Below are 60,948 nucleotides of genomic sequence, written 5' to 3' on the forward strand. Positions count from 1 at the left end.
TGTATGGGCTAATAGTAGTAAGGCCCCCCCAAAAAATTCAGCAAATAATTTTGGGATATATATATTTTTTTATACTTCAAATAGCTAATGATCCTTGGTATGAACTTCTGAAAACAATTCCATATTGCTTAGTAGAAAAAATGTCTTGCTCGGAACCTCAGATATTCTCCTGCAATCCTCCAAGGAGGCGAAGAGAGAAGACGTGAATAATCAAAGGCAAATAAACGTATGCAGGTTGGATAGGTGTAAGCAATATGGTGACAATTCTACCTGTCCTATCAGAGGGCAAGATGGAGCTATTGTAGCCCAGCGTATGTGAGTGTACTACATCCTCCAAGGACTGGGATGTTCTACATGTCAGAGAGAAATGTTTGTTCTACGTAACAGATTTCTATCTGAATGTGCCACTAATCTACCTGTAACCTGTGTCATTGATTTCTGCATCCTTCTATCTCCTTCCCTTTACCCTTTTTCTAGGGGTTCTGCCATGCTCCAAAAAGCCTACCGTATCCCTTCCTCAGACTCCACCTGATGTCCTCCATGACAACCCACCCTCCAAGATCCCACTTTTCATTACATTATCTAAAGCTACTGTTATTATCATGTTGTTTAATATAATCTGATAAGAAACTGGGCTTGCCATATCATCCTGGACACACTAGCGCTGCAAACACTCCAAGAGCGAAGAGATCAGCTGTGCCTGGACTTTGCAGTCTCCCTCTTCAGTTTACCCTTTCCGAGACTGGCTGCCTGTCGAGGGAAAGTGACTGGCAGAACCACCCGAGGCATGTATTTCAGTCTATAACTGGGTATATTAAATCAAATAAACAAGTTCATGACACACCTGTTCCACAAACATTTTCATATTTCAATCTTAAATATTGCCAGGTCAGTTTTCACAGGGTGTTCATTTAATTAATTAATTGTTGTAAATCCCTTTTTGGTATTTGTGAGTTCAACATTATTCAACTGCCTGTTGTGGCCTGCATTATATTCAACCACAAGTGAACTACTGTAGTACTGAGGTATGCTTATGCCTTGTGGTGGAGGAAGGGAGATAGGAAAAAATAATCATAATAGGACTAATAGCATACTTTAGTGTAGAATGAGCTCAAAATAAAAACATGCCAGCCAGACGAGCCACTGTATGAATCGAAATGATTTTCACATGAATGAAGTGATAATAGCTACAGCTCACTTTGTGATGTGAAAGGTAAGTTATTGTGTACTTTGCACGTTTTCTTTGCTATGTATTTCGAATCATAAAAACGTTTAGAACATTGATTTTAGTGTTGAAATGTTAACAAGGTAGTCAAAAATAGATTGAAGTAACGTTTTCATCTTATTAGCTAAACAAAAATTGTTTTAGCAGCGAAATTGTGGCAGAAATCAGCTTTGTTTACATAGCAGGGATCAAAATAACATCATTTTGGCTTTGATCCAAAATTCAAAGTATAAGCTCATCACACCGTTGATATAGCAACGGATGCTAACAACTAATCGATCACATTGTGACGCAGGGGTGGACAAATTTTGGCAAGTGGACAATATTTGGCTTGACAGGCCCATTCTGGATAAACATCTTGAAAACAGCCAACAGTTGTGACAGTGCACTGATATGACTGGCATACAAATTCACCTACATATTGTCACATACACCCACTGAGGTATAAAGAACTGGAGACAGCATCCAAGACGTCTGACCGTTGTTTTCAACGTAATCTACTCAAGTTTGCACATGCTGTTTTGTGGTTGCATCCATCTTGCTAGTTCCAGTTTTATTGAGACTACCCCACCTAGGCACTAGTAACAGAGCAGTGCGAGCATGAGCGCAAGCAGCGACGTCATCACAAGCATGAGCCTGAGAAGCTTTTGAATATTCTGAGGATCTGCATTGCTGCGACTAGTTGGGGTGGGGAAAATCTGCTTTTGCACCACCACTAATGGGGGAGGGGGAAATCTGCATGCACCACAGTGACCACAAAGCATGAAAGGTCATTTTGTGTATGCAGCTAATGGATGTAACTTACTGAGGACTAAATAATATGTGCTCTAGCTAGCTCTACATGTGCACTTCAGGAGACCTAGCAGTTGTATGATATTTTCTATTCAATCACAACTATACATACGACTTGTTACAAAATGAAATGTTAGTGAAAAAAGTTTCTGCAAACGTTATACAGTTATGATTAGCCTATTACTCAGTAAAGCTGCCTTGTCTGACAAAATTGACCAACATTCTAAATTAGACAGTGTTTTATAAAAGCTTTATGTACATGTAGTATAATATACCAACTCCAGAATTCTATAAGATGCTCACAACATCATGTACACTATTTACAGAGCCACTAACATTGTGAGTTATGTCAAACCAATATTAGGAGTGATGTCAGATATACTGTTTGCTGTGACTGTAACTTCTGCCAAGAGCTCTCTTTGACCTGTCCTGTCACTAGTTTGCATTGCCTTACGTAAGGAAGCATGTTGTTTTACTTCACACACACCAGACATGCGTGCACGCAAACACATCCACTGTTTGTTTAATGTTGTATTTTTGCTGTTGCCACTGTCTTCTTTCTGTGTTGTCCGTTTTGTCTTACATAGTTTTTTTGATTTTCTTATCCCAGCCACCGTCCCCACAGGAGGCCTTTTGCCTCTTGCCAGGCCATCAATTGTAAATAAGAATTTGCTTAATTTCTGTCCTGCTTTTAAAAAACAATCAACAAGTGCTGTATCAGAGTAAGAATGACAAGATAAAGAACCCCTTACAGAAGTGAAGGGTAGTGCATCCTGATGTAAACTACTGTACAGGCCAGGGATCATCAACTAGATTCAGCTGCGGGCCAATTTTTTTTTTTTTTTTTATCCGTTAAAATGGGTGTCCTGACTCTCTGTGGTCAATCAAAATTCCACGGCGCATATTGTAAGAGTAGGGGTGTTCACCTTGGTATCATGGCTAAATTCCCAACCTGGCCTCATTCCATCATGGGCACCTAATCATTCCTCTCATTCCTAATTGGAATATATGACTCCTCAAGGACAGGCTGTGGTCTATCTTGGTTAACTTATAAAAATCTTTGCTAAAACTAAACTAGCGTTAGACAAAACAGCATAGTTATAAATCAAGCTAGTAATATCCAGGCTGCCTTGGAATCACATTAGGTCTGTCACATCCACGTGGATTCTAGATAGTTAGCTAGCGCTGCCCTAGTCATGCCACCTGCTATGTTGCCTTATTGACTGCATTTGAATTACTATTACTACCATGGTAGTAACCAGAAAAACATTATCTTTTTTTCATTGTACAAACTACCATGGTCCAAAAATTAACCATGGTAGAATAATTTTTTTAATATAGTGGTTTTGTACTAGCAGCATGTAGGCAAACATGAAAGCATGGTAGTTGTTAATAATGTATTATGATGATCTGTGTCCCACCGTTGTTCAGGTAAAGTAACCAAAAACGTAGTAATTTATGGTACTCACATAATGCAACATTGACTACTCGCTCTGCAATGGCAAAGAGTAGGCCTAGTACCCTCTTGAGCCCTTTAGCTCATAGTGAAAAAAACAACACACATGGTTTAGTAGTGTAGCGTACCCTGTTGTTCTAAAATTGATTAAATCATGTTTTTACTCATCAATCTACACACAATACCCCATAATGACAAAGTAAAAACAGGTTTTTAGACAATTTTGCAAATGTATATAAAAGAAACAACTGACATCTCATTTACATAATTACCCTTTGCTTTTACCTTTATTTACCTAGGCAAGTCAGTTAAGAACAAATTGTTATTTACAATGACGGCCTAGGAACAGCAGGTTACCTGCCTTGTTCAGGGGCAGAATGACAGATTTTTTTACCTTGTCAGCGTGATTCGATCCACCAACCTTTTGGTTTCTGGCCCAACGCTCTCACCACTAGGCTACCTGCCCCCCTTGTTGAAGCACCTTTGCCAGTGATTACAGCCTTGTGTCTTCATGGGTATGACGCTACAAGCTTGGCACACCTGTGTATGGGGAGTAATCCCATTCGTCTCTGCAGATCCTCTCAAGCTCTGTCAGGTTAGATGGGGAGCGTTGCTGCACAGCTATTTTCAGGTCTCCCCAGACATGTTCGATTGGGTTCAAGTCTGGGCTCTGGCTGACATTCAGAGACTTGTCCCGAAGCCACTCCTGCGTTGTCTTGGCTGTGCGCTTAGGGTCATTGTCCTGTTGGAAGGTGAATCTTTGCCCCAGTCTGAGGTCCTGAGCGTTCTGGAGCAGGGTTTTGTAAAGGATCTCTCTGTATTTTGCCCCGTTCATCTTTCCCTCGATCCTGACTAGTCTCCCAGTCCCTGCCTCTGAAAAACATCCCCAGAGCATGATGAATACTTATGTAAATGTAATATTTCATTTATTTATTTAATTGTTTTGCAAACATTCTAAAAAACAGTTTTTGCTTTGTCATTATGGAGTATTGTGTGTAGATTAATGTTGAAAACTGTTAATTTAATCAATTTTAGAATAAGGCTATAACATATCAAAATGTGGAAAAGGTGAAGGGGTCTGAATACATCAGAAACCACTGTATCCCTAAAAACAGTAAGTTACAATGTTTCCCTTTGTTTACACTCTGTGTGTTCATTGGTTCTGTCGCCATGACTACGATAAGGTAGCTTGACGGGAGCTAATTTTAGCCGACATTATGCTAAAATACTTTTATTCCTTAATTAAACTATAAAAACATCACACTCCGCTTAACTTGGTGTTTCATATCCTATGCTTTATAACTCTCACAATGATAAAGTTTAAAATATTTAGTTTATCTGGTGCTTCTCTTTCCTGTTGGCTCTCTAGTTCAACTGACTCACTGCCTGGCTCCCGAGTGGTGCTGCGGTCTAATGCACTGCATCTCTGTGCTAGAGGCGTCACTACAGACACCCTGGTATGAATCCAGGCAGCATCACAACTGGCCGTGATTGGGAGTCTCATCGGGCGGCACACAATTGGCCCAGGGTTTGGCCGGTGTAGGCCTTCATTGTAAATAAGAATTTGTTCTTAACTGACTTGCCTAGTTAAATATATATATATTTTTAAATAGGCAGGTTAGCACGAGAGTGAGAGAGCGTGAAGCAACTACCAGAGCGAGCGGCTTCCTCTGTGGGCCGAAACAAGCGTAACACCACTTGACTATAAATCAGCGGCGGAAATCCCGGGGGGGACGGGGGGGACACGACCCCCCCATCCTGGGGAAAATATGATTTGTCCCCCCCAATATATCACTGAAACATAACTATGTAATTTAAATAATATTAATAATACGCAATGAAAGCAATTGTGCTGATTATAGAGACTTAATAGCGCGTTTTTAAGTTTCAAAAGATTGCGACCCCCCCCACCCTTTGCCTCACAATGGTTTGATCCACTGCCAGTTCCTTAGTTGGCAAGGTAACAGAGGGGTCGTATCTACTGTCTGAAAGGCACTCAATGAACGTAACTGACGTGAGGTTAATCCAGTCAATCGCGCACACACACTAGCTGAATATGCAGAGCTAGCGTGCAAATATTAACTATTAAGCTAGCTAGTACCTATTCCATTTATGTGGCCTCGTCAAAGATGGAATCTTTGCTATCGTCAATTTATTCCAAGATCAGCATGCAGATGATGTAAATTAGTGCTTCAAAGTCCCTGTGATAAGGTTAGCGATAAACTGAAGTCCAAACGGAACAGAACTACACTCTCTTCTACCATTGTCTTAAATATATTTAATGGTCTCGTTACAAAAGCTAAATTGTCACAAGGGAACTTTTATTTATTTATTTTATTTCACCTTTATTTAACCCGGGTAGCAAAGATTATAGCAAACACCACTGAAACGGAATTGGTGCTCGCTAGCTTTGCAAATTCAGCTATTGTTGGAAGCCAGCCAATATGAAACAAACTATTAAAGTTACAAAAGGTTGCAGCATATGTTGTGTAAATGGTGAACTCATACAGCTGTCAACTCTTGTCATTTTAATCCGTTTCACATTTGCTAGCTACCTTTTAGATCGAAGCCCAAATGGAATGATAAAAGATAAGATGATAGAAGCCCATCTCCTACTGTAAATAACCTGTGTGTGTGTGTAGCCAGCCAGCCAGGTAGAAAAATGGCAGAAAAATAAAAGACGGATATCAGAGTATTTTTCAGTACACCAAAACGCAAAGTAAGAACCCTAGTAGCCTAATATCTCAAAGACTAGTTGATAAAATGTTCATAAGAAAGAAATGAAATTCTATTGGAAATGTTTCACAATGATGTCATTAGGCAGAGCAGGCAACAGATGGCACACAGACAGCAGAGTTGGGGACAGATATGCAGGGACAGACTGGCAGAGACAGGGAGTCTCAGGTAAGTTTGTTGAGTCTTTGGCAACATTATGAAAGGTTCTCAATTTTTTTGACTTGTAAAATAGGAACATAATTGGAAAATGCCATGGATACCCCCACTCTCAACTTAAACTGGTGACTGAACTAAGATTTGTTAAAGGCAATGGTATTGCTGTTGTGATTAGTTGTGTAGTTTTGGGTACCGGTAGTTAGGAGTACGGCAAACACCTTATTTCTTTGGTTCCTCAATATCCATTTACCATATTACAATGTAGGCTGTGTTACAGCACTACTTTTGGTGTCCCCCTCAGGAATTGCTCTTGAGAAAATTTAATGTAATTGTCCCCTCGAAAGTTGATATCAGATTTTCGCCCCTGCTATAAATACTGTAAATGATTACAAAATACTAAAGATTAGGCTACCATATATCTTACATTCTCCCACATTTCAGGTTGGCCACACATGGAATCCAAACATAAGCAAAAAACTGTATTATTAATACAGAAAGTATTACCCCTTTTTCACAGCAGCTGTTTCTCTTTTTCTTTGCTGTTACAGACAAAATAGGCCCAACAATTGTAGCCTGCCTCTGACTTTATCAGAAACTTGCCCATACTGGTATATAAATTCGTCAATATAATACCAACCAACCTCTTCTGACCTTGGGGGGTTTATTTATGTAATCCATTATACTGCCATTGCGCAGTGGTAACGCATAATTATGTGATCCATATTGGTACCGTTTATCATAATTGTACATTACTGTGGTAGAATGTAGGTTAAAACCATGGTATTTCCATGATCTACATCTACCATGGTATAAATGATGCAATACCATTGTAATATTTAGGTACAATGGCAGTCCATCATACTTCAAAGCTAAAACCCTGGTACATTTCATGATTCAGACTATACTATGGTATAAGTGAAGTACCATAGTAGTACCATGAATGAAAGTACCATTGTTGTACCATAGTACACTTTTGTAAGGGTAATGTCACTCAGTAAATATTATCCTCACAATTACCTTATCAAACATTGTGTTTATAGCTATAATAGTGTAATGGGTTGAAAACAGTCACAAAAAACAGACACCCCTTTATTATTATTTTTTAACCAATTTGTTTATGTATTTCTCTTAATTAATATAAAATGAATTATATAATAATTAATTATAATTTATATTATAAATTAATATAAGTGTCGCAAGATTATTTGGGATCTTCATAAACAGTTATCATCAACGAATGGAAGCCAGCTGCACACACTAGCAGTGGCACTAGACCCCGAGAGTGAAAGAGACATTCCAGAGGCGTCTGAGTCCAATGAACCAGAACTTTTGATTACATCATTGACTACATCAAGGGTGAGGAGATACTGAAGATGGAGGATGGGGGCTTGTCCTGCCTACTTCACCTGTGTGATCAACTTGAACTATTATCAGTCACAGACAATGACACTACACCGACCAAGACCAACAACATATCAACAACCAAAGACACTGTGAGCAATGGGTCAGCACATGCAGCACCCCTGGTTTCAGAACAGGCATCTGGGTTACTGATGTAGCAGCACTGTTTCCCCGTAGATCATTTAAGATACATGGTGGACAAATCTCTGATTATGTTTCTGATTTTACTCACAGTCGTATATGCAAACAAATTGATGAGGGTCTCCGAGATGAATATCCTGAGTAAGAGGTAGTCAGAAATGTTCTAAGAGTAATCAAGCCAGGTACTTTGAGGGACATGTTGACGAACAAAGAGGGTCTTACTGTAGCGGAGCTGAAACGCTTCTTTAGGTCTCCTCTCAGAGATAAAAGTAGCACAGAGCTCTTTCAGGAGCTGAGTAACACTATAGAGCAGGACAGGGAAATGCCTCAGCAGTTTGCATACAGGTTAATGGGGCTTAAACAGCGTGTACAGTTCACATCACAGCAGAGTGGTGATGAGTTTGACTATGACAAGAAGCTGGTACAGGGTGTGTTCCTTCACACACTTTACCAAGGGCTCAGTGAAAAATACACTAATATCAGAGATGACCCCAAGAAATATACCTCTGATTGTACCACAACTTTGGAAGTGTGCTTGGGGTCATTGTCCATTTGGAAGACACATTTGTGACCAAGCTGTAACTTCCTGACTGATGTCTTGAGATGTTGCTTCAATATATCCACATAATTTTCCTGCCTCATGATGCCATCTATTTTGTGAAGTGCACCAGTCCCTCCTGCAGCAAAGCACCACCACAACATGATGCTGCCACCCCCGTGCTTCACGGTTGGGATGATGTTCTTCGGCTTGCAAGTCTCCCCCTTTTTCCTCCTTTCGGACCAAAGCACGTTCATCTCTAGGAGACAGAACGCGTCTCCTTCCTGAGCGGTATGACGGCTGCGTGGTCCCATGGTGTTTATACTTGCGTACTATCATTTGTACAGATGAACGTGGTACCTTCAGGCGTTTAGAAATTGCTCCCAAGGATGAACCAGACTGAGGTCTTGGCTGATTTCTGAGGTCTTGGCTGATTTCTTTCGTTTTTCCCATGATGTCAAGCAAAGAGGAATTGAGTTTGAAGGTAGGCCTTGCAATACATCCACAGGTACACCTCCAATTGACTCAAATGATGTCAATTAGCCTATCAGAAGCTTCTAAAGCCATGACATCGTTTTCTGGAATTTTCCAAGCTGTTTAAAGGCACAGTCAACTTAGTGTATGTAAACTTCTGACCCACTGGAGTTGTGATACAGTGAATTGGAAGTGAAATAATCTGTCTGTAAACAATTGTTGAAAGAATTACTTGTGTCATGCACTAAGTAGATGTCCTAACCGACTTGCCAAAACTATAGTTTGTTAACAAGAAATTTGTGGAGTGGTTGAAAAACTAGTTTTAATGACTCCAACCTAAGTGTATGTAAACTTCCGACTTCAAATCAAATCAAATTTATTTGTCACATACACATGGTTAGCAGGTGTTAATGCAAGTGTAGTGAAATGCTTGTGCTTCTAGTTCCGACCATGCAATAATATCTAACAAGTAATCTACCAATTCCACAACAACTACCTTGTACACACAAGTGTAAAGGAATGAATACGAATATGTACATAAAAATATATAAATGAGTGATGGCCGAACGGCGTAGGCAAGATGTAATAGATGGTATGGAGTACAGTATATACATATGAGATGAGTATTGTAGGGTATGAAAACATATAAAGCGGCATTGTTTAAGGTGGCTAGTGATACATTACATCAGGATGGCATAGAGTACAGTATGTACATATGAGATGAGTAATGTAGGTTATGAAAACATTATATAAAGTGGCATTGTTTAAAGTGGCTAGTGATACATCTAATACATCAAGATGGCAAGATGCAGTAGATCTTATAGCGTACAGTATATACATATACTGTAAACATTATCTAATATAAATAATATAAAGTGGCAAGTGATAAATTGATTACATCAATTTTCCCATTATTAAAGTGGCTTGAGTTGAGTCAGGATGTTGGCAGCAGCCACTCAATGTTAGTGATGGCTGTTTAACAGTCTGATGGCCTTGAGATAGAAGCTGTTTTTCAGTCTCTCGGTTCCAGCTTTGATGCACCTGTACTGACCTCACCTTCTAGATGTTAGCGGGGTGAACAGGCAGTGGCTCGGGTGGTTGCTGTCCTTGATGATCTTTTTGGCCTTCCTGTGACATCAGGTGGTGTAGGTGTCCTGGAGGGCAGGTAGTTTGCACCCGGTGATGCGTTGTGCAGACCTCACTACCCTCTGGAGAGCCTTCCAGTTATGGGCGGAGCAGCTGCCGTACCAGGTGGTGATACAGCCCGACAGGATGCTCTCGATTGTGCATCTGTAAAAGTTTGTGAGTGTTTTTGGTGACAAGCCGAATTTCTTCAGCCTCCTGAGGTTGAAAAGGCGCTGCTGCGCCTTCTTCACCACGCTGTCTGTGTGGGTGGACCATTTCAGTTTGTCCGTGATGTGTACGCCGAGGAACTTAAAACTCTCCACCCTCTCCACTACTGTCCCGTCAATGTAGATAGGGGGCTGCTCCCTCTGCTGTTTCCTGAAGTCCACGATCATCTCTTTTGTTTTGTTGACATTGAGTGCGAGGTTATTTTCCTGACACCACACTCCGAGGGCCCTCACCTCCTCGTCGTTGTTGGTAATCAAGCCTACCACTGTAGTGTCGTCTGCAAACTTGATGATTGAGTTGGATGCGTGCATGGCCAGGCAGTCGTGGGTGAACAGGGAGTACAGAAGAGGGCTGAGAACGCACCCTTGTGGGGACCCAGTGTTGAGGATCAGCGGGGTGGAGATGTTGTTACCTACCCTCACCACCTGGGGGCGGCCCGTCAGGAAGTCCAGGACCCAGTTGCACAGGGCGGGGTCGAGAGCCAGGGTCTCGAGCTTAATGACGAGTTTGGAGGGTACTATGGTGTTAAATGCTGAGCTGTAATCGATGAACAGCATTCTTACATAGGTATTCCTCTTGTCCAGATGGGTTAGGGCAGTGTGCAGTGTGATGGCGATTGCATCGTCTGTGGACCTATTGGGTCGGTAAGCAAATTGGAGTGGGTCTAGGGTGTCAGGTAGGGTGGAGGTGATATGATCCTTGACTTGTCTCTCAAAGCACTTCATGATGACAGAAGTGAGTGCTACAGGGCGGTAGTCATTTAGCTCAGTTACCTTAGCTTTCTTGGGAACAGGAACAATGGTGGCCCTCTTGAAGCATGTGGGGACAACAGACTGGGATAAGGATTGACTTCAACTGTAAGTAATGGCAAAATGTGTAGGATGAGACCGAGTATGCATCTCTCACATGGATCGGTAGACCTTTCCAGAAAAATAAGCTCTATCGGAGAAAGCCCTGCCTCCAGCTGTTTGCTTAGAAATTCTAGGAACAATAAGGAGGCCTGCATCTTGTGACCGTAGCGTACGTGTAGGTATGTACGGCAGGACCAAATCAGAGTGATAAGTAGGAGCAAGTTCATGCAATGCTTTGTAGGTTAACAGTAAAACCTTGATTTCAGCCCTAGCCTTAAAGGGTGACTGCACTTCATGATTGTACATTGTTTTTCCATCAATGCTCATTAAGAAATTCTCGTGGCCATGACTGGCAAATGAGAGTTGTCTTGGGGGTGTGGTTTGATGTGGGTGTTTCTTGAGTGTGTCTTTGCACTTCAATCATTACAAAAAAATATGCAGTTTTGAAACTGTAGTAAAAGTGCAGTAACTGCAGTTGTAATGCACTCTAAAAAGAAAAGTTTCAGGAGTAGCCTTTAGGGGTTCTTCAAATTGAAACTGAACCCCTATAACGTCTTAGGAACCGTTTGAATAACCTTTTGGGGTAAACATTTTAACTACCCCCCCCCCCCCCCCCCCCCCCATTATTATTTGTAATAACAATAACACAATATTTTAGTTGTCAGTGTTTATTATGATTTCAGTGGCAAAACAGACAAAAAAAATCTAGAGCCCCAAGTTCAATGGGTATATCCTCTGGCATGTTGATGCTAATGTATTGATGTACTCTGTATCCATAGCAAGCATGATTTTGGTAATCAAAAAGGCTTCCTTTTATATTCAGAGGTGTAGGGAGGGTGAAGTCTGTGAAACCAAAATATTTTCATTATACAGATATTTAGCAAAAAACATACACACAACAGTACTCATACCTTTGTTTTTATGGTAAACGTGAATGAAAACAACTGTTTTGATAATGGTTTTCATACACATACCTTGTTCATAATGTAGAGGCCTATGGGATTATCTTTGAAGAGGTACAGGAGGAGGATGGTACAGTGGGGGGAAAAAGTATTTGATCCCCTGCTGATGTTGTACGTTTGCCCACTGACAAAGAAAGGATCAGTCTATAATTTTAATGGTAGGTTTATTTGAACAGTGAGATACAGAATAACAACAAAAATATCCAGAAAAACGCATGTCAGAAATGTTATAAATTGATTTGCATTTTAATGAGGGAAATAAGTATTTGACCCCCTCTCAATCAGAAAGATTTCTGGCTCCCAGGTGTCTTTTATACAGGTAACAAGCTGAGATTAGGAGCACACTCTTAAAGGGAGCAGCTGGTTACCTGTAAAAAAAACAGCTGTCCACAGAAGCAATCAATCAATCAGATTCCAAACTCTCCACCATGGCCAAGACCAAAGAGCTCTCCAAGGATGTCAGGGACAAGATTGTAGACCTACACAAGGCTGGAATGGGCTAAAAGACCATCGCCAAGCAGCTTGGTGAGAAGGTGACAACATTTGGTGCGCACACTACGCCATGAAGGACTGAAATCCTGCAGCGCCCGCAAGGTCCCCCTGCTCAAGAAAGCACATATACATGCCCGTCTGAAGTTTGCCAATGAACATCTGAATGACTCAGAGGACAACTGGTGAAAGTGTTGTGGTCAGATGAGACCAAAATGGAGCTCTTTGACATCAACTCAACTCGCCGTGTTTGGAGGAGGAGGAATGCTGCCTATGACCCCAAGAACCCCATCTCCACCGTCAAACATGGAGGTGGAAACATTATGCTTTGGGGGTGTTTTTCTCCTAAGGGGACAGGACAACTTCACCGCATCAAAGGGACAATGGACAGGGCCATGTACCGTCAAATCTTGGGTGAGAACCTCCTTTCCTCAGCCAGGGCATTGAAAATGGGTCGTGGATGGGTATTCCAGCATGACAATGACCCAAAACGCACGGCCAAGGCAACAAAGGAGTGGCTCAAGAAGAAGCACATTAAGGTCCTGGAGTGGCCTAGCCAGTCTCCAGATCTTAATCCCATAGAAAATCTGTGGAGGGAGCTGAAGGTTCGAGATGCCAAACCTCAGCCTCGAAACCTTAATGACTTGGAGAAGATCTGCAAAGAGGAGTGGGACAAAATCCCTCCTGAGATGTGTGCAAACCTGGTGGCCAACTACAAGAAACGTCTGACCTCTGTGATTGCCAACAAGGGTTTTGCCACCAAGTACTAAGTCATGTTTTGCAGAGGGGTCAAATACTTATTTCCCTCATTAAAATGCAAATAATTTTATAACATTTTTGACATGCGTTTTTCTGGATGTTTTTGTTGTTATTCTGTCTCTCACTGTTCAAATAAACCTACCATTAAAATTATAGACTGATCATTTCTTTGTAAGTGGGCAAACGTACAAAATCAGCAGGTGATCAAATACTTTTTTCCCCCACTGTACATGAGATCTGCATAACATACCTTTGTATGCCTCCTCGTCAGTATACCTGCAGACACAGACACAAAAGTGAGCAGTTCAGTCATCTGCACCCAATACAAGTAGCCTTTAACATATTCTTATAGCATACATATTCTTACCTCTTTGTTGATTGAAATCTATCAGAAATCAAGGTAAGACCCAGATGCAGACACATCGAATAGACAATGGTTAAATATTCCAACAGGGGCAGGCAATAGACAGGTCAAGGCAGGCAGGGGTCAGTAAACCAGAGGTGGGGCCACGGTACCAGACGGCAGGCAGGGTCAGGGGCAGGCAGAGTGGGCAGGCAGGCGGGCTCAGAGTCAGGACAGGCAAGGGTCAAAACTAGGAGGGCGCGAAAAAGCAAAGACTGGAAAAAGCAGGAGCTGAGAACAAAAACGCTGGTTGACTGATGAAGATCATCAAAGGTTAGTGCTGCATTTAGCTGTGGTTTTGTTTTTTGTGACATTATATGCTAGCTTGAAAAATGGTTGCGTGATTATTTCTGGCTGGGTACTCTCCTGACATAATCTAATGTTTTGCTTTCATTGTAAAGCCTTTTTGAAATCAGACAATGTGGTTAGATAAAGGAGAGTCTTGTCTTTAAAATGGTGTAAAATAGTCATATGTTTGAAAAATTGAAGTTTTTGCATTTTTGAGGTATTTGTAATTCGCGCCACGCTCTACCATTGGATATTGGTGAGGCGTTCCGCTAGCGGAACATCTAGATGTAAGACAATGCCACTTTATATAATGTTTTCATAACCTACATTATTCATCTCATATGTATATACTGTACGCTATACCATCTACTGCATCTTTCCTTCTTGATGTATTAGATGTATCACTAGCCACTTTAAACAATGCCACTTTATATAATGTTTTCATAACCTACATTACTCATCTCATATGTACATACTGTACTCTATGCCATCCTGATGTAATGTATCACTAGCCACCTTAAACAATGCCGCTTTATATGTTTTCATACCCTACAATACTCATCTCATATGTATATACTGTACTCCATACCATCTATTACATCTTGCCTACGCCGTTCGGCCATCACTCATTTATATATTTTTATGTACATATTCGTATTCCTTCCTTTACACTTGTGTGTACAAGGTAGTTGTTGTGGAATTGGTAGATTACTTGTTAGATATTACTGCATGGTCGGAACTTACTGCATGTGGCTCAGTTGGTAGAGCATGGTGTTTGCAACGCCAGGGTTGTGGGTTCGATTCCCACGGGGGGCCATTACGAAAAATAAATAAATAAAAAATGTATGAAATGTATGCATTCACTACTATAAGTCGCTCTGGATAAGAGCATCTGCTAAATGACTTAAATATAAATGTAGAAGCACAAGCATTTCACTACACTCGCATTAACATCTGCTAACCATGTGTATGTGACAAATAAATTTGATTTGATTTACAGGGACTGTCCACAACTATATTCAATGTGCGGGACGAAATTGAGGCTATGATTAAGAAGTTGGAGCTCTTTTCTGTCTGCTTTAACAAGGACAACACATAGGTCTTTCCATCACTGCATGATTTTTTGTGTACAAATGAACTCAAGCTTACGGACAATGTCAAATGTGATATAGCGAAGCACCTGAGTGAGCTGGGTGCGCAATTAGGCAGGTACTTTCCCGAAACGGACGACACAAACAACTGGATCCGTTATCTCTTTCATGCCCTGCCTCCAGTCCATTCTGAACAAGAGAGCCTCATCAAAATTGCAACAAGCAGATTTGTGAAAATGTAATTTAATCAGAAGCCACTGCCAGATTTCTGGATACGGTTCCGCTGAGTTTCTTGCCTTGGCAAATCGCGTTGTTAAGACACTGATGCCCTTTGCAACCACGTAACAATGTGAGAGAGGATTCTCGGCCCTCACTGTCATGAAAACTAAATACAGGCACAGACTGTGTGTGGAAAAGGATTTAAGACTGAGACTCTCTCCAATATAACCCAACATTGCAGAGTTATGTGCAGCCATTCATGCACACCCTTCTCATTAACCTGTGGTGAGTTATTCACAATTTTTGATGAACAAATAAGGTTTTATATGTAAGACGGCTAAATAAAGAGCAACATTTTTGACTATTATTATTTGTGCCCTGGTCCTATAAGAGCACTTTGTCACTTCCCACGAGCCGCGTTGTGACAAAAACTCACACTCATTCTTATGTTTAATAAATGTATCGTATAGTGTGTGTGTGGCAGGCTTACAATGATGGCAAAAAACAAAATTTGAGAGTGTACTGACCCTGGTGCTAGAGGGGGTATCCAGCTGGAGGTTGAATATTTGAAGGGGTATGGGACTACTGGAGTGCTAGGACTGGACAGCCACTGGAACTGGACAGCCACTGGAACTGGACAACCACTGCAACAATGACTTTAAATTAATTGCTCTAATCAAAAGTGAGGAATGTCTGTCAATATGATACCAAGTCTGGGTCATGTCAAAATGTGAATATATGTCAAAAAGTTAGCTAGCTAGCTAATGTGCTCTAACTAACTTATCTCGTTAACATGCATTGCTTCTGACACATGCCACGATCCTACTTGCTTTACATCTGACAGATTCTGTGTAAAACAGATTCTGTCTGTAAAATGCAGCCAGCTAGCTAGCCAACTCAACTTCATCAGATGTAGCCAAGCTAGCTAGTGTGACACTCCCTCAGTAATGTTAGCTTACCATGCTTTTCTGGCCAACTCGACATTCTTCTCACCAATCCCGGTCGACTCCTTCTTCTTTAAGGTGCAAAACTATACAGCTGTAGTCCGGTGCCTTATTGTAATGTTCTATTTTATATTTTTGTGTGTTTTTATGGTGCGTGTGCAGCACAGCAGCACATAATCAATTTTATCTCCAATTTCCAATGTTGAATTAAAAAAAAGTGACATATATGATATTGATACACTGCTCAAAAAAATAAAGGGAACACTTAAACAACACAATGTAACTCCAAGTCAATCACACTTCTGTGAAATCAAACTGTCCACTTAGGAAGCAACACTGATTGACAATAAATTTCACATGCTGTTGTGCAAATGGACTAGACAACAGGTGGACATTATAGGCAATTAGCAAGACACCCCCAATAAAGGAATGGTTCTGCAGGTGGGACCACAGACCACTTCTCAGTTCCTATGATTCCTGGCTGATGTTTTGGTCACTTTTGAATGCTGGCGGTGCTTTCACTCTAATGGTAGCATGAGACGGAGTCTACAACCCACACAAGTGGCTCAGGTAGTGCAGCTCATCCAGGATGACACATCAATACGAGCTGTGGCAAGAAGGTTTGCTGTGTCTGTCAGCGTAGTGTCCAGAGCATGGAGGCGCTACCAGGAGACAGGCCAGTACATCAGGAGATGTGGAGAAGGCCGTAGGAGGGCAACAACCCAGCAGCAGGACCGCTACCTCCGCCTTTGTGCAAGGAGGAGCAGGAGAAGCACTGCCAGAGCCCTGCATAATGACCTCCAGCAGGCCACAAATGTGCATGTGTCTGCTCAAACGGTCAGAAACAGACTCCATGAGGGTGGTATGAGGGCCCGACGTCCACAGGTGGGGGTTGTGCTTACAGCCCAACACCGTGCAGGACGTTTGGCATTTGCCAGAGAACACCAAGATTGGCAAATTCGCCACTGGCGCCCTGTGCTCTTCACAGATGAAAGCAGGTTCACACTGAGCACGTGACAGAGTCTGGAGATGCCGTGGAGAACGTTCTGCTGCCTGCAACATCCTCCAGCATGACCGGTTTGGCGGTGGGTCAGTCATGGTGTGGGGTGGCATTTCTTCGGGGGTCCGCACAGCCCTCCATGTGCTAGCCAGAGGTAGCCTGACTGCCATTAGGTACCGAGATGAGATCCTCAGACCCCTTGTGAGACCATATGCTGGTGCGGTTGGCCCTGGGTTCCTCCTAATGCAAGACAATGCTAGACCTCATGTGGCTGGAGTGTGTCAGCAGTTCCTGCAAGAGGAAGGCATTGATGCTATGGACTGGCCCGCCCGTTCCCCAGACCTGAATCCAATTGAGCACATCTGGGACATCATGTCTCGCTCCATCCACCAACGCCACGTTGCACCACAGACTGTCCAGGAGTTGGCGGATGCTTTAGTCCAGGTCTGGGAGGAGATCCCTCAGGAGACCATCCGCCACCTCATCAGGAGCATGCCCAGGCGTTGTAGGGAGGTCATACAGGCACGTGGAGGCCACACACACTACTGAGCCTCATTTTGACTTGTTTTAAGGACATTACATCAAAGTTGGATCAGCCTGTAGTGTGGTTTTCCACTTTAATTTTGAGTGTGACTCCAAATCCAGACCTCCATGGGTTGATAAATTGGATTTCCATTGATTCTTTTTGTGTGATTTTGTTGTCAGCACATTCAACTATGTAAAGAAAAAAGTATTTAATAAGATTATTTCTTTCATTCAGATCTAGGATGTGTTGTTTAAGTGTTCCCTTTATTTTTTTGAGCAGTATACATTATTGTTTGGGAGGTGCTAATGTGAAACACTTGAACACTTATGTCGCACTGAACGCACCCTCAGCACATGCAATCGAGCAACACACTGCTGCATTGATTAACCACTTTTGTGTTAGATACCACCAACATACGTTTGCTTGACACCCCCTCATTATCATATTGGAGGAAGAATACAGAAATAAATAAATGAAGAAAAAATATATAAAATGAAATAAAGTTATGTGTGTATTTTTTTTATGTACATATTTATATGCGCGTTTATTTATTCATGTATTTATCTATTTATGTGTGCATTTATTTATGAATTTATTTCTAATTATGGCAGGTTTTGTCCTCCATATATCTTGGACCCCAAGAGAGATTTTAATCTCACTCTTGGATATAGTAACTTGAAATGAAATGTACACAACACTTCATATACTGACTAGGAGGGTTCCATGTAATAAAGTGCTGCATGTATGGTTGACAGTTTCTACATTGACAAAAATAACGAGTAATTCATACAACAGGCTAAGGAGCTCTGATAAGGGAGCATGGGCACACATAGTCCAACTGTACTTCACCTGGAAGAGCAACTATAACAGCTATCAAGAGCATACAGAAATCATAGTTTACATGCCTTTTGGTTCACATGATATCCTACACGGACCCCAAACCGGCAACGTTGGTTGTGATAGCATTGCAAAATAATTTAACCAGTATATGTTAATAAGTCATTTTAACCACACTGCTCGCGAGCATCTGCGTTGCTGAGCAGATGTTTGATGCTTTGGTTTAAATTGCAAACTCCACGAAGCCAAACTACATAGAAAAATGGTTGCGTCTGGTGGCCAGTTTGGGGTCCGTATTGTGGGCAAACTGATTAGTTTGATAACTCTGCCATCTGGTGATATGTTGTGGTACATCAATGGGTGTCCTACACATCACTGAGCGATCCTTGAGTTTGATGATTGTACAAAGTGGGACCAAGTACAGATCCTATCCTAATTTGATCACTGTTGTTGCAGAGAATATTCCTGTGCTGCAGGAAATTCAAATGAGCCTCGTGATTTACATAAATTCACTGAAAACCCAGAGTTCTTCTCTCTCTCTCTCTTGCTCAAACTCTAAAGCACCAGACAGAAAACATTTCCTTCTACTGTAGGTCCTACTACTGCAACATTCAAATGTTAAAAATGTATCTGAAATGCAGCCATACACATCAACAACCTTTGTTTTCTATTCCCTGCCATATAGACTTTATCATGTGTACTGTTATCTATACCATGCTACTTTGAAACCATACAATCACCTATCAAAAGATCCCAAACAAAGTGTACTCAATCTACAAGCAATCATATGTTTGAAATGTACTTTTCTGTTATAGTTCTCTTCCTCTTGACAAAAGAGGAAGTGCCCTGTTTAGACAGTGGTTGGATTATATTTACTGATGAATAAGAAGGATCCCATGGGGCATAAAAAACTGAAATATTGTTCAGAAATGTAAAAATACTGTCTTTGGATTGTTTACCCTTTGAATTACTACTAATGAGCGAGGTAGGTAGACATCATCTTCCTGTTGGAGAAACCGCCTGCTCACATCAATGAGAATTTTAAGTTCTCAGAGAAAGATAAGTGCAAGCATGCTTAAAGGGTGCTGAAAAAAAATGTCATGAATTGAAATGGTTGGCATTCAATGAACTTCAAAATAATAAAAGCATGAGAAAGGTTACTTTATCATTGTTTAGATGTCATCAACAGAGAAATGTGTGCCTATCAGGTTACATTTGTCCTGGATGTTTTTTGTCTGGCATGTTGATCAGTCATGTTTGTGTTTGAGTGTGTGAAACCTATAACCCACCCCTAGTACCCAATACAATTATGTGGGGATAAAAATAGACTAATCAAGACAGGCCATGTGAAAAATATTGCAACTTTATTAATTTCATTCATCTACAATGTCAGTATGTAACAGTTTTCACGTTACAGAAAATATGAGCTATAAACTGAATATCTCAACACTTGAAAATAAAACATTATTCAAATACAGCTTTAGTTTGATGCAAGAATCGACCTACAAAACATTATGGAGCGGGATGTAGATTATTTTGGTAGATAAAAGGGTCTGCAGTTTACCATGAGGTAATCTACACTGAGTATACAAAACATTAAGGACACCTGCTCTTTCCATGACACAGACTGACCAGGTGAAAGCTATGATCCCTTATTGATGTCACTTGTTCAATCCACTTCTATCAATGTAGATGAAGGGGAGGAGACAGGTTAAAGAAGGAATTTTAAGCTTTGATACATTTGAGACTTGGATTGTGTATGTGTGCCATTCAGAGGGTGAATTGGCAAGACCAAATACTTAAGTGCCTTTGAACTTGATATGGTAGAAGGTGCCAGGCACACTGGTTTGTGTCAAGAACTGTTTTTAACGCTGAACAATTTCCTGAGTGTGTCAAGAATGCTCCACCACCCAAAGGACATCCAGACAACTTGACAACTGTGGGAAGCATTAGAGTCAACATGGGTCAGCATCCCTGCGGAACACTTTCGACACCTGGTCCATGGCCCGACAAATTGAGGCTGTTCTGAGGAAGAAAGGGAGGAGGTGCAACTCAATATTAGGTAGGTATTCTTAATGTTCTGCATCTTCAGTGTATTGTGTAGATATAAAGAGGATTCAAAGGAGGAAAAGCTAAACAATTGGAAAAACAAACCAATGTACAAAAAATTATTTGGTAATGCCCCACATTCTTGATAAAACGCTGTTCCAATGACATCAGAACGTCAGTAAGGTTTGTCTTTTAAAGCCTCCTCATCCCCAGCAAGCCGAATTAACATATTTAATAATAATATCCTATGTACTGAAAACATGTTCATAACACTGCCATTAAAACATAGCTTTGAAATAATGTAACATGCAACATTTCCTCTGCAGTGTTTTATTATAGTTTCAACCTCTGTGTGTGAAATATTGCAACATAAAGTAATGACAAAAACCTACCAGTCTACAAGAGCATATTATCATGTTTTACAAAGGTTTTGCATTGATATTTGCAGTATCACATTATGTAAAGTGTGTAAAATTGTTTTAAAGTTGAGAACTTCATCATACTTTCTAGGCCAACACTTTTCAGAAAAGGTACATGATTCTTGATGTGAAGTAATTATGGAATTGAATAATGGCTTGATAATCAATATTGAAGTGCAATTGAATCAACAGCATTAGTTCCAATGTGCAGCTGGTTCCATTTGCTTTAATGCATATGGATGGTGTGTTGTAACCATGACTATGTCCAGCGGAGTGTTTGTCTGTCAGGGTTGGGGTCAATTCGAACTGAAGTCGGTCAATTCGAATTGAAGTCGGTCAATTCGGGAAGTTAACTCAAATTCCAATTCAATAATAAATTGACCCCAACCCTGTTGTCTGTAGAACCTTACAGATGATAAGAATATAATATTAGGTCGTCAAAGGCAGTATGAAATAGTCTGATATTTAATAAAAAAAAATAGAAAAGGATATTTTTCAGGCCATATAAGTAAACCACTAAAGAGATTAAGCAGTTTAATTTGTTTCATGCAGTTCTGCTGTCATGTTATGCAACCTGTACATCATTTTAATTCCTATTTCACAACTTAAAGGGATAGTTCCCCCTAACGACATATCGTAATTATGACACGAATGCTAAAAAATTAGCATTTGGAGACAGTGGCCAGATAAACAAAACCAAAGTATGGATTGCTGTCTTAACTTACAGGGTAAGAAAATCAGTGTAATTTTGTAATTTGGGTGAACTATCCCTTTAATGCATTCACTTTGATATTCATTCCAATACTCTTGAAGTTTACACATGTGGCCAGTGCATGTTCCTCTCACTATGGTAAACAAATGAAAGCCATGTATATTGACAAGATGCCATGAGGTCATATCATTTCCTTTTCACAGGGAGCAAACCTATCAAAAGAGAAGAAGCTCAGGGCTCTATTTTCGGCTGGAGCTACGGCGGCACAAGTGCCAAACGCACAAAGTCAGCATGTAAAAACGGTCGCTTTGGCGTTTTCCACCCCATGTGCCAGGTTCAGCAACGCATCAGTGTAATATCAGCTCGCTTGCGCTGTGTCAATATTTTAGGCGTGCCCTTGAAAACAAGCTCAAAAGTGACAATTTCATGCAGCACATATCGGGAGATTTAAGACCAATGAAAAGCCGGTCTTTGCGGTAACGCGGTTGGTAATGGCAAGGATTTTGTGAGCGGAAGCGCAACCTGTGACCCTTATACTCATGGAAGAAGAGAGGATATGTTTTCTCTTTTGGTTTCATTTGATTAAAAACTGTGCATAATCCTCCCTTCCTCTCAATGAAGGCAGTTGTTTTCTCCTGCCAAATGCGTTCACCAAGTAGCCAAGCCTAACAATAAAGGGTTTGGCTAGTGAGACCGCTTTGAAATAAATCTTAACCAACAAAGCTTAATAAAAAATGTAAGTTTGGGAGCAGAAAAAGAGTAAGTGGACTTCCCCTTTTTATGTATGTATGTATGTATGTATGTATGTATGTGTATATATATATATATATATATATATATATATATATATATATATATATATATATATATATATATATATATATATATATTTACGCACGTCCAAAACGGGAGCTGGCTAAAATAACTTAGGCCTACACAATACACACATATATATATGTGTATGTATGTGTGTAAAAACCCCTCCACGCATGCTACTTGTGTCCATATGCCCATCATGAAACGAGAGATGAGATGATGCTTGTGACCCTTTAGAAGTTATTTTCCTGTAACAATTGCCTGTTTTCCGTTTCATATGATTACAAACCAAGCCATCCTGTAGGCTACCCTTAAAGGGAAACACCACATTTTTTCCAACTTCATATTCATCATCACCCCAACATCAACATGTGAAAATGGTGAGTTCCTATGTTTTGTTGTAAAAAAACGATAGAGGAAGATAAGTGTTCCTTTAACCTAGGCCTATATACTGTCGCTATAACGAAGGCTGGTTCCTGTCCGTTTTTTTTTATGATATCATGCTTCTGACCCCAAGCTATTTAGAACTAAAGTTGTTAAAAAAAAAAAACCTGATTGCTTGTTTTAACGTTTCATTTAATAAAAATAAAACATTTTAAAATGTTTCACCACGCTTTACGATGAGAACGTTCATCTCGCATGCAATGGAATTTAGGAGCGTCTGCTATTTCTGGAGACTTGTGAATGCGATCTGTAAGATGGTTCCATTATGTTTAGAAAACATATTTGGGAGTAGTATAATGGTGAGTGGACATTCTCTTTATATTGGATCTTTGTCCAGCGTCTATGCTGTAATATTATATGCCCACAGGGAGTAATTATGGTGCCTAACTGTATTTAGACATAGCCTACTTCAAACAACTTTTTCTTCAGATTAGAATTTGATTAGAATGATTCCCTCTTTTTAGGCCTCATCAATAGTGAATTATATCTTGCTTATTGACAACGTTTGGCATGTCCATGGCGCAGCCATAATGACATTTACAGTAGGCCTAGCCCCTATATCAGTGTGAATGCTATGTTTAATAATATTTCCATATTGAACAAATGCAATTACATAGAGCAATGTGGACTGCCAACATGTTCAGTATATTTAGCAAAGATGGGTAGGCCTACATTTTAGTTATTTTGTTTCTGTAGGCTATTTAACAAACTAGGCTATAGCGGACTAACATTCAAATTGGTGTTGATGACAACGCAAAACATAAAAGACTGTAAAGCAACCACATATTTAGCCATGGAGCATGTTCTGATTGGCCAGACAGGTGCCAAAATCCAGCCCTTTTGTGCCACCACCAGCTACTGTACCCATAATTCCTGCAGTGAAAATGTCTCGTTATGATTTTATTTTGTGACAGAGGATTAACTAGTGAAAAATCCTCTTCACTCTCAATTCTCTTTTACATGACTGACTGTGTGACTATCCTCCATGCCATTTAAAACTAAGCTGTGTTGGTAATGATTGAGATAATGTAATGCTTAACTTGGCGTTCACGTTACGTCCTCAGATCTCAGGTTAGGATTCTGGCCTGTCATGTTAAGCCTACCACAGTCACATCCGAATTAAAATCCCCCATATCTTCCTGCAACGACTCGAGCCCTATAATCCCAACCACAGACCCCTGACCTGGGGTGCTAACGTGATACTTTGTTTCTCTCAAAAACCCGGAAGCACGCCCACGCAACTCATAGCACGTGCTTCATTTGATTAATTAGTTTGTTAGAGCACAGATGTTACTCACTTGTGCCTGAGAGGCTGGGTTGTCGAGCGTTTACATGCCAAGTTTGCTTCCAGGATACTCACCCCCAGATAAACTATATACTGGTACTGTACAGTCTCTCACATGGTCAGAATGTATGTATGTGATTGCTTTATCCCATATTAGCAACAAGCAATGTTGTACATGTCCCTTTATTTACTGAGGGTCCTGGATTAGAGCCCCATTTGACTGGCAGTCCTATATAATAAACACACATTGGAGGAAACCAGCTCCAGTTTAAGTGTGGCCTTGTCTTCTCATTGTCCTTCCACCAAGCTATTTCATTTAATTGGTTTCACACAGTGGTCATACAAACCAGTCTGGAAACTACAGACTAGACAAGAGCCTATCAACAACAAATTCCTACATTACTTAGTTGGTTCTCTTGGACAAAGAAATACTGCACAAGGCGATTACATCTAGATTCCTACTGTGCCAGGAGCCTTGCCTTCAAAAAGCCAATCTTTTTGGTTTTTAAACAAGAATGGTCTTGTAATATTGGGAATCAGCCACGGGCTGAGGCACTGAGCTCCTCTCTGCCATCTTTGTTTGTCTAAGCAAAGTAGATTCATACAGCATGCACACTCTCACACAACTGGTGTCTATATTCTGTAGTCTTTGGCCAAGAGTTTGGTGTGCATGGAGTGTTTCTGGCCACTGCCTGGAGGTCTCCAGAAGCGGTATTCCAGCGTTCATGCGATCTGGGCCTTCTTCTTCCTACCCCCACTCTCCAGTCTACCTCTCTGCACTGATCTTATAGCGCAGCACAAAGTATGCGAGGAGGCGGAGGCTCACAAAGAACATGCCGAGCACTATGAAGTCAAGGTACAGTTTGGCATCTTCCACATCAAGCTCTTTCAAGATGGCCTCCGACTTCTGGAAGTGGCATGTTTCATCCTTGTTGCAGTGGAGGTCCTCCCGGTCCAGGCCATAGATGGAGAGGATGACACCTTCAAAGCCATACCTACAAAATAATAGGAACTGCTTTATGGTGCTATTAAAGAGGATGAAGAGTAGTGGGGTAAGTTGAGCCATTTTTTACATTCAGCATCATTACGTCAATGGAAATACACTGAACAAAAATATAAATGCAACGTGTAAAGTGTTGGTCCCATGTTTCATGAGCTTTAAATAAAAGATCCCAGAAATGTTCCCTATGCACAAAAAGCTCATTTCTCTAAAATGTTGTGCACAAATGTATTAAGATAATCCATCAACCTGAATGGTGTGGCATATCAAGAAGCTGATTTAAACAGCATGATCATTACACAGGTGCACTTTGTGCCTGGGACTATAAAAGACCACTCTAAAATGTGCGGTTTTGTCACACAACAATGCCACATATGTCTCAAGTTGAGGGAGCGTGCAATTGGCATGCTGACTGCGGAAATGTCCACCAGAGCTGTTGCTAGATAATTTAAAATACATTTCTGTACCATAAGTTGCCTCCAATTTCATTTTAGAGAATTTGACAGTATGTCCAACTGGCCTCACAACAGCAGACCATGTGTACGGCGTTGTGTGGGCCGAGCGGTTTGCTGATGCCAACGTTGTGAACAGAGTGCCCCATGGTGGCAGTGGGGTTATGGTACTGTATGGGCAGACATAAGCTACGGACAACAAACACAATGGCAATTTGAATGCACAGAAATACCGTGACGTGATCCTGAGGCCCATTGTGAGGCCCATTTTTTTTTTAAAGGTATCTGTGACCAACAGTCACGTGAAATCCATAGATTAGGACCTAATGAATACATTTTAATTGACTGATTTCCTCATATGAACTGTAACTCAGTAAAATCTTTGAAATTGTTGCATGTTGCGTGTTTATATTTTTTGTTCAGTATATATATAACTCTTTCTAAGAAAGATATCTACATATATTTCAGGATGTTGTGTATCCCTGGAAATATCAGAATTCATGTAAACATAACAGTTTTGAAAACATAGCTTGTCCAAAAAAGGTGGTCACTTGGCACAACTTACCCCTGGTATGGGGTAAGTTAAGCATAGGGTGGGCCTCCCGAGTGTCGCAGCGGTCTAAGGCACTGCATCGCATGCAAGCTACCGATTCAGGTTCGATCCCGGGCTGTGTTGTAGCCATCCGCGACCGGGAGACCCATGAGGAAGCGCACAATTGGCCCAGTGCCGTCCGCGTTAGGTTAGGGTTTAGCCAGCTGGGATGTCCTTGTCCCATTGCGCTCTAGCGACTCCTTGTGGCGGCCGGGCGCATGCAAGCTGACTCCGGTCGCCAGCTGTACGGTGTTTCCTCTGACACATTGGGGCGGCTGGCTTTCGGGTTAAGCGAGCAGTATGTCAAGAAGCAGTGCCTTTTGGCGGGGTCGTGTTTTGGAGGACGCATGGCTCTCGACCTTGCCTCTCCCGAGTCCGTATGAGAGTTGCAGCGATGGGACAAGTATATAACTACCAATTTGGATATCACAAAATTGGGGAGAAAGGGGCTAAAACGTTTTTAAGTTGTGCATAGGGTCAGGGTAAGTTGAGCCGCCTTGTGGTAAGTGGGTGATGGTGTCCTATGGGTGAGGGTGCTGGTAGGTCAAAGTTGAATTCATGGAATGGGGGTGTGGTATACTGTATATCTTAAATGTATGCCTACATTCAGATATACAGTGGATTTCTCTGTTCCCTTCCATTTCTTGACCAGTTGTCTGAGAAAGGGATGTTGCTTCTATGTGCCAATTTTGTAGGCAAGTTGTCTGAGGCTACTAAGGCTACTAAGCCCATGAAACTGGTTCACGAGATTCTTGATATGTTTAGCAAGCTCAGACTCCATGTCATCCGATAAGACCTTGTGTGCCTCTGCTCCTCTATCATAGCTTCTCTTTCGCACAGATGCATGTCCGTTTTTTTGTGGTTTCTTTTCAATGTATCGCTTCAGTGTCATTAAGTCTATTTTTTTTTCATCCCTTGCTGCTGCTTGAGCGGACTTCACTTTTCTCACTTCCTTGGCTGCTCTGTCAAGAACCTCAATGGGGACTAGACCCCGGCTTGTTTTACATTTGTATACACGGCGCATGATGATGTCTGCTCTGTAACAATAAAAATGCACTCTTGAATTCATATGCATGACACACTATGCATATTATGCGTTAAACTGACATTTTGACTATATTAGCCCACACAGTTACAAGGATGCACTTTCATGCTAGGTTTAGGACCTCATATTGTAGCTTAGAGACCTCAACTGATGTATAAAACAATGTACTTTGGTTTAGATACAAGCATCATGAAATCTATAACACAAATTCATTTGACTTTGTGAAAATCTGTTTTTTTGGACATAACTTGCTTATCACTTTTTCCATATGGTTTCTTCTGTCACAGACTTCATGAAATAATTACCACTTCTTAAATATTTGGTCACATGATTCATTTTGTGTATGGTTTCCTAGAAACAAGGGGTGGCTCAATTAACCCTTTGGCTCAACATACCCCACTTTCCCCTACTGTTCAAGTGCTGAATACATGCCACTTTCTCAGTATTAGGGGCAGGTCACATGCTCTGGAAAAAGTATCTGAAAAACGATTTACCTGACATATGAAATGTATGACATCCACTGAAGATACCACGGAATTGTGTCGAAACTGACGAAGAAGCCAGAGAAAAGCAGTACGGGTATGGCAGTCACCGGACCTACAAACGTGGCAACCTGAGACATGGACAAGTGCAACATCAGAGGCAGGACGTGACTGACTGTAACCATGTTACATATACATACTGCAGTTTATACTGTCTGCTTAGAATACAATTGGGTACCACTCTGAGAAACATATAATTATATTCATATACTACAGGTGGGTACCGTGTAAATACAATGTGGTTGGTGTGATTGTGCCAGGAAATACAGTTAAAAATATGTATAAATATTTGTTTAATTTTAAAAAGTTGTATTTACAGATACAAGTTATACATTTAGATGGGGGACAGAAGAGAGGAATACAGCAGAGAGAGTGAAAGGTGGAACAGGGGATTGAATCGCTGCCTCTAGGGGCATATGTGGTACGGGGCGGCACTACCCTTGGACCAGCCCCAAGCACCATTTATTTTTTATTTTTATGAGCAAATAATATCAATACTCAGTCGTAATTCGCTAATAATATCAATACTCAGCTGTAATTAGCTAATAATATCAATACTCAGCCGGAATGGTCACAATAGAGTTTATTTGCAAATCTTAAGCGGCAAACAATAGGTGTAGCAGTTATTATTGCGTGTTAGTATTGAGTGAATGGAGGACGTACCTGTAGCGAGGTGGAAGCCGCTCCTATCAGCAGGCCCAGAGACTGAGCCACAAGAGAGGTGAGGACTCCCAGGGCCAAGAAAAGTATGAAACGCACAGCGTCAGGCGGCTGGGACGTCATCCAGTAGACGATGCTGCAGTAGGCGACTGGGAACACTATCTGTGAAGCAAAATAAGACAAATACTTGATTGTCCGTTTGTGGACACATACATTTGTCCTGTCAGCTTTTCTTGCATGCACACGCACGTACGGTTCCACACAAGCCCAATCACACATTGACAGATTGTAAGGATAGTGTCAGTGCAGCACCCCAGGGTCGTGTAGGTGGTTAAGTGCCTTGCTGAAGGGCTGTTGTTATCTAAGATTGTGATACGGCCACCTTACGTTCCACATGTTCAGCCAACAATATCTCACCATGGAAAACACATTGAGTATCAATAAAACATCAAACTAAAACACTTTTCTTCATGTGGAGAATGAAGGCCAAGCTATTTGTTCTTTGAAATAATCATTTTGAATTGTTGAAAAAAGCCAAATTAGATGCAATACAATACAAATTCAATACAATAAATGAAAACATGCAGTAAACCTTTGTCACTTTTAATTTAGAGCACAGGGCGATGTCTGGTGACGCGTAAAGCCTCCTTATGTAATGTTATTGTGGGATTTGTCCAAATCTGACGGACAGAATTGCTTTGATGCTAAAGCCACTTTGAGCTCCCATAACAGGTTTCTTCGGTTACAATCAATACCTTTTCTCTTTTCAGTGAATAATAGAATCATAATGTTTTTTTGTTTTTTTCTCTTGTTTTTTACGTTTTGATGAAATACCATCTTACACATTTTTTGGGACACAAAACTACTAAAAATGACCCTCCAGAGTTCTATGTGATATTTGTAATTACCTGGAAGGGGAGGTCTGCCATAGTCTTGGCCAGATAGTAAGCCTTCAGACTGTACCAGTAGTTCAAGTGCTCTCTTAGGAAAACTCCCATCTCTAAAGGGACTGCATTAGAGACAGAGAAAACAGCGCCATAGTAATCTCATTTAGGTAATCAGAGCCAAGGTAAATCTCAGCACAGTCTACTCCTAACATACTGTATGCAATGGCTTACGACTATTGTAAATTCATGCACTAAATCAATGCACGCAGATGCCTGTCAGTAAGAAGAGCAGAGAATTCTCACAGGTAAGAACAGTAGGCATTAGAGCAGCAAACATGAGGAAGAGCATGGAGAAGAAGAGGAAGCCAGAGTTGCTGAGCACTTTCTTGGCGTCGTTGCCGATGCCCAGGTAGAGCAGGCCAATCAGAATCCCAATTCCAATGTGAGAGGAGATTCTTAGGTGAGTCAGCACCTGTAGGACCAGAACAGGAGAAGAGAAAAAATGTAGTGTTTATATTTTCCTATCCATTGTGCTTCTGCATCTGCATTGCTTGCTCTTTGGGGTTTTATGCTGGGTATATGTAAAGCACATTGTGACAACTGCTGATGTAAAAATACATTTGGCTTTATAAAATACATTTGTTTCAGAGGAAGAGGAAGGAGGGCAGAGAGGAGGAGGGAAAATGGAATGGTTATGCAAAGTATGGTATGAATAGATCTATTTTTTGTTTGTGTTATGACATCCCAATTTGTTGAACTCAGTTTTTTCCTCTTATCCTTTTCATATGCTTTTGAATCTTATTAAAGTGTTTTGGGTTCATTACATGACATTTGGCTATTTTAAAAAGGAAGCTGTTGCAGTATAAAAATGAAACAGTAGGTGGCAGTCTGTCTTACCGTATCTCTAATAATGCTTTGAAACGTCCTTTTGAACAGGATGCAGAACTGAGTCAGACAACTGGCTGAGAAACTGTGGCAGCCCTCACTGGAAGAGGAGTCCTGAAAGGATTGGAGAGCGACAGAGAGAGAAAAACAGAGACTGAACAACCTGAAGTGCTAAGACTTCTCAACATAAATCCTGAAACATTGAAATGAAATACTTTGACTCTGAAAAGAGAACTTCCGTGAGATTCTTCATTTCAACCCATTGAGAGCTGTAGTAATACACTAATCCCCCCTTTACCTCCTCAGAAGATTTGTGCCACAGGAAGGGGTTGAGGGGTCCATCGTTCATGTCTGTCTTGTAGACCTGCTCACATTTCCCCTCCTGCACGGCCTTCACCAGACGAGCCGTCTGATCTCCGTACTCCCCAGACGCCACCTCCATCACTGGGATCAAATGGAGAGAGAGGTACGAATGTCACAAAAAGCCCAGGGATTATTGCATGAGGAACCATCTGTAAAAGCTATTCTGAGAAAATGTATTTTCAGTTGAACTAATAGAAAGAATAGTTTCTAGAACGCTTTATACCAAAGTATACTAAAATAACTTCCTGGGACAGTTATTCTAAGAAAATAAGGCAGATTCCTGAATACACTGATATGCATGTGTAAATAAGGTTATTATAACAATGATGACAACACATTTTACTTGTTTCTCATTAAACTGGTAAGAGTTTCTCACCAAAGTCTGCAGGGTTGTGGTACGTTGGGCAGTTGAGCCCCAGCTCTCTAAGATAGGGGACCAGGTTAGGTACATTCCCTCTGTAGATACACTGGCCCTGACTAAGGACATACAGCTAGGGAGGGAAACACAGGGGCACGAAGCAATCAGGATACAGTACATTAATTTAGCAGACCATTCATTTAGTTATCAAAGTAGCATTGGAATCATTGACATTAGGGGCAAAGCAACAAGTAAAGACGACCCTGTAGTTCCTCTCTTTTAGGTTAGTCACACTAGGTACTGTATATACCAAGCACACACAGTTTGTTTTTACTTTGTTAAACAACTACATTAGCCTGTTGATTTGTTTATTTGTATGGGGACCATGCATAAGTATTGTGCCACATGTCTAGCTAGCTACATATCTCATTTCCAACTGTGATCCTTTGGTATAATTGTGCCTTTCATAGATTCCCATGCATTAGGCTAGCCTGAGTCCCAGATCTCTTTATCCTGTCACGCCAATGACGTAGGAGTTGGTAAGTCAACTCAAACAGATCTGGAACTCAGGCTAACAGAAGGCCAGGTTGGAGGCTGACCTTGTTGAAGAGCTCAAAGAGCTTGGCGCTGGGCTGGTGGATGGTGCAGATGACGGTGCGGCCACCTTGGGCTAGGGCCTTCAGCAGAGACAACACCTGGAAGCAGGAGGAACTGTCCAGGCCACTGCAAAACAGGGTATAGCGGCCAGGGTTCGCATATAGGGGACAATGTCAAAGCAAAGAATAGATTTGCTTTTGCACACCTAAAGTAACATCTTAGATCATCAGCACAGAGGAGAAGCAAACTAGTGATGTGAACTGGTAGAAGGACTCCAGCACATTGCTTAAACTTGCACTATATGACAAAGAAACAAACACTAACGTTAGCTACTGAAGTTAACATGATGTGTTTTTTCTGCACACATGTTGTTGTATCTGATCTAATGGCCTATCACTGGACACTGATATGAATCATGTCAGTGATTTTGACCAGGTGAGAAGACTCTTTGGATTGAGTGTGTATCACAGTGCAGTTAAGCAGTCAGAGGTGACTGAGAGACAGAATTGGGCATCAGGAGTAAATCCCCTTAAGAGATGCTACACGCTGCTGCTCTCAAAAACTATGACATCATTCCAGTTTTAGACCAGGGTCAATTCAAATTGAAGTCAGTCAATTCAGGCAGGAATGTGAACATTTTGAAATAAATAGTTTCTTCTTTTTGATTTATTGAGAAGTCATTGAAAATAAAATATTTTCTCAAACATTGAATTGGAATTTCAGTTTACTACATGAATTGGCTGGCAATTCAAATGAACCCAAATCCTGTTTCAGACACATCTCTATCTCTAATAACAGTGGACAATGGACCCTAAAAACGACATTGAGCCTTAAATAACAAGAGCACTTGAGAACGTTTATGGTAAGGTTAGCAAATGTGGTAGCTCTACAGTACTCTACTGTTTATTGATTGTATTTGTCAGGGAATTTCCATCTGCCCTATCTCAGTCCCATATGTTGTCAGTTTGACTTTAGAAGATACCCTTTCAGATGCTTGGAATATTTACAGTGCCTATAGAAAATCTACAACCCCCTTTGGATTTCTTTACATTTTGTTGTGTTACAAAGTGGGATTAAAATGGATTCAACCCCCTAGAGTCGATAAAAATCCATCAGATTAAGCTAGAGTTATCTTTTTTTTGCTGCATTCGATGTGTCTCAATCCACCGTAATGTCGCACTTGCGGTTAAAGGTGACAGAGCTAGAGCAGTGTTTGTCAGACCATGAGACATCCCGAAAATCGGTCTTCTCACAAAATCTTAAGTATTATGACGCCTCTTTGGAAAGATGAGACTCTCACGAACACGCACATGATGGTTGTTGCTCTAGGACGTTGAAAAAATGTATTGGAAGTACAGTGCATTCGGAAAGTATTCAGACCCCTTGACTTTTTCCACATTTTGTTACGTTACAGCCTTATTCTAAAATGGATTAAATAAAAAAATTGAAATACCTCATTTACATAAGTATTCAGACCCTTTGTTATGAGACTCGAAATTGAGCTCAGGTGCATCCTGTTTCCATTGATCATCCTTGAGATGTTTCTACAACTTGATTCAATTGATTGGACATGATTTGGAAAGGCACACACCTGTCTATATAAGATCCCACAGTTGATAGTGCATGTCAGAGCAAAAACCAAGCCATGAGGTTGAAGGAATTGTCCATAGAGTTCTGAGACAGGATTGTGTCGAAGCACAGATCTGGGGAAGGTTACCAAAATAATTCTGCAGCATTGTAGGTCCCCAAGAACATAGTGGCCTCCATCATACCTCAAGGGGTCTTAAAATTCCAAATGAAATAGCGAAAGTATCCTTGGTATGACCTTCTTAAAACAATTCCATATAGTTTAGTAGAACCCTTCCCCCATCCCCCGGCTTAGACAAGGCTTAGAATGGGTGCATTGTCTTTTCTTTTTTATCAACGATCTACACAAAATACTCTAATGTCTTCTTGGGTAAGTCTCATAAGAGCTTTACACACCTGTATTGTGCAATATTTGCCCATTACACTTTTCAAAATTCTTCAAGCTTTGTCAGTGTGTTGGGGATCATGGCTAGACAGCAATTTTCAAGTCTTGCCATAGATTTCTAAGCATATTTAAGTAAAAACTGTAACTTGGCCACTCAGGAACATTCATCATCTTCCTGGTAAGCAACTCCAGTGTAGATTTTGCTTTGTGTTGTAGGTTATTGTCCTGCTGAAAGGTGAAATCCTCTCTCAGTGTCTGGTGTAAAGCAGACTGAAGCAGGTTTTCCTCTAGGATTTTGCCTGTGCTTAGCTCCATCCAGTTTATTTTCCTCCTGAGAAACTCCCCCAGTCTTTGCCAATGTCAAGCATACCCACACCATGTTGCAGCCACCACCATGCTGGAAAATAAAGAGGCAGCTACTCAGTGATGTGTTGTGATGGCCCCAAACATAAGGCTTTGCATTTAGACCAACAAATGTATTCCTTGGAAATAATACTTTAGTGCCTTTTTGCATACATATGCATGTTTTGGAATATTTTTATTCTGTATATTTGTATTCTTCTTTTCACTCTGTCATTTATGTCATTATTGTAGAATCAGTACAATGTTGTTGTTTTTTAAATTATTTAACCTTTATTTCACTAGGCAAGTCAGTTAAGAACACATTCTTATTTACAATGACGGCCTAGGAACAGTGGGTTAACTGCCTTGTTCAGGGACAGAACAACAGATGTTTACCTTGTCAGCTCGGGGATTCGAGCTAGCAACTGTTCGGTTACTGGCCCAACACTCTAACCACTAGGCTACCTGCCGATCCATCCTCAGTTTTCTTCTATCACAGCCATTGAACTCTGTAGCTGTTTTAAAATCACCAATGGCCTCATGGTGACATCCCTAAGCAGTTTCCTTCCTGTCCTGCAGCTCAGTTCAGAAGGATAACTGCATCTATGATGTGTCTGGGTGGTTTAACACCAACCACAACATAATTATTAACTTGACCATGCTTAAAGATACAGTATATTCAATGTCTGATTTGTTATTGTTACCCATTGTCACGACTACTGCCGAGGGTAGTTCCTCTCCCTGTTCGGGTGGCGCTCGGCGGTCGTCGTCACAGGCCTACTAGCTGCCATCGATCCCCATTTTAGTTTTTCTGTTAGTCATGTCTTTATTAGTTGCACCTGTGTTCTGTTAGTTAATTAGTGATATTATTTAAGCCCGCCTCTCCACCTGTTCTGTGTGCGGGTTTGTTACGTGTTTTCACTGTGTTCGTGTTGTGTTTTGTGTTGGACTTTGGATTTGTTACGCCCTGTTGTGTTTGGGCATTTTTTCCTCTTTTGTGGTACTTATTAAATATATATATTGTACCAAACATTTTTCTGCCTCTGCGCCTGACTCCACACCCACGACGTCCAAGCGTTACACCCATCTACCAATCACAGCCCTTCTTTATGAGGCTTTCGAAAAGCTCCCTGGTCTTTGTAGATGAATCTGTGCTTGAAATGCAATACTTGACTGAGGGACCTCAAATCAAATGTTATTGGTCACCTACACATGGTTAGCAGATGTTAATGCGAGTGTAGTGAAATGCTTGTGCTTCTAGTTCTGACCATGCAGTAATATCTAACAAGTAATCTAACAATTTCACAACAACTACCTTATACAAACAAGTGTAAAGGAATGAATAAGAATATGAGAACGCAAAGCGAGGCAGCCATCTCTGTCGGCGCCAGACCTTACAGATGTTGTATGTATGGGGGACAGACAAAGGGGTAGTCAGAATAATTTTTTACTTCTAAACTAATTTAGGACATTTTTTTGTTATGGAATTGTTATTGAATTTTTATCAATTTAAAAAATGCAGAATTTTCTTTTCACTTTGACATTATGGAATATTTTGTGTAGAGCAATGACAAAATTGTGTGTGTGAGCTTCAGGAGTAGGCTAATCCCTACAGATGGTACAAATGTAAACCAAAGGGAGACAAATGGCTGCTTTTTTGGTCATTAAGGACTTTGGGACTCATTTGTGTCCCCTGGTGAGACTCAAGTCTTTCCTAACCAGAAGCCAACTGGGAGAGATGATATATAGGTTACTACACACTATACAGTGTGCTTAGACAGTGGCACGTTATAATCCATTGTCACGTCAGGACTTGCCACTGACACACATGCATGTGTTCTATACGATGTGCAATGGGAGCTTCTGACCTGGTGGGTTCGTCAAAAAACATGACGGGAGGGTTGTTGACAAGCTCCAGGGCGATGGCCAGCCTTTTCCTCTGCCCCCCTGATAGATGTGACGTTCGGGTTTTCGCACATTCAAGCAGGCCCAGGGCCGTCAGGATCTCCCTCACCTAAAAACAAACACAGGAGGATTACAAACACCTATAACCACATCCCTCCCTCTCGGCAACGTGACGTATAAGTCTACATTAATCACAGATCTAGGGTCAATGCTAACTAAAGTTAGCGCAATGACTGGGAGTCTATAGGTAACTACTAGCATGCTAGCAGATACCCAGAGACTGCTAGTCATTGTGCTAACGCGAGTTAGCATTGGCTAGTGAAACTACCTCTAACTTCCTTCATACTGGACACAGAGACATACAAATAGTATCCACTAGTTCATCTACCTCTGGGGATGTAGATAAAGGGCTTCATTGGCAAAATCCCGAAGTATCCTTTTAAGCATAATGGGGAGGAAATCATATCTGACCCTGCATCAGTGGTTAGTAGCAACATCTACACACACTCCTTCCCAGCCACCCTCATGATATCACTTTACATCCATTCCAGCCTGTTTAAAGCCAGTACTGACTGCACTAGTGGCAACACTCCAGGGCTGAAATAGTAACTGGTCCTAATTTCCAGTTCGAGGGTCAGGGAACATGTAGGAGATTAAGGTGAGGGAAGATTCTGAAGCCGTTCCCATGCAACTCTCTCACCATGTCTCTCTTGCCCTCATCCTTTTCCTGGAGCTTCAGATTAGCAGACACCTAGCAGAGAGAGAGTAAGATTTAGTTCACACTACGGCTGCGTCCCAAAGGCTGCGTCCCAAAGAAGAGAAACGACACCTACGTGCATAGAATCTTTCATGTCTCAGAAGCAACCATGTAGAGAGAAGAATATGTATCTTATCAATGTGAAGAAAGCCCCAGTTTAGAAGGGCACCATGTCACATATAAATGCATTATGTAGAACAGACATCATGTGGAATAATGAATTCTGACTGCTCTAATACATTGTATTTGGAGCTTTATAAACGTTTCACCAGTTTAACTCCACTCCAGACTTGACTGCCCTTGACCAGCACAAAAACACCCTGTGGCGTACTGCACTAGCTTCGAATAGTCCCTGCGATATGCAACTTTTCAGGGAAGTCAGGAACCAACGCACACAGTCAGTTAGGAAAGCAAAGGCTAGCTTTTTCAAACAGAAATTTGCATCCTGCAGCACTAATTCCAAAATGTTTTGGGACACTGTAAAGTCCATGGAGAATAAGAGTACCTCCTCCCAGCTGCCCACTGCACTGAGACTAGGAAACACTGTCACCACTGATAAATCCACGATAATTGAGAATTTCAATAAGCATTTCTCTGCGGCTGGCCATGCTTTCCACCTGGCTACTCCAACCCCGGCCAACAGCTCTGCACCCCCCACAGCAACAACTCATCCCCATATGTTTTTCTGCTCTTTTGCACACCAGTATTTCTACTTGCACATCCTCATCTGCACATATCACCCCAGTGTAAATTGCTAAATTGTAATTACTTCGCCACAATTGGCCTCTTTATTGCCTTACCTCCTTACTTCATTTGCACACACTGTATACAGAGTTTTCTATTGTGTTATTGACTGTACGATTGTTTATCCCATGAGTAACTCTGTGTTGTTGTTTGTGTCGCACTGCTTTGCTTTATCTTGGCCAGGTCGCAGTTGTAAATGAGAACTTGTTCTCAACTGGCCCACCTGGTTAAATAAAGGTGAAATAATTTTTTTTAAATGAACCTATGGTTTACTTCCAGAAGCAATCATTTCCATTGTGTATGCACTGCAATGTGTTTGATCTATTGACCTGCCCTCTGGCCAGGTCTCCTTTGTAAAAGAGGTCTTCTGACCTCAATGGGACTTCCTGGATAAATAAAGGTTAAATATATAATTTTTTTAATTACCATCATGGCTTCCTGTACTGTGAGGTGAGGCAGAAGCATGTCGTCCTGCATGATGTAGCACGAGACCTTCCTGAAAGAGCGCAGGTCACGAGGCTGCCCATTGATCAAGATCTCCCCCTTCATCCCTGTCTCTCTACAGAGGGCAAAGCCATACCTGGGTTACGCATTTGATTCATATGATAGAATTGATTTATTTCTGGGTTTAAAAGAGAAATGAACAATTGAAACAATAGAAAAGAGCTAAGACATTCATGTAAACATGAACAACACATATTTCCAAAGTTTAAAACAGTTTAAAGCATGAAAACATACACATACAATACAAATGGAATATATACAAAAATACATACAGTAATCATTCTCAAAAATGTATTTCATGACTTGGGTCATTGTTAAATGATTGCGAATTAACTTGGCGCTTGGCGTCACCCTGCGAGAGTCACAGCAAGGTAACAGCAAGCTGCAGCAAGGCTTTATGTAATGACAACTTTTTAATGCCCAGAACTGTAGGTGTGGCGTGATTCTTGTTAGTAGAAGTTAATCGTCTATCAGTTTCCTTGTACACCTCTTGGTTGTTAAGTGTCGGGCCTGTGGCTCACCTGTAGCCGGCCAGAATATTCATCAGGGTAGATTTCCCAGCTCCTGAGGGACCCATGATGGCCACCAGGCCGCAGCTGGTGAATTTCCCAGAGATCCCTTTCAGCAGGGTCTTGTAACCTAAGAGCCGGGTACAAAAGAAAGCAGAACCATATAAAACCCTCCATCAGCCTCACAATGGCACTTCAGGCTTTAAGCTTCACACAGTATCTGCTTAAACCTGCTTAAATGTCCAAACCATGCATTCTCTCCTCCTCGGATAAAACCCTCTTTGTGTTTCGGGTTAAAAGGGGATATTTGGATTTTATTGTGTTTTCTGAGTGAATGCACCCATCTGGTTGGGTGTCTATTACATTTAAAATCTCCTCATGCTCACCTTTCAGACCCCAGAACAAGCTTGTATTAGCCGGGTTCCCACCCAAACATGCCCATGGTGTGATTCAAATCAACACACCCTGTTTTTTGGGGTGCTTATTGTGAAGCACTTTGAGCTGCATTCATTAAAATATGCTTTATAAATAAAGTTATTGTTGTACATTGTAGAATTCGTTCACATTTTAAAATGAGCCGTTTATCTATTCTGTTTGAACAGCACATTCGTGTAAACGGTGAACACACTGTTGTTCTAGCTCAGAACTAGCACACCCGATTCATGACCTTGATGATTTGGATCCGGTGTGTTAGAGCTGGGCTAGAACAGAAATGTGCAACCCAGGGTCCAAGGTCTCAGTACTAGAGTGTCTCACTGTCTCACTCTTAATCTATCGTATGTGATAACACTGTAAATAAAATGGAAATTAAATAATTGCCTAGCCATAAGCATGCAGAAAGCCAGTGAAATGGCCTATAGTAACCTGCTATTTATCTAATGGACACGGCCATCTGAACACTAATCCAGTTGATTGCAGTGGCTGCCAGTTTAATTGGATTTTCTGGTATAATCCTTCAGAGCGATACACAAATACCTCCAACCTTTTCTGTCCTCTTTTAATGGAACGTAGTTCCCTGCTAGGAGAGGATGCACTTTAGTAACCTCTCCCTTGTGAGGACACAGTGTGTAAGCCATGCACAGACAGTAATTGACTGGTTCAGGAAGGGCATGTTCATAACTTGTTCATTTCACGGATTTGTTTTTGGTGAGGGGGGTGAAGCATTGAGTGATGAAAGAAATGCACTAGGATGTGGATCGGGAAGAAGGAAAATAAATTGCTAAACAAAAAACACATCTTTGAGCTTGAAGTATGTTATATGTCTAGTTGGTGTTGAATCCCACTATAAATGGTAACTACATCCTTCAACAGACAAGTGAAACGTTATGCAAACCTTGTGACACTATACTCATGTGATGAGTAACCTTTTGTCTGAGACTAAAGCTAATGCCTAGTCTTTAGCTCAGGAGGCTAACATTGAATGAGTTGTGACAATTGTCAGCATGTTACAGCAAGAAAACTGAACAAACGTGAGAAAGAAATTCAAGTTCCATCAATTTATCCTAGTCTGAAAGGGAGAAAAACCTGAGCTGGAGGTAAACAAATCATCATGTATTTACAAAATCAATTCCATTCAATTATTTGAGTCCAAAGCATGACAACATGGAACGTCATAGTTGTCGGTGTCCATATATGCATTGTATTGGACAGAAATTGTATGCTTATGTAAGTCCCTCAGTGTCACGCCCTGACATATACAGTATAAGTTGTTATTTTCTATGGTAGATTGGGTTGACATTCAATTGGAGGGAGCTGGTCCTCGTTGCCTCTAATTGGAGGTCATATTTAGTAGGGGTGTTTCTGCATATTGTTTGTGGGTGACTATATTTTGAGTAGTGTGTTTTTTCCCTCTCTGCGTCACGGTTTGTTTTCTGGTTAGTTTAAGTATTTTTGTATTGCATCCCGTTTCACGGTTATAATAAATATGTGGAACGAAAACGCTGCATCTCGGTCTGCTCCTTATCACAGCCGTGACACTCAGAATCAAACAAACCTGGTAAAAATAAGGCAGGTAACCAAATTTGGCAAAGACTTGTATTACACCCAATCAGCACATGTAAACAATAGGATTAATCACAGTTCATTGGATTGGGTGCATTCACTGAAAGACCAATGTACTTGCCCTTTGGCAAAATAATGACAAAGTAGGCTACACAGAAAAGTCAAAATCACACTCTGCATAAAATCTGAGCTTTGGAAGAGGATAACAAGTATTTATTATCCATTTAATACGAGTTGAACAATTTGGGTAAATGGATTTTAGGGTTGGAATGAGTTGGCAGCTAAATAAGTGGATTGCACTTATCTTAATACCCTTTATGTTCAGATAAGTAAATGATCATATAAATGCAATAAAGTTGCATTGAGTGCTTTCCAACTGACCTGTATGGTCGAAAAATATATTTCAGATGTGTGTGGGGGAAATGAAAGATGGTCTAAAATGCATGTCCATCTGTATCAGTGAGCAGCTGCAAGAAGAGAGGAGGTAGTGAGGGAGCAAGAGAGGTGATCGAGAGGGAGGGAACGAGAGGGAGGGAGGGAGGATTGAGAAGGGGCTTAAAAGAGAAACCATGTGGTGGGCATAGTGACACCTGCTGTGGCTGTACTACCAGTATTTGTATTTGGGATGCTGAAGGATGACAGAGGAGGGCCTCCCCTCCCCTTCTATTCCTGCAAAAGACACTAATGCCTGGGCGGAGATCTAGAGCAGCCAAGGAGGATGAGCACCCGAGTGTCTCCCTCCGCTGTTCAACTTATAAGGCACAAACACCCAATGTTCACTCCGTGATTGTCGAAATTGGACTAGCCCGAGACTTAATGCCAAAAGAGTCATTCCACTAACTTAGAGCCATGATATTTCAAGAGCAAGAAACGGTCAGCCAGGATTTGATTAAAAGTCAATTAAACTTTTGGATTTCTTTTAATTGACCGTACAGCAATTGCTAAGTTAGGCCTACTCAATAAACACAATCTACAGTTCCTTTTTAGTTCTTTGCTTTTCCACAGCACTCCGAAGTGGTCTTTACCTTCGATAATGTAGAAAATGTTGTTTGTTACCAAAGGTATGTGTTAGTCATAACAAAACATTAAATGCATACATGTAGTAGCAGATCAAGATAGTTAGGACAAAAGTCAAAGTGACAGTAGGATGTAGAAGTGGGTCAACAAGTGTTCCTAAACAATGTGGCAAATTAACTGAACCGATTCTAGTTTAGCGTGGATGTTCCTGTGTAGTGGGGTAGTATTTATTATATGCATATTATATGTCAATGAAGATAATTGAGCAATATTACAGCAAGACTATTCTTGTCACGTCCTGACCATAGTAAGATGTTATTTTATATGGTAGAGTAGGTCAGGGCGTGACAGGGGGTGTTTTTCTATGTTTTGTATTTCTATGTTCATGTTCTAGTTTTGTATTTCTATGTTGGTTTTGTTTGGGATGATCTCCAATTAGAGGCAGCTGGTCCTCGTTGTCTCTAATTGGAGATCATACTTAAGTAGGGGTTTCTCCACCTGTGTTTTGTGGGTGATTATTTTTGAGTTGTGTCTGTGTTCATCTCTGCGTCACGGTTTGTTGTTTTTTTTCTATTCAGTGTATTTATGTATTGCATAGTTTCACAGTATAAATAAAAATGTGGAACGACACACACGCTGCACTTTGGTCCGCTCATTCCTACGACAGCCGTGACAGAATCACCCACCAACACAGGACCAAGCAGTGTACCCAGGAGGTAATGGCATCCTGGTCTTATGAGGAGATCAGGAGGAGTATATCCAGGGCTTGGGATAAAATAGTGGCAGGAGAAAAGAGCCTGCCAGGGAAGCAGGAGGAAGCAGTGAAGGAGGGACAGCTACAAACTCGGGAAGGAAGGCTACAGAAACCCCAATAAAAAAAAATTGGGGGGGGGGGGGCACATGGAGCAGTCGGCGGAGCCGAGGAGTGAACCAGAGCCAATCCGGGAGAAGAGGGAGAATTTGGAGTTGAGAGAAACGGGAGAGTTGTTGAGTTGGTGGAGGATGCGCGAGTTTTTCCCAAAGGAACATGTTGTCAGTTTGGTGCCACCTGAGTCAGCTCCCCGTACTCGTCCTGAGAAGTGTGTGGAAGTTTCAGAACAATTGATACCGGCTATACACACCAGGTCTCCAGTATGTCTCAACAGCCCGGTACGTCCTGTGCCTGCTCCTCGCGTTCGCCCTGAAATGCGTGTCACCAGTTTGGTGCCACCTGTACCGGCTCCATGCATCAGGCCTCCAGTGCGCATTCCCAGTCCAGATCTTCCGGCGACAGTTCCCAGTCCAGAGCTTCCGGCGACAGTTCCCAGCCCGGAACCTCCTGAGCCGGCCTGCAGCCCAGAACCTCCTGAGCCGGCCTGCAGCCCGGAACCTCCTGAGCCGGCCTGCAGCCCGGAACCCCCTGAGACGGCCTGCAGCCCGGAACCTCCAGCGATGATCTACAGTCCGGTTCCTCCGATGACGATCCACAGTCCGGTGGTACTGAAGCAGAGGGATCAGCGGGCGGAGCGGGGGTTACGCCCCGAACCGGAGCCGCCTCCTCTGTGGGAGGATCCGCTGGATGATAAGGTTCTGGGTACTGCACCAGAGCTGCCATAGACAAGTTACCCACCCACCCACCCAGCCCTCCCTTTTTTATTTTCTCTTTGTTTTTTTTGGGGGGGGGGGGGGGTTGTTGTTGTTTTGTCTAGGTGTGGTCGGAGTCCGCACCTTTGGGGGGGGGGGGGGGGGGGGTACTGTCACGTCCTGACCATAGTAAGATGTTATTTTCTATGGTAGAGTAGGTCAGGGCGTGACAGGGGGTGTTTTTCTATGTTTTGTATTTCTATGTTCTAGTTTTGTATTTCTGTTGGTTTTGTTTGGGATGATCTCCAATTAGAGGCAGCTGGTCCTTGTTGTCTCTAATTGGAGATCATACTTAAGTAGGGGTTTTTCCACCTGGGTTTTGTGGGTGAATATTTTTTAGTTGTGTCTGTGTTCATCTCTGCATCACGGTTTGTTGTTTTTTCTATTCAGTGTATTTATGAATTGCATAATTTCACAATATAAATAAAAATGTGGAACGACACACACGCTGCACTTTGGTCCGCTCATTCCTACGACAGCCGTGACAATTGTTGCATTAAAGATTATTATTATTATTTGACCCTGCTGGTCATCTATGAACATTTGAACATCTTGGCCATGTTCTGTTATAATCTCCACCCGGCACAGTCAGAAGAGGACTGGCCACCCCTCATAGCCTGGTTCCTCTCTAGGTTTCTTCCTAGGTTCTGTCCTATCTAGGGAGTTTTACCTAGCCACCGTGCTTCTACACCTGCATTGCTTGCTGTTTGGGGTTTTAGGCTGGGTTTCTGTACAGCACTTTGATATATCAGCTGATGTAAGAAGGGCTTTATAAATACATTTGATTGATTGATTGAAAATCTGAGTTGTTGACCAATCGTATTACAGTAAAGTTAACCACCAATCAGATATCAGACCTACAGGATGTTATCACAACAGAACCTCTGCTACCCTCTTTAAGGAATACCTAGGATAGGATAAAGTAATCCTTCTACCCCCCCCCCCCCCCTAAAACATTTAGATGCACTATTGTAAAGTGGTTGTTCCACTGGATATCATAAGGTGAATGCACCAATTTGTAAGTCGCTCTGGATAAGAGCATCTGCTAAATGACTTAAATGTAATGTAAATGTACCCAAAGGTGTGAGACAATGGAAGTTGGAGAGATAATGCAGCATGCCTAAGACAACACAAAGGAAATCCTTGCATACAGTGTAAATAGTCACTTCAGGGGCTGGACCACTGCAAATGCAGGCCCACAGTACATGTTGGTGCTGAGTGAGTTATTTTGATGCCAGACCAGTCATGGTTCTCTTCATATTTTACTTTAATCTGATCTGTTCCATGTTTCGTCTGATGAATGATTATATCTTGGGGTGTACTCATTAGTGCACACCATAGCTAAATGTTTTTCAATCCGTTTGGTTCCTAATGAACACACGCCTAAAAAACATCACTGCCGTTTTCCATCAATAGATGCGTGTTTCTTTTTCTGTTCTGTCAAATCTACCTAATTGAAAACATAAATGAAAACATTCCACGATTAAATATGTTATATTTCAGGATTTAAAATAGAAATGCCACTATAGTGGCATGCATTTTCTCCAATGCATTGCCTGACAGCAACGAAACAGTTCCAATACAGCAAAAAAGTAAACAGAGTTTTCCCATATATCATCCGGCCAGACTGTTACATACTGTCAGTTAGACTCCCACTGTGGCTGTTGAAAGAGTCTTTTTGCATGTGTTTTTGTTTTATGTAGCCCTCTAGTAGATCACCTCAGCTATATCTAGCACACGCCTCAGCTATGTGTAACAACGTCTGATACCTCTCGTGCAGGCTCCCACCCAAGAACATGCCTATCGCAGGGTAACAGTCTGTCAAAACTATAGACTGTAATTAAATGTTTTAGATCTGCTGCAAAGCACCACTGCTCCAAGCCAAACATAAATGAATAATGCACTTAAAGCCACATTCCTTAATTTTAGTACACTCTTAAAAGAGCAGTCCACAAAAAATAAAAAAATAAAAAAATAAAAAATGCATCATGTTACATTTTCACCTGTAGATATTGCTTGATTTCTATTATGCAGTGCCTTCGGAAATTCAGACCCCTCGACTTTTTCCACATTTTGTTACGTTACAGCCATACTCTAATATGGATTTAAAAAATAAAAATACTCAGCAATCTAAACAAAATACCCCATAATGACAAAGCAAAAACAGGTTTAGACATTTTTGCAAATGCATTAAAAATAAAAAACAGAAATAGCTTATCTACATAAGTATTCAGACCCTTTGCTATGAGACTCGAAATTGATCTCAGATGCATCCTGTTTCCATCGATCATCCTTGAGATGATTCTACAACTTGATTGGAGTCCACTTGTGCTAAATTAAATTGATTGGACATGATTTGGAAAGGCACACACCTGTCTATATAAGGTCCCACAGTTGACAGTGCATGTCAGAGCAAAAACCAAGCCATGAGGTCAAAGGAATTGTCCGTAGAACTCCAAGACACAACCCTGTCAAGGCACAGATCTGGGGAACGGTACCAAAACATTTCTCCAGCATTGAAGGTCCCCTAGAACACAGTGGCCTCCATCATTCTTAAATGGAAGAACTTTGGAACCACCAAGACTCTTTCTAGAGCTGGCCGCTCGGCCAAACTGAGCAATCGGTGGAGAAGGGCCTTGGTCAGGGAGGTGACCAAGAACCAGAAGGTCACTCTGACAGAGCTCCACTTTGGAGATGAGAGAACCTTCCAGAAGCCCAACACTCTCTTCAGCACTCCACCAATCAGGCCTTTATGGTAGAGTGGCCAGACGGAAGCCACTAATCAGTAAAAAGCACATGACAGCCTGCTTGGAGTTTGCCAAAAGGCACCGAAAGGACTCTCAGACCATGACAAACTAGATTCTCTGGTCTGATGAAACCAAGATTGAACTGTTTGGCCTGAATGCCAAGCGTCACATCGGAAGGAAACCCGGCACCATCCCTACGGTGAAGCATGGTGGTGGCAGCATCATGCTGTGGGGATGTTTTTTAGCAACAGGGACTGGGAGACTTGTCAGGATCAAGGAAAAGATGAACGGAGCAAAGTACAGACAGATCCTTGATGAAAACCTGCTCCAAAGAGCTCAGAACCTCAGACTGGAGCGAAAGTTCACCTTCCAACAGGACAATGACCCTAAGCATTTAGCCAAGACAGAGCAGGAGTGGCTTCAGGACAAATCTCTGAATGCCCTTCAGTGGCCCAGCCAGAGCCCGGACTTGAACCCGATGGGGTCTGAACAATTATGTACATGTGATTTCAGCTTTTATTCTTTATAAATTTGCAAAAAAATCAAAAAAACGGTTTTTGCTTTGTCATTATAGGGTATTGTGTGTAGATTGATGGGGGGGGGGGGGACTATTTAATCCATTTTAGGCCGTAACATAACACAATGTGGAAAAGGTCAAGGGGTGTGAATACTTCCCGAATGGGGTAGTTGGATCATGTCCCCCCTGTCCTATTCATTGTGATCTGAAAGGCAAAACTGATTCTAGATCGGTAGTCTACTCATACTCTGAGAGACTTTGAGAATATGGGCCATCAAGGGGAGACTGCTGCACTGCTTAAGTCACAGGACATCATTGTGTGATGTGTCTACTCAACTGGGTCTCCAGTCATGGATGATAGAATACACTGGAAGAAGAGCAGCTCAGCACAACAGCCAAAAACCTTCTCCAGAAAATCTACAAAATCAGTGCTAGTTAGAAAAGACAAGTGCGAGTTTAAAGACACCATCTCTCTTTCTCTCACTGCCCGAGTGCTATAAGAAGGTATTCATTTTACATTCATCTTTAAGGTTGCTGCCCCTATCATCGCCAAGCCTATCTCCAACATGTTTTACCTGTCTCTCCTTTCCGGGGAGGTTCCCATTGCTTGGAAGGCAGCCACGGTTCGTCCATTATTTAAAGGGGGAGATCAAGCTGATCCTAAATGTTATAGGCCTATTTCTATTTTGCCCTGTTTATCTAAAGTGTTGGAAAAACGTGTCAATAATCAACTGACTGGCTTTCTTGATATAGTATTCTCTCGGGTATGCAATCTGGTTTCCGCTCAGGTTATGGATGTGTCACTGCAACCTTAAGGGTCCTCAATGATGTCACCATTGCCCTTGATTCTAAGCAATATTGTGCTGCTATTTTTATTGACTTGGCCAAAGCTTTTGCTACGGTAGACCATTCCATTCTTGTGGGCCGGCTAAGGAGTATTGGTGTCTCTGAGGGGTCTTTGGCCTGGTTTGCTAACAACCTCTCTCAAAGAGTGCCGTCTATAAAGTCAGAAAATCTGCTGTCTCAGCCACTGACTGTCACCAAGGGAGTACCCCAAGGCTCGATCCTAGGCCCCACGCTCTTCTCAATTTACATCAACAACATAGCTCAGGCAGTAGGGCGCTCTCTCATCCATTTATAGGCAGATGATACAGTCTTATACTCAGCTGGCCCCTCCCCGGAGTTTGTGTTAAATGCTCTACAATAAAACTTTCTTAGTGTCCAACAAGCTTTCTCTACCCTTAACCTTGTTCTGAACATCTCCAAAACAAAGGTAGTTTGGTAAGAGGAATGTCCCTCCTCCCACAGGTGTTATTACTACCTCTGAGGGTTTAGAGCTTGAGGTAGTCACCTCATACAAGTACTTGGGAGTATGGCTAGATGGTGCACTGTCCTTCTCTCAGCACATATCAAAGCTGCAGGCTATAGATAAATCTAGACTTGGTTTCTTCTATCGTAATTGCTCCTCTTTCACCCCAGCTGCCAAACTAACCCTGATTCAGATGACCATCCTACCCATGCTAGATTATGGAAACATAATTTATATATGGGAAGGTAAGGGTGCTCTCGAGCAGCTAGATGTTCTTTACCATTCGGCCATCAGATTTGCCACCAATGCTCCTTATAGGACACATCACTACACTCTATACGTCGCAAGACCCACTGGTTGATGCTTATTTATAAAACCCTCTTAGGCCTCACTCCCCCCTATCTGAGATGTCTACTGCAGCCTTCATCCTCCACATACAACACCCGTTCTGCCAGTCACATTCTGTTAAAGGTCCCCAAAGCACACACATCCCTGGGTCGCTCCTCTTTTCAGTTCGCTGCAGCTAGCGACTGGAAAGAGATGCAACAAACACTCAACTGGACAGTTTTATCTCAATCTCTTCATTCAAAGACTCAATCATGGACACTCTTACTGACAGTTGTGGCTGCTTTGTGTGATGTATTGTTGTCTCTACCTTATTGCCCTTTGTGCTGTTGTCTGTGCCCAATAATATTTGTACCATGTTTTGTACTGCTACTGTACAGTACCATGTTGTGTTCTGGATAAGAGCGTCTGCTAAATGACTTAAATGTAAATGTAAATGTGTTGCTACCATGTTGTTGTTTTGTTGTGTTGCTACCATGCTGTGTCATGTGTTGCTGCCTTGCTATGTTGTTGTCTTAGGTCTCTTTTTATGTAGTGTTGTGTTGTCTCTCTTGTCGTGATGTGTGTTTTGTCCTATATATATATATATATATTGTATTTATTATTTATTTTTAATCCCAGGCCCCCGTGCCCGCAGAAGGCCTTTTGCCTTTTGGTAGGCCGTCATTGTAAATAAGAATTTGTTCTTAACTGACTTGCCTAGTTAAATAAAGGTTAAATAAAATAAATACATCTAAATGTAGATCTGAACACCTTGCTAAAGTCACCAGGATATCACAGGGATCCTCAGTGGCACAAATCTGAGAGTAATTCAACTCCCAGGGTTCCCTGCGCAGGTGCCCATGCTCTGACAGACATATTGTAGATGCTGACATCCCTTCGTGACAGTGACTCAGTTGTACTACCCTGTTATAAATCTTTCCCATGATCCTGACGGATCTTGAAAGATCGTCCTGAAAGATCGAGATTATAACCAGGGCAGAGCTGTTTTTCTTTTCAACCAAAGCTGACATTAAAAGAGTATGTGACTCAGTTGTGTGAAGTCTATTAAACACGAGAGAGCAGACTCCTTACACAAACATTTCTAAAAAAGCTATATAGAGCCATGCCAACAAACAAAAGCTTACAGTGGCCTAATCCCTTGAATATTAGTCCTCTGATGCGCTTTAAAAACGGGGAGCAAAACATTTAGTCATGCTCGCTCGCTCGCTCACAGACATGCATGTAAGCAAGCACACACACTTTCGTCACCACCAATACTATTTGGTGTAAACGGCAGAGTAACCGAATGTCTGTATGTCTGGAGGGTTCAGCCTAGGTGAAATGCATCAGGTCTTTAAAGCACTAACTGACACGTCATCTAATGGATTTCCAGGGTGATACCCATGCCTCGTCATCCTCTCAGTCAGACAGATGGTCAGTCAGAAAAGACAAGGTCAGGTCACATCAATGCACTAAACTGTAGGTCTGAGTCTAGTTAAAGGGATATTTAAAGGTCTATGTTTTGTAGTAAAAAAGACAGAGCAAGATCATTTTTTCCAATGGCACCATCTGGTGTGAATCATGTGATTTTAACCAATTGTGAGTAGTCATTGGCTACTAATTGGTTAAAATCCCATACTGTACATTTACATTTTAGTAAACGCTCTTATCCAGAGCGACTTACAGTAGTGAATACATACATTTCATTTCATGCATTTTTTTTTTGTACTGGCCCCCCGTGGGAATCGAACCCACAACCCTGGCATTGCACACACCATGTTGGCGTTGCAAACACCATGCTCTACCAACTGAGCCACAGGGAGGCCCACTGGTTGATCAACATTGTTGACGTTGGAGTAGTGCTGGAGATCATGAATATTAAAGGTTGAAAATGTGTAATGTCCCTTTAAGCCATCATCACAACTAGCTATGTAAATAAATGTGTGTTCTACAGTAAATAAAGTGGCGTAATGAATTGAAATGTGGTTGAGGTCGATTTGACATCTAAAATTAACGTTATAGGTTTATTATTATTAGTGAATTTTATGATGCAACCAGCTCCATCGGTCAATTAAGAATTGAAGCATTAGACATATGTGTTAATGCAAAAAACCCACTAATCGTTGCTCTTTTAAGAGATGAAAGGCAGCTCAAGCGGCATCCTTTTTAGTTTGTATCTTTGTGAGTGCAAAGCCCATGGCATCCTGCTGTGTTATCATCAGCCCCACCCCCACTGCATCTGGGTTACTGTAGTTTGCTGACCGATAGTAACCGGCTGAGAGCAGCTCAGACTCTCTTAGTTGCGGCTGCAGATGACTTGCTACAGAGTTTTCTCAGTTTCCTTATTGTATGTATTACCAAGATTTGTAGGACAGCTCGACGGCCCGGTTTCCATTTCAGTCAACCAGGAACAATACAGGCTGTAATGTTGCCCAGACCTAAAGCCTGGCTGGGACAACAGCATCCGGTCAAGTCCACAAGGTCAGACAGAAGTTCCCATTATCTAAATCAAACATCCATTCAATTTAGATGACCTACCTTTCCTCCATGCTCATTGTTGATGTGTTTATAAAAAAAAGAAATGTAATACATGTGCGTCTAACTGTAGGCTGCCTTTTAATGATTAGATCACATGTTTGTATTCTCTGCACTTCTATATCTTAATGTTGTCTGTATGTTTCTCTGATCTAGTCTACGCTTTGAGAAGGAGACAGATGAACAGCCAGACAGAAGGCGCAGGTCTGCATGGCAATGAACATCCAGATGGAGAGTGCTAATGAAGACAACAGTGCTTTGCTGTGATGGGAGGAGGGCCCCTCCAGTGAAGACATGCCAGAGTAACTAGCCAGCTGTGCAGTTCCGTCAATACAGATTCACAGAAACACTACCACCAGCACCCAATCCCAAACGTAAAGCAACCTCGCTAACAACTCTCTCGCTCTGGTCTTGTGGGAGAGCAATCACTTACCCAGAGGGAGTAATGATGTGCCTATTCAAAAGGCTAACAAGTAATATCTTACTTTGTTTACAGTAATGTGTTTGATGGCACATCTTTGAAGCAATAGCCTTCCATCACTCTCAACATCAAATCAGACTTTTATGATGGTAGGTGATTCTTAAAATACTCAGTGGTATCGGAGTGTTGTCAGGCAGCTGATTTCTCTAAAAGGTGATTTGAGGTCCCTAACTGGAGCTTACAGTATGTGTTATCTGAACACTAGTACAAGCTTCACTGAACCGCAAAATAAGATCCATGCTAAATAAAAACTAACTAGCAGCTATTTTTGCCTACAAATATGCAAATCTGCATTTATTTATGATAATCCACCAGACAAAGCAATCATTATGTCTAATTTAATAAACATTTTTGCCAGCAAAATTTGAAGAGCAAGCGGTATGTAGAATTTCACTAGGCTGCAGTTTTCTGTAGTACCCTACATGCAGAGGAAAATAATTACACTTTCTGTTGGAAAGGGGATACCTAGTCAGTTGTCCAACTGAATGTACTGTATTCAACTGAAATGTGTCTTCTGCATTTAACCCAACCCATAACACCATGGGTTAACTGGCTTGCAGAATGACAGATTTCTACCTTGTCAGCTTGGGGATTCGATCCAGCAACCTTTCGGTTACTGGCCCAACACTCTAAGCACTAGGCTACCTGCCTCCCCAAATGTAAGTACAGAATTGTAACAATTGACCTACTTTTGATTGACTTAATATTCAAATAAACTGGTGCAGGGAATGTAGGGAAACTGAAATCCATTTGACCAAATTTTTACCAGCATGTCAACTTTGAAACTAGAGGTGATAAACTCTTGATCACCTTTACTCCACACACAGAAAAGCATACAAGGCTCTCCCTCGCCCTCCCTTTGGAAAATCTGACCATAACGCTATCCTCCTTCTTCCTGCTTACAAGCAAAAACTCAAACAGGAAGTACCAGTGATCCATATTGAGCACAAGTGGTCAGATGAAACGGCTGCTAAGCTACAGGACTGTTTCGCTAGCACAGACTGGAATATGTTCTGTGAATCATCCGATAACATTACCACATCAGTCACACGCTTCATTAAGTGCATCGATGTCATCATCCCCACAGTGACCGTACGTACATATCCCAAACACAAGCAACATCCACACTGAGCTAAAAGCTAGAGCTGCCGTTTTCAAGGAGCAGGACACTAATCCGGACGCTTATAGAAAATACTGCTACAATCTCGGGCGAGCCATCAAACAGGCAAGACATCAATACAGGACTAAGATCGAATCATACTACGCTGGCTCTGAAGTTCGTCGAATATGGCAGGGTTTGCAAACTATCACGGATTACAAGCTTGGTCGCAAATGGGTCTTCCAAATGGACAATGACTCCAAGCGTACTTCCAAAGTTGTGGCAAAGTTGTGGCAAAAAGGACAACAAAGTCAAGGTATTGGAGTGGCCATCACAAAGCCCTGACCTCAATCCCATAGAAAATGTGTGGGCAGAACTGAAAAAGCATGTGCGACCAAGGAGGCCAACTAACCTGACTCAGTTGCACCAGCTCTGTCAGGAGGAATGGGCCAAAATTCACCCAACTTATTGTGGGAAACTGTAGTTATACCTCGTGTTACTTTCTATCTATTTTTCTCTCTGCATTGTTGGGAAGGGCCCATAAGCATTTTACTGTTAGTCTACACCTGTTGTTTACAAAACATGTGACAAATAAAATGTGATTTGATTTGAAAAATAAGATTCCTGAGAAAGGCCTATAATGCACCCACCTTTCTTTCTCCACCATGGTCCCTCTGGAACTGAGTAGCTGACATCTTTGAATTCAATGTTTACTGCTGGTCGATGTGGCAGGTAGGAAAAACGTTGGGCTTCAGTTAGACTGTTCTCCACTTTCTTGAGATGCCCATTTAATAATGGAGTATGTTGACTGCTCACATGATTGGATACCACTTCATCAAGAGATACACATACAGTCCTGGGGTCCAGCATCAGATCAGGAGGCCCATTGGTGTTCTGGTGGTGATGGAGAGAGAGGTACAACAGGTGGTTTGGAGTATAAAATGATTGAATTATCAAAAAATTTGCAAACAAAGTGGGGTAGGTTACACCATTAAAACTGGGAATTGAAAAACGGCAGCCTCGCCACTTGTTTTGATATAAAAAGTTGAGAGATGAGACTAAGAAAATGTAACCCCTCTAAAATTCATAGACAATGCTTGTGATGCAAGGAATGTCAATCCATGACATCCAAATGATATGTTTGAAACATGATGCTATACATTGTTCATTTCCAATCTTGATATTCTTAAACAATGGAGTAAAAAAAAAAAATATTTTGGCTTATGATAGACCAAGACAGTTGTGCTGAGCCTGAGAGGCATTTCTATTCTTCAAGAATCAAGGTCAATAATTGTAATTTGACCACTGAAAATATCCCAGATTGTAGACAACAGTCAAACTTGAATACAATAAAGATATCTTATAACACAATTCCTTGATATGGGATGTACATATGCATGTACATTTCTGATAATTTCCCTTTCAGAATATGATTTAGGCAAAGTGCATATTGGCATAGTCTACTGTAGGCTACTGCAGAGTCGCCTAATCTGTTTCTATCTATAGGCAGAGTGCCGAGGTTACTATCGGACAAAGCTTACTCTGAGCACAAAGAAAAACAACAGCCATGCAATAATACTGATGAACTACACGGTATGTGTTAACTACATATACACATTTGAGTAATAAAAAATTGATTATTGAAGAAAGATGGCAGTCATTTGAATCTATGGTTCATTCACAAAAAAATGCTGGGTTGTTTGGTTGACCCAACTGCCAGGTTGCAGGCGTTGGGTCACATAGTTGGATTGTTTTCTTTAAAAAGAGCACAGTTAGGTTGTTGATGCTGGGTTATTGGTGCTGGGTTATTAAAATATGTCCTATACATAGTTTAGTAGGGGTTTTTGGTATTCCATGAGGCTTACAGAAGTGTATGAGTTCCCTAAAAGCCTATACAAATCACAGTTGGGATAGATACCACTTTATTATAATATGTAATAAATAATCCTAAATTCTAAAATAATTTGTAAAATGATAAATATTTTAAGAAAACATTTTATTTAAGCTTAACATGGTGAACAGGAATGACATTTACTCTCACGGGTTGCCATTAATAAGTTCTATCTGAAAGCCACACCTCCTGAAAATAACTTAGGGATTACATAAAAAAATACACAGATGCTACGTCAACCCAGCATGAAAGTGAAAGATACCCAACTGGCTGGGTCAAAATAACCCAGCATGTGTTTTATCCAATATTTACCCAGTGATGGGTTACCAAATGACCCAAATTGGGTTGTTTTTAACAACATTTATGGCCATCAGGTTAAGCAAAACTGACTAAATGAAAAACTTGCAGATTGATATAGTCATGTTGCCTAATAATTAGCAAATATTGTTATCGTTATTGTAATTATCATGATTTGAAAACGCAAAACATCTATTAAAGTATTTCCCACATAGTATTAATACAATCATAATCAGTGGTGGGAAAAGTACCCAATTGTCATACTTGAGTAAAAGTAAATAGGAAATGACTCAATAAATAAAGTGAAAGTCACCCAGTAACATACTACTTAAGTAAAAGTCTAAAAGTATTTGGTTTTAAATATACTTAAGTATCAAAACTAAATGTAATTGCAAAAATGTATCAAATGTAAAAGTATAAATCATTTCAAATTCCTTATATTAAGCAAACCAGATGGCACAATTGTTCGTGTTTTTTATTTATTTACGGATAGGCAGGGGCACTCTCCAACACTCAGACATCACTTAGAAAACAAAGCATTGTGTTTAGTGAGTCGCCAGATCAGATGCGGGTAGAGATGACCAGGGATGTTCTCTTGATAAGTGCGTGAAATGGTTCATTTCTGTCCTGCTAAGCATTCAAAATGTAACGAGTACTTTTGGGTGTCAGTGAAAATGTATGGAGTAAGAAGTACATCACTTTCTTTAGGAAGGTAGTAAAAGTAAAAGTTGTCAAAAAATCGAAATAGTAAAGTACAGATACAGCAAAAACTACTGAAGTAACACTTTAAAGTATTTTTACTTAAGTACTTTACACCGCTGATCATAATGCATTTCAATCATTTGGAGAGGGGATATTACAGTTCATATTCTCATCTAGGCTGCCTATTATGATGAACAGTGTTGGACATTATGATGAACAAGAAGAACTGATAGCAAAATGCTGATCAGACATGTTAATTTAAAGAAATGCACAACTTGCCAGGCCGTCATTGTAAATATGCATTTTTTCTTAACAACTTGCCTGGTTAAATAAAGGTTAAATAAAATGATAAAAAAAGATGTAATTAAAGAAAATACCATCAATATTATCACAATACATTGACACAATCACATTTTCATTTTTAATGAATAAGAGCGTTTTCTTACCATTAGGATGGAGTTAGTGACAGTGGCGTTATTCACAGAAAATGCTGCCATAAGGCATGCCATTTCCCCTCCAAAAATGGATCCAATAAATGGACAAAAATATTCCACTTAAAAACCTGCACAAATCTGTTCATTCGCCGCTTGGAATGCGCTGAGCACCTAAAAAAAGGTTTTCACTCTTCCTAGTTATGTTCTCTCCCGCGTGTCTTGCCTGCGCTGTGCCCAGAACGAAATCAGTAGCCTATTGTTTACAAGCGCACAACCAGCCACCGTGTTTAAAATGTGACGTCACACACCGGACCAGCACAAAAATGATCGCCTCTCTCCAGGTTAATGTTTGTGGAATTGCACAATACGCATGTCATCTACAGCTTGCCGGTCACGGTGTAGGTCTACAATACAAAACGTATTATAAGCTACCAAACTCAATTCCGTTATTTTATACGGAGGCGGAGTTGAGAATTGATAGCAACAACACTGAGTCACCATCAGTCGATACTTGTAAACATTTCAATTCTGAAAACGCTTTACCTGTACCTATGTTTGTCCTGTACAACTGCGGCAGCCTGCGGTCCTTCCGCGGGGTGATGAAATTCTAACTTTAAACATTTTTTTAAAAACTTGTATCGAGTACAACCACCGACTTTTCCCTCATTTGTGTTTCTCAACTCAGCGCAAATAGGTTTGTGCCAATTGATGCTCTGTTCAAAACAACTTGTAACTGGATAAATCTCCGACTTCATTGCGTTCAAGACAACTCTGGGGGAAAAACTAGCTCAGACTGGGAAAAAATCGTTTAAAACAGTCATTCAAAGTCGGAAACTCGGGAATCTTCCTAGCTCAGACTTTCCGACCTGAAGATCACCGATGTCATGACATGACCCCGGTTATATCCGAGTTCCTAGTTATCTGGAAAGCACCATTAATCTCAGTTTATGTTGTAGGCTATGTCAAGGCTGCTGTGTCTCCAGTGGAGCAACACAACATGTAAAAAACTCGGTGGTTGTATTACACACACGTTTTTATTAAAAGTATGAATTTTAGCACCCAGTAGAAGGACGGCAGTTGTAGGGTACTAGGGGGTAACTAGTCCCCCCTAAGAACAGTGTCTAATTGCTGACACAAAAAAAGCTACATTTGGAGAAAAACATTGGTATGTGGATGAAGGTCATGCTTAGGCATAAACTACTAAGGGAAATAAATGGCCACAGTTTTCACTTTTTTTGTTATTTCATGAAATGTTGTTTCTAAAAACGGGGGTGCCAGTTACCCTGGTAGAAGATTATGGCATAGGGTTTCACACAAGTGTGTTCAAATCCATTTCATCAGTTTTATTTAGAAATTATTTAGTAAGTAATACTTAAAAGCTGTCTTATTTTAATTATTTATATAAAATATTGGGGGGAAATGGTGTTGCATATGTCACCATTAATATCCGCACTATGAGTAGATTTGATGTAAAGTACCTGTAGAAAAGGCCCATGGAGTTGGTGGAATAATTCTTTAATTCATGGCCACTTGCTCAGCTGGGCCAGGGGCGCTTTAATTAGGTCAGGTGGAAATGTCCGACAGATCTCAACTCATTAAAAGGAGGAAATCGCCATCGCCCGATCTCACTGCTTTCTCTTCCTTAACTCCGTCTAATCCAGAAGTTCTGTGCGTCCATGAATCCACAAAAGTCCACCAAACCTGTTACCTTTTCATCTGAACTATCTGTTACGATCAGGAGAGCGGGCCATCAGTTATATTGTTTATAGTTATTACCGCGAAGCGCGGCTTGGAGTGCACACTTCAAATTTATTGTGTAATGTAAATGGTCAATGATCACAGCCCTACAGATCATCACAGGCCAATTATGCTATTGATATATGGTTAATATGTAATGAAATTACATGTACATATGAAGACAAACTTGAAAGGTTGAAATATTTAACGTAATTGTTTGCTGAACTGATCAATTCTGATATCAAACTGATGGGGATTATAGATTGAATGATCGATCACTGATTGAATTATTGTCACGGTTGTCGTAAGAACTGGACCAAGGCGCAGCGTACGTAGCGTTCCACATCTTTATTATAAAGTGAAACTTCTGCACAAACAAAACAATAAAGAACAAACGAAATGTGACATTCTGGAGTGCTCACAGGCAACTACACAAAAACAAAACAAGATCCCGCAAAACACAGTGGGGAAATGGCTGCCTAAATATGATCCCCAATCAGATACAACGATAAATGGCTGCCTCTGATTGGGAACCATACCAGGCCAACATAGAGAATAAAAGGCTCTCTATGGTCCCCCCCAAAGGTGCGGACTCCGGCCGCAAAACCTGACTCAATAGGGGAGGGTCCGGGTAGGCATCTAGCGTTGGTGGCGGCTCCGGTGCAGGTCGTAACCCCCGTCCAGACCCCGGATCCAGCCATGGCGCCGGGCTGAACGTCGTTCCTGGACTGGGCACCGGCGCCGCAGAAGGCTCCGGCCATGGAGCTGAGTTGGCCGCCGTGCCTGGACTGGGCACCGGCACAAAGGAAGGCCCTGGAGCGGGACTGGACGCCGTGCCTGGACATCGGCGCAGAGGAAGGCTCCGGCCTTGGAGCGGGACTGGACGCCGTGCCTGGACTGGGCACCAGTGCAGAGGAAGGCTCCGCCCTTGGAGCTGGACTGGAAGCCGTGCCCGGACTGGGCACCGGCACAGAGGAAGGCTCCGGCCTTGGAGCTGGACTGGATACCGTGCCTGGACTGGGCACCGGCGCAGAGGAAGGCTCCGGCCTTGGAGCTGGACTGGACGCCGTGCCTGGACTGGGCATCGGCGCAAAGGAGGGCTCCGGCCTGTGGACTGTCGTAGGAGATTCCGGACTGTGGACCGTCGCAGGAGATTCCGGACTGTGGACCGTCGCAGGAGGTTTCGGACTGTGGACCGTCGCAGGAGGTTTCGGACTGTGGACCTTCGCAGGAGGTTTCGGACTGTGGACCGTTGCAGGAGGTTTCGGACTGTGGACCGTCGCAGGAGGTTCCGGATTGTGGACCGTGGCCGGAAGCTCCGGACTGGGGACCGTCGCCGGAAGCTCTGGACTGTTGATGCGCACTGGAGGCCTAGTGCGTGGAGCCGGTACAGGTGGCACCGGACTGGTGACACGCACTTCAGGGCGAGTGCGGGGAGCAGGCACAGGACATGCCGGACTGGGGAGGCGCACTGGAGGCCTGATGCGTGGGACCGGCACAGGTTGCACTGGACTGGTGACACGCTTTTCAGGGCGAGTGCGAGGAGCAGGCACAGGACATGCCTGACTGGGGGGGGCACACTGGAGGCCTGATGCGTGGGACCGGTACAGGTTGCACCAGACTGGTGACACGCTCTTCAGGGCAAGTGCGAGGAGCTGGCACAGGACGTACTGGGCTGTGGAGGCATACTGGAGACTTGGTGCGTAGAGCCGGCACAAATGGTACCGGAACGATGACACATTTCGCACGGCGAGTGCGGGGAGCTGGCACAGGACGTACTGGGCTGTGAAGGCGTACTGGAGACCTGGTGCGTGTAGCTGGCACAGTTTTTACCAGACTGCTAGCACTCTTCTCAGGACGAGTACGGAGAGCTGACTCAGGTGGCATCAAACAGATAACACGCTCCTTAGGGCGAATGTCGTGCATCATACACCAATAAAACAACTCTCTCATTTCTCTCTCCTCCAATTTCTCTATCAACTCACTGACGGTCTCTGACTCTCTCAGTTCACTCTCCTCCAATTTCTTCCTCTTCACCCAGATTGGCTCTGGTTCGCTCCTTGGCTCCGCCGACCACCCCGTGTGCCCCCCCCCAACATTTTTTGGGGGGGCTGTCCTTTGGGCTTTCCTTGTGGTCGCGAACCCCAGCGTCGTCGCTGTCCTCCCTTCTCTCCTTGCGTCTGCCGCCAAGGAAGGCGATCCTGTCCTGCCAGGATTTCCTCCCAAGTCCAGGATCCCTTCCCATCCAAAATCTCCTCCCAAGTCCAGGATACTCTTTCCTCCTGGGCACGCTGCTTGGTCCTGTTGTGGTGGGAACTTCTGTCACGGTCATCGTAAGAAGCGTTCCACATCTTTATTATAAAGTGAAACTTCTGCACAAACAAAACAATAAAGAACAAACGAAACGTGACATTCTGGAGTGCTCACAGGCAACTATACAAAACAAGATCCCACAAAACAGAGTGGGGAAATGGCTGCCTAAATATGATCCCCAATCAGAGACAACGATAAACGGATGCCTCTGATTGGGAACCATACCAGGCCAACATAGAAATAAAACAACCTAGATTACCCACCCTAGTCACACCCCGACCTAACCAACATAGAGAATAAAAGGCTCTCTATGGTCAGGGCGTGACAATTATTTGTATTATTCTTCTCTTGATTATGATGAATAGTTACGAGCCTAAATGACTCAAGGATGATTCCTATTGACTTCTTATTGAACTGAATTGCTGAATTACCTAATTATGTTAATAATGAATGATTGTTATGATTTGATCTTTGTGATTCTGAATTTGATAGAATAACATGTATCCAGTTTCCTTTGTTACGCAGCACAGACAAAGCAGTAAATATTCCACTTTATGGTTAAAGGAATTCCTGCCTCAGTTTCATCCCTTCCTCTGTCACCTGACCTGTGACCACCTGTTCACCTTCACTGTCAGTCATCCTACCTGTCCAGCTAGCCACACAGATTCCACTAATCATTCAGTACCTCTGTTTAGCTCACCTGAACATTAATTTTCTTTGTTCTTTCTTTGTTGTTCCTTTTCCATACAATCCATTATTTACAATTGCACTAAATATTATTTGACTAAATCAAATCCAAATCAAATTGTATTGGTCACATACACATATTTAGCAGATGTTATTGCGGGTGTAGCGAAATGCTTGTGTTCCTAGCTCCAACAGTGCAGTAATATCTAACAATACGCACAAATCTAAAAGTAAAATAAAATAATGAAGAAATATATAAATATTAGGACGAGCAATGTCGAAGTGGCATTGACTAAAATACAGTAGAATAGAATACAGTATATACATATAAAATGAGAAAAGCAGTATTTAAACATTATTAAAGTGACTAGTGTTCCATTATTAAAGCGACCAGTGATCAGATGTCTATGTATATAGGGCAGCAGCCTCTAAGTTGCAGGGTTGAGTAACCGGATGGTAGCCAATTTTAAATCTCAGCAAAAATTTAAGTCCCAGCAGTCTTTAAAATTACATTCAGGAGCAAAAGATTTTCAATAGTTGTTTTTTAATTAAAAAAAAAAAACATATTCATTGGAATATAATATTGGAATGGAATATAACAAATAACATTAAATAACATTGGAATATAACATTTCATAACAATAACTAAATAATTAACTCAATGTAACATTGATGTGGCAACTCTCTTATGCTCTGCTATTGCACAACTCTAATTTGTACATAGGTCACAGATAAATCTATCCCCAGTAAA

The 60,948-nt window shown here is 41.6% G+C and overlaps 1 protein-coding gene across 1 annotated transcript; it reads right to left on the reverse strand.

Moving 5' to 3' along the window:
* Positions 1–22,711: 22,711 nt before the first annotated feature.
* abcg1 (ATP binding cassette subfamily G member 1) lies at positions 22,712–56,248 on the reverse strand. The gene is made up of 15 exons (XM_014161979.3): positions 55,473–56,248; positions 52,787–53,030; positions 38,493–38,610; positions 37,894–38,026; positions 36,667–36,717; positions 35,930–36,075; positions 31,750–31,873; positions 31,169–31,283; positions 30,728–30,873; positions 30,442–30,543; positions 29,848–30,016; positions 29,566–29,666; positions 28,661–28,819; positions 27,950–28,068; positions 22,712–25,361 (listed from the first exon to the last, which is right to left on the reverse strand). The coding sequence occupies exons 1-15, from the start codon at positions 55,533–55,535 to the stop codon at positions 25,133–25,135; spliced, it is 2,019 nt and encodes a 672-aa protein (XP_014017454.1). The 5' UTR covers positions 55,536–56,248; the 3' UTR covers positions 22,712–25,132.
* Positions 56,249–60,948: the final 4,700 nt, after the last annotated feature.

Source organism: Salmo salar, chromosome 20, assembly GCF_965601325.2.
Source record: "Salmo salar chromosome 20, fSalSal1, whole genome shotgun sequence".
Lineage (NCBI taxonomy): Eukaryota > Metazoa > Chordata > Actinopteri > Salmoniformes > Salmonidae > Salmo > Salmo salar.

Bases quoted from the DNA above. Each gene is read 5' to 3' on its own strand.
- abcg1 (XM_014161979.3), bottom strand. From the start codon at position 55,535: ATGGCATGCCTTATGGCAGCATTTTCTGTGAATAACGCCACTGTCACT. The intron at 38,027-38,492 runs GTGAGCCACAGG...TGCCCTCTGTAG, and splicing joins AATATTCTGGCCGGCTACAG to AGAGACAGGGATGAAGGGGG. The intron at 30,874-31,168 runs GTGAGAAACTCT...ATTTGATCCCAG, and splicing joins CCACAACCCTGCAGACTTTG to TGATGGAGGTGGCGTCTGGG.